We start from the raw sequence: 72,089 nt of genomic DNA on the forward strand, positions 1-72,089 counted from the left end.
AAAGTTAATATTTTACCTGATGATAGAACCAGGTTCGCTGGTCCCTTGTTGAATCATTTCCACGACGTCTCCATTTGCAACAGTGATAGTCTCTGCTACTTGAACAACATCAGTGAGCAGGTCCTTGTTATTGCAAACATGACAAGTCACTCCAGAGTTTAACCACCAATCTGAAGATGTACTGGCCAACCCCTTACCCTTGCCAACCATGGCAACAAAGTTAGTAGGCTCACTCTTGTCTACCAACATGTGAACTTTCTTCTGTAGTGTGTCAGTGTTCCCTTTCTTAGGACCCCTACACTCAAATGCATAGTGATCCCACTTTTCACAGTTGCGGCACTTGCCCCTCTTTTGAAAATTAGTCTTTTTGGCCTCCAACTGTTGGGGTTCTTTCTTAGGTGGCTTGGACTGCCTAGGATATTTCTTGAGTTGTGAAACCATGCCTGTTGTTGTTTCACCATCTTCAAGTTATTCCTGGCTCTGTTCTCATCTTCGATTCTAATGAACCGTTTAAGATCATCCAGCCCCACTTGTGTTTTCTTTCTATGCATCTCAGTTTTAAAGGAATGCCAGGTAGAGGGTAACTTAAAGATAATTGCACCCACTAAGAATGCATCAACAACATGGGTGTTTTCTTGGTTCAATTTTGTTCTCAAGTTCTCAAAGTCTGTTACTTGTGGAAGTATCTCCTTATCTTCTTGAAACTTGAAGTCCATACACTTGTCAACCAAGTGAGTTTTTGATAGGTCCTCCTCCTTTTTGAATTGGGCTTCTAGGTTTTCCCAAATCTCTTTTGCAGACTCACATTTACTATAGGTCTCTGCCAGCCTATCTGACAGGCAGTTCAATAGGTAGTCTTTGCAAAAATCCTCATCACTTATCCATTGGGCTTCAGTTAGGTCCGTACAATCAGAAAAAGAATTTACTATAGTGTAGAAAATATTGAGGTACTTCAGTCCAAACTGAGTCCTCCTTTTTCAAGAACTGAACTCAGAGCCACTAAAGCTTTCCAATTTGATCATCTCAATTGGAACAGCATGTTTCTCCATTGTTAAGTGATTTGTTTATATCCCAAGTAAAATTCAAATAAAAAATAAATGCTTCAAAGAACAATCACACCTGGAATGAAGAAACCTGGATTTAGGCGACGAAAGAAAAGATCACGATAGTGCGACGACGTCGGCGCTGGTGCTGACTCTAATGGTGTAGATCTGATTCGATTTTGTACAGCCAAAATCAAGTGGAAATAAGATTCTCACAAGTTCTTTTAACTTCTGACTTTTGTCTTCTTCTGTTTTGTCTTTTTCTACCTTTCCTTTGTTTTTTTTTTTTTTTTTTTTCAATGGTCAAATCAAAGGAAATAGAAAATAGCAAACTTTCTGCCAACGAATTTTGCAAAATTCGTATTTTGCAAAAGCCCTTTTCTCTCTCTTCTTTTTGATCAAATCAACAATACTGTTTTTTTTTTTTTCAATCAAATCAAAAGATCAAACAAAAGCTATAGACAAAAAAAAAATGCCAGATCCCCTCCAAATTTCAGATCAATACAATAGGTTGCCTAAGCTTTTCCTTTTTAACTAGCCATTGATGTCAGTACTACTGTTGCGTCATTATCAATGATGACTTAGAATATCAAAATCAAAGCCTTGATTGAAGAAAACCAAAAAACGGTTCTTCTTTTTTTTTTTTAATCAATCAAATAAAAACTTTGGCAAAAGACAAAAATCTAACCAAATCTGCAGATTCTTTTCTAAGCAGAACTTAGAAGAAGGGAACCCAATGTTGATCGCACAATTTTGAAGCTTTCTTCCAAATTAAAACCGTGACCAACGATCGCAGATAATATCAAAAGTGTGAATCCAATCTTTGAACGTAATGCGATCTCTAAACAGAATTGTGAATCTGAAAATTCAAAATCGATCTTGAACATAGAAAAACAAAAATCCTAATTCTTTAAGATTGTTAAGTGAGGGTTTAAGCACAAGGTTGCTTAAAGCATTACACCCTGAGTATCTAGTTTGGAATACCTAGACTGCTGCCTCCAGCTAGTATATATAGGGTAACTAGGGTTTAGGTCCGATGGGCTAATTACTAGATTGCCCCTCACAACTTGGGCATTAACACAAGCAGGATTATATTAGAACATATGAAGGGATATTACATAAATACCCTTACAGAGAGAGAGAGAGAGAGAGAGAGAGAGAGAGAGAGAGAGAGAGAGAGATGGGACCTGATTCGACCTGCAAGTTACGAAACCTTTCGCAGGGTTGAAACACTACAAAACTCTGATTCGACCTGTAAGTTACGAAACCTTTCGCGGGGTTGAAACACTACAAAAATTCGACCTACAAGTTACGAAACCTTTCGCGGGGTTGAAACACTACAAAACATCGCGGGGTTGAAACACTACAAAACTCTGATTCGACCTGCAAGTTACGAAACCTTTCGCGGGGTTGAAACACTACAAAACTTTCGGACACTCTACAGTAGCAGGCGGCTTGATCAACCAATTCGTGAAAATGGCGTCGTCATTTCTGTGCACGATTCGCTCCACCACCTCATTGTCATTCTCACGGAGATCAACCTTATGTTCCCGCCAAAGCATCTCATCGCTCTAAACGACCTCAACTCCATCTCCCGAATCTGGTAACCCATTTGGACCCAGAAGCAACACCTCCTCATCCCCTTCAATTCCCACCTTCCTCAACAACCCTAACTTGCTTCGAACTGTGATGAAGACCAGAGCCCACCTCAACTTCCCTCTAATTTCCCCCCAAGATCATTGGGGAACATGAACAGCTCTCTTGGCCACAGGTGCTTTTGGGATCTGGTAATTAATTTCCACTTAAAATTCGACACACCCAGATTCTCTCTAGCTTCCATGTTTGCAGTATCTTATCCAATTCGTTATTGTTGTTGTGATTGATCTTGTTGGTATTTGGGATGGAAGGTCAGAGAACACCGAGATCTCTTCTCTTATTTTCTCCCTACCTTGCTGCTGCTATAGGAAGAAGAAGAAGCAGAAGAAGCAGAAGAAGAAGAAGAAGAAGAAGAAGGAGGAGGAGGAGGAGGAGGGACTTGACTTTCTAATTTAACAATCATATGTTTATTTTACCCGTCATATTTGGGTCTTATAAGCACATGCTCATTAAAGAGCGAAAAAATGAAGGAAAAACAGATTTTGGCCATAATCCATAATAGACTCTTGAGTCTATTATCATTTTGGGGGTGTTTTCAATTATTTTAAGGGAGAATGTTCTCTGTGCTACAGTGCAGGCTGTGCCCAAATACATGGGCCTGCCACTTAGGGGGGTAGGGTGGTCATTGCGCCCACCCCCATATGTCTGGTCGCAGCCTGCGCTCCCGGCACAGAGAACATTCTCCCTTATTTTAATTAAAGACAAGTTTCAAAAGTGATACCAAACACATGAAAAAATGAACAATTGTCAGAAAACAAAAATGAAAAGTGATACCAAAGAGGCCCTTAAATTAGAATCTCATCTTTTTCTTCTGGAAGGACATACACAAGTCATGAGAAATGAACTTAGCATTACTTGTGGCTAGCTTACAAAAGCTATTTTTTTAAGTCTCCTTTTGTTACTAAGTAAAAGTCACATTAAAAAAAAAACTTTTACTTGGTAACAAACGGGACCATATCGAAAATGGTTGGTTAAAAACATATGCTAAAACTTACAACATTAAGAGAGGGAGATTTTTCAAACGCGAAGATCAAGATTTTGCAAACGTGAAGATCAAGATTTTGATTCTAAAATTTCCATGTTATATGCAAAATGATATGTTGAAGTGGGACTCAAGTTATACAATGACATGCATTTTTACCAACAAGAGAATGTAATTCCACCAATTCCATGGCCAAGTATAGTGTGTTCCATAACTATTCTAGTTACTTATAAGCTTTCTATACCTCTAAAATGTGAATCATACCATTTTAGTTACTTTTAAGCTTCACATCCCCATCCAACTTCCAACGTATAAATTGGTTATTTCATTGGGTGCATCCTAATATAACCAAAGTGATGAAGTGAGAAATTATAACATTCTTTTGATTGTCTCTTGTCTTCTTCCTAAAAGTTATTTCAAGTGAAACGATAAAGAAGGTGACCAACATTTTTATTTGAAAAACAAAGAATTAAATATTTTAGATATTTGGGGTCAATCATAAATAACGAAGGTGACATAGAGGATGATGTTTCTCAAAGAATTAAAGTGAGATGGATGAAGTGGAGAGACACGTCTGGAGTGTTGTGTGACCGACGTATTCCTTTAAAGCTTATAGGAAAGTTCTATAGGACTATTGTACGACTGGCTATAATGTATGGGGCAAAATGTTGGGCAATTAAAAAGTGTCATATTGATAAGCTATGTGTAGCAGAGATGAGGATGTTAAGACGGATGTGTGGAAAAACAATGAAGGATAAAGTACTGAATGAACATATTAGAGTGGACTTGGGGGTTGCTCCGATCAATGACAAGCTCCGAGAGAGTTATTTAAGGTGGTATGGATCATATTCAACGGAGCCCTAGGAACGCCCCAGTAAGGAGTGATATGATTCTAATTGAAGGAGCTAAAAGAGTTAGGGCCGGGCAGGCCTAAAATGACCACAAGAGAAGTTGTGATGAAGGACATGCATAATCTAGGTCTTCTACCAAGTATAATCAATTGCATGGATTAAGGCTTCACGGTACCTTGAGTTACTAGGAATCATGCACAGAGTTGTTGCAGGTGACAAGAATCTTCAGCTCAAATCAGTGGAAGAAGATGAAGTTGACGAAGTGATCTGAGAGTCCTTGCTGCTCTTCAACTGAGGGTCCATGATGTTCCTTTCTCTTGGCGCAGTACGATTTGGGTCATGGGAGTTGGTTTCATCGCCGACAATTTGAGGTTAGGAGGAAGAAGATGAAGTTCAGAGGAAGAAGAAGATGAAATGAAGCATTATCATCATTTTTTATGCCAAGGGTAAAAGGGTAATGTTACATGCACCGAGGGGTATTTTGGGGATTAAAGGTGTTACTCTTTACTCATGTCACGACTTAACGGACGGACTCTAATAGCCTGGGTCTGCTTGTAATAGATTATAAACTATAGGGGAGAGGTGTAGTTATTGAAAATATAAGGGAGAAAGTTGTAATTAGGGCAAAGTACAGGGAAGGGGATGTAATTTTCCCTAAATTTGATGATCTATTCTGAAATTTAATTTTCTCCCTTATAATAAAGAAGGCATACAAGCCTGTTTTTTTAGAGGTTTTGGGATGTGGTCGGTCATGTTTTTTTTAAACTTGTTACTCAGTTTTTTTATAATGCTTTCATTCCCCGAGGAGTAAATCATACTCTTATTTGTCTAATACGGTTATACCCAAATTTGATAAGGCTGCAGGTTTAGGGGATTTTAGACCTATTAGTCTATGTAATGTTACTTACAAAGTTTTAGCCAAGCTTGTAGCTAATAGGTTGAAACCCCATCTTCATTCTTTTACCTCCCCTTTTCAAGCTGCCTTTATACCTGGGCGACAAATTACTGACAGTATTGTGATTGTCCAGGAAATCTTTCATTTTATGAACTACACTAGGGGTAAGACTAGTTTTGTTGCAATTAAAATTGATATATCTGAGGCTTATGATCGTTTGGAATGGGGTTTGATTACTTCTCTTTTCAAAATTTCTTGGCCGGATTTGGTGATCAATGGGGTACTTTAATCTAATCTCTTATCTCCTCTACTTCCTTCTCCATTAAGCTTGAGGGTAGTTCTTTTGATTTTTTTTCGGGCTTCCCGGGGCATTCAACAAGGATGTCCCCTAAGCTCGTATCTATCTATGGAGGTTCTTTCCAGATTATTGTCTACTTACCCAGATCTAAATTTATTCAAAGGCATTAAGATTGCCCGGTTTGCTCCTGAGATCTCTCATCTTCTTTTTGCAGATGACATCTTTATTTTTTGTAGGGCAACTACTGATGACCTTCTCACTATTAAGGCTATTCTTGACCTTTTTTTGGATTTATCTGGTCAAGAAATTAATTTTGCCAAAAGTGGATTGCATTTTAGTCACAATATTTCTCCTTCTGACAGAGCTAATCCTTGCTCTGTTATTGGCATTAGTGAAATGTCTAAGCATTCTTCTTACTTGGGATGTCAACTTTTTCACAACGGATCAAAAGTGAAGGAATTGGGTTCCATTGTTCAAAGAGTTTGAAATAAGTTAGCTACTTGGAAGTCAAATTTCCTCTCTTTCGCTGGTCCAGTGTTTCAATTCAATCAGTTTTGGCATCTACTCCAGCGTATCTCATGAATTGTTTTGCTTTTCCACTCCTGATTTGTCGTAGCATTGATTCAATTTGTTTAAATTTTTGGCTTGGAAAATCTGGAACCAAGAAGAAATGTTGCTTTATTGCTTGGGATAAAATGTGCATCCCCAAATCCAAGGGTGGACTTGGATTTAAAAAGGCAGAGATCCACAATAAAGCTCTTTTGATGAAAGCAAGCTGGAGACTATTATCTGATGACTCCTCAATTTGGGCCAGGGTTCTTAAAGGAAAATACTTCCCTCGTGCGTCATTATTTGATGCCAAAACTATGTCAAAAAGAGGGTCCTGGACTTGGAACAACATCACCTCTATTCTTCCGACTTTAAAACAGTTTGCTTTAAGAAAGATTGGTAATGGTAAGGACACATATTTCTGGACTTACCCTTGGATCCCGTCTATTCCAGGATTTACCATTCCCCCTTCTATTCAAGGATCCTGTCATCAAGTTAAGGTTTGTGATTTCATTTACAACTCCCAGTGAAATTATGATTTACTTGTTTCTTCCATTCCCCTACAATTTTTCTAGTTAATGTTCTTAATCTTAACTTATTTGATTCTGATGACAGTTGGTGGTACACCCTAACCAAGGATGGCCATTTTAGTACCAAGCTTGCTGCCAAATCTCTTTTGAATTTGTGTTGTGGCAATGATTTAAATTACTCTGCCTGGTGGAAATTTTTTTGGAAGCTTAAGCTTTATCCTTTTTAAATTATTTTTTGGGCGTCTCTTGCATGCAGGACTTCCTAACAATGCAACTCTATCAAATTGGATTCTGATCGACCCAGTGCTATGTGTTGCATTGAATCATACTGGCACACTATCTTCTCTTGTGATTTGACTATGTATGTTTGGGTTGCTGGCCCGTTGGAGTTAAGAACTGAGTTTCTTTCTCATCCATCCTTGCTTCACTTTTGTTTAACCACCCTCCTCAACCGGAACCTGGATAAACTATCTCTGAACTGGTTCTTTAGTGTTTCTATTATCTCCTATTACTTTATTTGGAATGCCAAGAACAAGGTTGTCAAGGGCTTAGAAAAGCCTAACCCTATTAAATCGTTGGACAATATTAATAATCGTTGGACCCGTTACTTGTTTTCAATTTCCCTGTGTTAATTTGTGCAGGATCTTTTGCCATCGATTTAAATATGGTTGGTTGGGCTTACTATTTTTGCTATCAATGGAAAGTTCAGTTCCATTGCTGTAGGTTGTTTAAAATATCACAATTTTTTGGAACCAAAAATATTTGGAATCCTTGCAGGGAGCACACTGCCAACCATGGATTGAAGGTGAAAGAAGTATGCTGCTCGAAGCAAATGATCCCCGACCTTCTTCCATCTCCAACTCATTTCCCTTGGCCATGGTCGTTGTTCACCACCTTTTGAAGATACACAACTTGTGTCAAGGGGCGACCTTTTCTGTTATATCCGACCCTTTAATTTTGATTTATCAGGTTTACGAGAACAAACTATCATTTGCTTTTGATATCTCATACTGTGGCTCTGTTTGTTTTTAATAGGTTTTGCTTTCTCTCATTAAAAAAAAGGGTTTTTTTCAAATGCCCCCCTCCAATTGTCCAAACTTACAAACGCACCCTTGAAAGTTTACTAATCCAGATCCATCCCTACTTTCCAAACTTTCAATCTAGTCCAATCCGTTAGTTTGGGACGTTAGATGTTAGTTTCAGGAAATCTAATGATCAAAATACCCTTGTGATAAAAATCCACCAGAATTAAAGATTAAAGTGACCAAATTGCCCTCATCTTCCCCAAATCGTTTAGGGTTTGAAACTAAAAATTGAAAAAACCCTAAAATCATCCAAAAAAGATGAGAAGCCCTAGCAAAAAGGAGAGAGACCGAAGTGCAATTCGTAGTAGGATCCTACTATATTAACCATCGCAGAAAATGATATTTGGCTATGGACCATATTTTTTACTCTCGACAAAAATAGGATTTCTTGCAGTGGGAATTAGGGAAAAACAGAAGCCCTAGCAGAAAGGAGTAATGGCAACTTCTGCAATCCAACGTTCAGCTTTCGCAGGGTAGATGACTTTGAAGCAGCAGAATGAGTTGGTTCGGAAGGTCAAAACCTCTGGTGGCCACATCTCCATGTGTCGCACTATTAAAAGTACCACACAGCATCTAGTAAGTAGAACCTTACGTTCAGGAATTGTTTTGATCATTCAATGAGAGAAATTTCATTCTATGGAGTGTTTGCGACATTTTTTTTTCTGAGTGGTGATGATTTAGAATTTGTTTCTAGCGAGGACACTTATTTGGTGATCAACCATGGCGTAGGGTTAGATCCGAAGTATTAGAAACAAGGATCGCTTAATTGATTCAAAATTTTATTAGATCGGAAGTATTAGAAACAAGGATTGCTTAATTGATTCAAAATTTTATTAAATTTAGATTGGATTTGAACAGGAAGGTATGACAAACAATCAATTTTCTTTTGGGTAAAGTACACGTACGCCCTATAATGCACCCAATATTCCTCGTATCCCCCTAAGCGGCTCTATATTCCACGTACCACCCTTCAATATTCCACGTATCAATCTTGTTTTACATCCCAAATGCCAGATAGGTCCAATCCGTTAAATACTACCGTTAGATGCCAAAATTTTGACCATTTTACCTTTTGCTCCATTTTCTTAAATCTGAAAAGACTTAATTACCTTCACTTATTTGTTGTCTTAAATTAATTGAAAATGATCATTTTATCCTTTGTTTTATTTTTATAAATGAAAAGACCTAATTGTCCTCATTTATGTATTACCTTAACCTAATTTGAAAAGATTATTTTACCCCTAAATACTTGTTCCTAAAAACCCCAAAATGCCCTCATCTTCCCCAAATCATCATCTTCTTTTACATACCCACCACCACCACCGCCACCGCCACCACTGCCACCCACCATTGGCTTGGGGTTCTAAGACAAATGAGAGAAACAGAGAGCAGCAGAGTGAGGGAGTAAAAGAAAAAAGGAGCACTGAGACGAGAAAGCTCGAAGCTTCCCTGAGCCGGGGTAGAAGACTCTCGTCCGACATCGTCTTCTTCTTCTCCACTTCTCCTTCTTTTATTTTGATTTCTTTTCTTACCATCTCCATCGCATTTCTGAGACCTACCAAATCCATTTGTTTTTTGTTTTCCCATCTTTAAACCCCAATCTCCAATACCCTATTCTCCCTTCTCCATCTAAAAACCCATCTCTGAGAGATGAAATCCCTCTTCTAATCTCCACCGAACTCACTTCTTTATCTTCAATTCGTATTTTCTAGTTTTTATTCCGTATCAAACCCCACCCATCTCTTTTCTCTTTCCACTCAACCAAACCCAAATCCAACACCGGAAACGTTTTTTATTTTCTCTTTGATTACCCCAATCCCATAACCAGAACTCCATCGTCCTATCTTCTCCCTTCTCTCATATTCTTCACCCCTTTTTTATTTTAAGTATTAATATGTCTGTAATAACCCTCAGTCGCTGTTACTTGAAATTTCTGCAATCGAACGTGGGTCTCCATTCATCTTCTCAGCAAAGGTGTTCTTCGTCTCAGTGATCGGTTGTTGCAAGTGTCGGATCGAGGAGAAGCAGGCTTGCAGGGTTCCAGATTATATTCAAAAAAGGGTTCCCTTCAGTTCACGGCGGCAGCGGAGATTATCGATTGTCGATTGTCGAGTTGGGTGGCAGTGGTGGTGGTGGTGGTGGTGGTGGTGGTGGTGGTGGTGGCGGTGGCGGTGGTGGGTATGTAAAAGAAGATGATTTGGGGAAGATGAGGGCATTTTGGGGTTTTTAGGAACAAGTATCTAAGGGTAAAATAGTATTTTCAAATTAGGTTAGGGTAATACATAAATGAGGGCAATTAGGTCTTTTCATTTATAAAAATAAAACAAAGGGTAAAATGGTCATTTTCAATTAGTTTAGGGCAACAAATAAGTAAGGGTAGTTAAGTCTTTTCAGATTTAAGAAAATGGAGCAAAGGGTAAAATGGTCAAAATTTTGGTATCTAACGGTGGTATTTAACAGATTGGACCTATCTGGCATTTGGGGTGTAAAACAGGGGTGGTACGTGGAATATTGAAGAGTGGTACGTAAAATATTGAGCCGCTTAGGGGGGGTACGAGGAATATTGGATGCATTAGAGGGGGGTACGTGTACTTTACCCTTTTCTTTTTTCGGAAGAACTGAACTCTGATATAAGAATCTGTTTGAGAAGTTTAATTATTGAAGTTTCCATCTTTTTTCTTGAATTAATCTCATTTTAATTCAAAAAACTGAAAATCGCTTCTCATCATAAGAATACTTCCTTGAACGATTTGGGGAAGATGAGGGCAATTTGATTACTTTACTCTTTAATTTTGGTGGGTTTTTATCAAAATGGTATTTTGATCATTAGATTTCCTGAAATTAACATCTAATGTATCAGACTAACGGATTGGATTAGATTGTTACAAAGTTCGGAAAGTAAGGGTGCATTTAAAATTAGTAAACTTTCAGGGGTACATTTATACATTTGAGCAATTTGAGGGGGGCATTTGAAGAAAACCCAAAAAAAATACGAAAAAAAAAAAAAAAGTGAAGGATACCCATCTGATAATTATCTTTTTTATAACCGAAAAAAAAAATCTGATAGAATATCTCTAAGACTCTAATGGCATTTTTTTTGTGACTCATTCAAAATGTCACGAACGAGTCGTTACGAATATCTTGACGGAACAGAGAGCACGAAGTGGATTCCAATATTTCTCAATCACGATTCAGGATTGGCTACTATCAGAGCACCATTAGTCTAGAGTGTAACAGACTTCTACTCTTACAGTAGGGAATCACTCTGGTTCTCTGCTCAACCTCGAAGACTCTAGTTCTAATCTATATCCATCAGATCCAGGTATCGATCACCTTTCTCTCTCTCTCTCTCTCTCTCTCTGTGTTGATAAGATTTATATAGAACTGCAAATCTTTACAAACTAGGTTTTTGTTTTTTGTGCTAGGTTCATGATTTTATTATAATTGGAGGGTTTACTACCGGATTTGGGTTTGAACTTTGAAGACTATTGGCCCCGTTGATTTGTCTCCTCGTCTCTCAAGTTTACACTCAATCGATTTCCAGCCCTAAATCATAACCGCGCATTTTATGCCTACTAGTGTCCCTTTTTCGTTGGGTTCTTCGAGGTTAAACTATAATGAGTTTCAAACTCTTAATTCAGTTGTCTAAAGTTTTTTTTTTTTCCTCCGTTACCATGTTTGAGATTGCTTTGGTTCTAAAATCTGATTCAAAGTTTACTTTGGGTTTCCTCACTTTCTTTTTCTTTCAAATGCACCTGATATACGGCCATTTTCTGAAACGGTGAAAGGTGAGTTTCTGTTTTTTGGTTTACTCTGTTCAATCACCCTTTTATATGAAAGAATGGATCTTGGAAATGTTTTTTTGAATTTTCTGAAATCGGAATTGAAATTTTAAGCTGTAGTGTGCCTGTAAATAAAATGGTTTGATGGATGGCCATGGAATTTTTTAGAAAATGCTTATCCATCTAACCATTGTATAGTTCAAACTTCGGTCTTCTTTGCTCAGAGTTTAGGTGCTTTGGTGTTTCTACTTTCTATAGACCTGTAAACATGTTAGCTGTGAATTTGTATGCGAGATGGAATGCTAGATGTTGAATTGTTTAGGGACCTGAGAAATTAATGAACTGAAATGGTTTCGGACAGAATGTGAGATTGGCTCTATTGATTGGTCTTGTAATGTTCAGAATTTAAGTTATATACGTTAGATGCCAAATTAACCCTCAAAAGGAGCTTACCTCATTATTATTAAAAGCCATTATCAGACACCAAATTGACTGTTAGCTTATTACGAACCTTGATGATCTTGAATTAAAGAACATGTTGCTTTGCCTCAAACTTTGAATGCAATTAGAAAATTAGAATGAATGAGTGTAAAATGGCCTTGCACATGCTAGTTGGAGGTTCAGTTGGACCATGATAGTTGCCCTTTCAAATTTGCAATATCCAATTGGTTTTGTCATTCAAGATGACTACCCGATATCCAAGGGTTTGAATTTGTGGGTGGGACAACGGGCTAAATTAGAGGGTTGGAACCAAAGATTAAAGTATCGGTACCACGTATCATATCGGCGGTGTGATTTTAAGATTTAAATATCGGTATCGTGTATCTGATGCACACTCATCACCAAAATAAGCTTGTTTTATTAGGAATAAGTCTAGGGTTGGGTTATATACATGTTGGGCCTTTGATCACATGAGTTTTCAATGTAATAGGTCACTTTTATCGCCTAAAGTATGGGTAATAGGGTTGCATAGGGGATTAGCTGTTTTAGTTCCATATTTAATTTTATTTTCATGTTTTTGTGTTTTAAATTGAACCGGTCTAAAGCTGGTTTGAGCCAGTGGTTCAATTTAAGTGAATTAAATAGATTCCCTTTTAAATTGTTTTAGTAGTCATGTGACAATTTGTGTCCCCCTACATAGTCTTGTAATAGAGTCGGCTAGGGGGCTTCTTAGTCTTCTAGGTTGAATAGGAGTATGGTCTTTTGGCCCTTGTTAATAAATAAAATTGTGGGGCTCCTCTTTATCTCACAATTTGAAAAAATAAATCTTCAAAGCTGCTGCTGCAACTTTTCAGAAATCATTATTAAAATAACTATTGCCCTATTGGCTTGTGAATGTGAGAGTGATCCTCGCGACCGTTTCCTTGATTGCCCGAGTGAGGCGTTGTCAAGCGGATTTTTATCCGCTGCTGTAACTGCAGCGCTGCTGTACTCATCATGCGGAGCTGCAGGTGCCATGTGTGTCATGTGGGGCCCACTGTGCACACATGGCACTTGCAGTGCCGCATGATGAGTACAGCAGTGCTGCAATTACAGCAGCGGATTAAAGTCCTTGTCAAGCCCTGACTTGCAGCATGTAATATACTTCTCTTGTATTGTCAAATCAAAGTCAGAGATGCTAAAGATCTAGATAGCCTGATGTTGACAAAACTAGGTGAAGAATACCCCTACTTTCTAGAGAGAGAGAGAGAGAGAGAGAGAGAGAGAAAATTCCTTTTTTATGGTTGTCTTGAGCATGCGAAGAAAGCACTCAGGGAAAACATATGCGAATTCTCTCTTTGGTCTCTTCTAAGCTCAACTTAGCCATTCAATATTACATTTATGTGGGGGTCAACTGATTCAATTTGAATTTTTGAGCCTTCAAATGTTCTACCCAAGGTTACTGCTTGGGCTTTAGTGATATGGGAGAAACAAAGAATGATTGGAGAGAAAGAACATTCCAATTTGATTCGTAGAGGCTTATTTAAATACTAAAAATTCTGTGAGAGCTATGTGACCCTGCTTCTAAAAAGAGTCTTGCGAAGGGGAACTAGTTGTACTTCCCAAACATCAATCGGCTCTATCCGATTTGAAGCACTAGAACGGTTTTGGGCTGGGATAATGAAAAACCTTTTTTGATTATAACCAATGATCCAAAGACAGAAAACCTTACTAGTAAAGGGTATCGTGAGTTCTATGGCTCTTTCTTCTTAGAATGATGACTCGATTTGAGCTACTTGTGGACTATCTGTTGTACATTGATACCAAATTACCAATAGGGTTTTCAACAAGTAAAGATGAGTCATCTTCCATTCTAGAACAAATGGTAAAAGCTGTCCTCTTTAATCTTTTCAGGCAGCAGCGGGGAATAAAATGGCCTTATACCAGTGTTGTGGATCCACTAGAGAAGAGAGGGCAGGCTCAAACCAAACAAAGATATGGGAATGTCCCATAAGTCAATGAGCATGAGAGCCATATGAATCTAAAGATGACAACTAGTTTATTGGTTTGGGAAGAGTTTCTACTTTCATTAAGCATTTATTAGTCTGAAAAGAAGATGGAACAGAGGAGCGCGAAGAAGGTCTGCGAAGCTTTTTGCGTCAAGGACCACATGCGGAGCATCCATGAAAAGAAAGATTCAGCCGTGCTCCTATAGGCTGTCATCCTTAAAGTGAATGGGACTTTTCAAAGGAAAAAATGACTGCTTGGTCTAAGGTAGTGAGTTTGGTTCGATATAGTCTTGTTACGCTTAACGATTGAACTCGATGGTAGAAGGGAGGAATCAATTGTAGTCTAAGTTTTCAGAGTTTTAGGCTTAGGAATAAGAAGAATAGTGGGAAGGCGTAATAGATTTCCCGGGGATAGGGAGTAGTTGGAAGTAAGGATAGGAAGAGAGATATCTCTAAGCAAGCGTAGGCTCGGATCAGAAAGTAGTAAGGTAAGTAAGGGAGTGGTATGGGATTAGATACCCCAGTAGTCCTAGCCGTAAACAATGGAAACTAGGTGCTGTGGGTATTGACCCGTGCAGTGCTGTAACTAACGTGTTCCCGCCTGAGGAGTATGTTTGTAAGAATGAAACTCTGGAAAAGTAGGTATGCCGATAGTATGAACGTTAACGTCCCTCAGAAATTCTTCTCCAAGGGTCAGGCCCAACTTGAAACGTCCCTCTTGCTGCATTAGCGGACATTGATTCATTGACGAATTTTGCGAAAGAAAGACAAGATAGGCCAGCTAGGAACAGTCAGATTCATGCCTACTTGGGCATTGTGACCCTTTTCCTAGGAATGTCAACCAGTAAGTGACAGTCGGTTACGCTCGAGCTTAAACGGGCACAATCGTTCCCGACCATTTATGTGATCGGGCCTTGAAAGGTTAGGCATGGACACGGTAGCAATCGGTCGGTCACCGGGCCATAATCGGTTCAAGCCAAAATCAGTCTCTTCAAATTGTTGCCGGTTTCTGGGAGAGTATCTCGCCTGCTAAAAAAAGAGTTGCACATAGGAAATTCCAAATTAGAGAGATGAAGGAAGCAAGCCAGCATCAGCAAGGGTAAGGGTACTTGAGGGGACACCAGAAGCATATGCAAAAAGAGCTTGGCCTGAAATCACTATTAATTCCCAGAAGAGTAGAAGACATGAGATGGGAAACCAGGGTTTCAAAAGGAACCATGTTTCCCTATCTTTCTCTCATAGTATGCATACAAAGGTGATGGCGGACTAGTGGTGGCTATGGCCAATAGTGGTGTTGGATATGGCTTCGTTACACACTCACAATCGATTCCGTCTTAGATCTGCATCAGGTAGCTGTTAAGGTTTTGTCTTTGAGAAGTTGGAAGGGGAGGGAGACCGCAGAGAGGGAGAGAGACACCTTCAGAGAGGGTAATTCTTAAAAATGGAACGGAGATACAGGCTATAGTGGGGAGTAGTGGGGATAATTTGAAATAAAAAAGCAAATTGACGTGAGGTGGTGGGGCAAGAGTGACACAAGATTACGGGATTTATGGATTGTTGTCGTTTGTTGGCCTTATTTCATTAAATTTAAATGAGATGGGTCTGGACTATTGTCCGTTTTTAACATATAATATATCATTATAATATATATGTATCAACCCAAGGAGGTAAAAAGTCTAAAATATCAAAAAGGAAATATGTTTTGGTCGGTATAGTCGGTCTCATACCACGGACTGGGAACAACCGAATAACAATATGGCCGGTCTCAAGCTCGGCATGTTTATATTCGGTCGTGTCAGTTTCGGGTTTTGATTGGTCGGGACAGGCCGGTTCTATCTACCACCTGTTGATCTTCTCTTTATCCTTTATTCCCCCTTCGTTTGTTGTGGGTCATGCCTCACCGCAGGCATTGAATGAATGAGTAGAGATCTTCCTTCCCCCTTTCTTATTACTAAGGTACTAAAACTCGGGTCTCGGTGCCAACTCGACTCTTGGAAAAACCGAGACAAGTCGAGATCTCGCCGAGTTGGTGCATTTTTTTTTTTTTCAACTCGAAGCCTCAACTTTGGGTCAACCTGAGATCTGGACCCGAGATCCGAGATCTCGCCGAGATATGTCGAGTTTTGTCCAATTAGGTAAGGTATTTAAGTGGTAGGTGGGTTAAAATAATGGGTCGAAACCGAGATCCAACTGAGATCTCGCCGAGATATTGCACTTTTGAGACTCGCAGGCAATCTCGTCTCGAGATTTTGAAAATCCGAGAAACTTGGCGAGATCTCGCGAGTTCTCTAACCTTGCTTATTACCAAGAACTTTGTTGCCACTAGTGGTGAAGAAAAACTCAAACATCCCACCCAAAAACAACTAGGAGACTACCAGTCTACAAGAAGCTGGCAGAGCTTTAGCCATTGGACCACATCCATCTAGCCTACCTAAACAGTGATCCTTTTCTTGTTCGTTATTCAAATGACCCTAGTGGAGACTAATTCCTTCCGGTTAATGAAGATACTGCTCCAATCTTCCCATCCATTCCCGGCAAGATATGACAAAGCCAAGAATTAAAAGCCCTACTATAGCTAAAGCCCCTATTTGAGTGAGGCACACACAACCTATAAGCGTGCTCTCGCTTTAAAGCATGCTAACGCACAATGGTGGTCGTTTGTCGGAAGAGGTTTTCCAGGTCTTTCTAGTAGACCATCCTTTGAAGAAAGGACGTTCCCCTCATAGTGGGTCAGGCGAGCATAGTTAGGAAATGAACGAGATAGAAAAGGTAGTGAAGACACATGGGAATAGATAAGCGATTACTTGTTAAACATGGGAGGACTACACTACACTAAGAGAAAATTCCACTGGGTGATTGACCCAGGGTGGCTGATAAGGAATAACACCCTTCTATTAGGAAGGAATAGAACCAATTGAAAGGGGATTAACTATGAATCACTGATCCAGAGCTAGGGAACAGGGCTAAGCGAAACTAAACAAAAATCATCGAGAAAGCTAAAAACGTGACGTTTAACATATATTGATCATGAGTGATGGTTGGGTGTCCGGCACAAGCTATGATATCCGATCAAACATCTTATTTAGTGCTGGAGTGTGGGGTCAATCCTTGTAGAGGAAAGAAGCCGACTCCGTGCTTCAAGGAGAGCCCAAAATAATAAACTATACAGATTTGTGAAGGGCGCTCATCCTTCTGAGGGATGAGATCACCGGTGGTAGATAGACTTTATGATGAGCTTGTTGATGAGGATTTGGAAGCAGAAGTTGGGAGTTAATTGCAGCTCTGGATGAACTGAGCTTAGAAAGGAAGAGACTCCGTTATTTCAATAGATCTCAGAAATGCAAATGAGATCATCTTGAGTCTGGAAGTTCAGAAAGAGTCTAGATTCATTGTTGAATAACTAGAAGCTCAAGTCAGCAGAAGAGATGAAAGGTGCAGCAGGTTTAAAGACGTTACTGGCTTGCGAGCATAGTTGGAGGAGTTGGAGGAGCCAGGCATTCTCCATTTGGTAGCAGAAAGGAGTGACTTAGTAGTCAAAGCACTTGAAGCCCAGCTTAGCAAGCAGCATGAGATTTGCACCAAGCAGGAAGATGAGATCACAACCTTGAGATTAAAAGTGTCAGATATAAGTCAAGAGGCATGTGCAATTGTATGAACAATGTCAGTTGTGATGCATCAGCAGTTGAGTTAATGTTGTCAGTTGTATGGACAGATGGCAGTTTGACTTAGGTGGCACTTTTCTGTGACAACAGACAGTGGCATACAAGCTACTGTATTTGGTGAGCAATGGAAGCAAGGTTGGAAGCCATGATGCAGTTGCACTGTCGTCCTAGGCATACAGTTGTCAGTGGCAGTTGCAAGTCCTTGAGTGCATGAGGTGATGCTTCCAAAGTTGAGAAGGTGTTTCTGAAGGTGAAGGATGGTATGTTGTGAAGGAGAGGCCAGTGCGAAGATGAACACAAGTTGCAAGGGAAATGAGAAAATCTGAAGACTGCAAGTTTTGTGTTGTGGCAGTAAAGTCACAATTTTTTTGAGCTGTCCTTTATTTGGAATCTATGGAAGCTCAAAACATGAGAAAGGTAGATCTTTGAGTTAACTTTCCATCCATTCAAGAATCAGATTAATCGGATATCGGAGTTGGAAGTTATGCCTTGATCATCAGAAATGGTGTGTCTGCTTCAGGAAGTTGTTTTTGCACATGCGTTAGATTCAAGCTTAATTTTGTAACTCATGCACTGAACCTGAGTTGAAGATGTAAACATGGAAGTTTTAGCCCTTTTAGTTAGCTTTCATATTGAAAAAGCATTAAGCCAATCAGAGCTTTGGAGAGAGATTTATGGTCGTTTGAGTGAGCAGAGGTAGGATCAATTCTAGTATAGAGTACTTAAGCTCGAACTGGCCTGCTAGTTGCTCGAAGCAGTTAGCCAGTTGCGGCCTAGAAATCATGTTTTGCCAGATTTTAATTGCAAAACACATTGGGGTTTATATATAGTTCTTGTCTCCTTGAAAAAGATTATAGGAGAGATTTATTGAGCTAGAGAGAAGAGAAAGAAAAGAAGAGGAGGAACCCAAGAATCCCCAATCCTCCATGTTCCATTGATTGCTTCAAGCATCTTTGTATAGAATTGGTGTTGTGTTTTCAAGGATTCATTCGGGGGTGTATGAAGAAGGCTCAAGGAGTGTTTGGCTTGCTCAAGAACATTGATTGAAGCTTCATATGTTGAGTTGAGGCTTGTGAGTGAAAGTGCATTGGGTTGTGTTGAGAAGGAAGAGAAGAAGAAGAAGAAGAAGAAGAATACAACTGAGGGTTTGTAGTTCTTGTGAGAAGCTTCAAGCATCCCAAGTGATGACTTGATTGAAGGCCCGATGGTGAAGAAGACTTGACAAAAGTGAGCCGCACAAGAGGGAATCGACATTGGTTGGAGATAACCATTATTGTTGTATTCCATTCATATGTACTAGAATGTAGGCAATGTATTTGATGAAATGCCTATCATATTTTAAGCTTAATTTGGGGCATTGTTATAAGTCAATTTGCTTGTAACCGTTGTGGATATCGAATATCAAGTGGATGCTCGTTAGTAGGGGTTGGTGCTCCTTGGTAGTAGGTACTACCTAAATTGGGAGTGGGTGCTCCCTTGCAGTTGTAGATGCATAAACTAGAGATTGTAGTTCCTGATCATGGGTGCGGTCAAACTGCTGTATTGTGCATTGTACCGAGGCCAGATCTGGGTTGTAACCCAAGCGGTTATTTGCACCATGGATGTAGGCATATTGCCAAACCATGTAAGACTTGTCTTGTGGTGTGTTTGTGTATTTGCATTGCTATATCGTCTACTGCAAGATGGTTTGTGGAGGATGGGATGTATGATGTGTGGCTGGTGATAGCCCCGGTTGGCGATAGCCGTATGTGTGTATGTGTACGAGTATGTGTGAATTGCAAAGTGGTGTGTGATCTGTGACCATTGCATGTGCTGGTCTGCTCGAGTGCCAGTGTATGAGTATGTGTGTGGCGGTCGCATGTGCCGGTCTGCTTGAGATCCAGTGAAGCTATGAGTTAGTTGAACAAACAAGTTGGGTTTGAGTTTTTTGTGCAGCACTGTTTCATCCCCCTCTCAGTGGCCGTCTCAGTCCAACAACTTCTGAATCTAGCTAAGAATGACATCTTTAAATACTGCATGTGAATTGTTGTATGTATATATGACAGAGACCATATGTTTATTGATGCAGAAAAATGTTCTGAAAACTACTTCCTTGCTTTGAGTAAGATTATGTCTGGAGTTGTTGATTACTTGGTTCTAAATTGTTTCTGCTGAAAAAAAGGCATTATTATCTTCCTTCTTAAATGGGATGGAGATAAATATCCTTATCTTGCTTGAAGTTCACAATTTTAGATTCAACAAGCACAATACCATGGTCATTACAAGTTAGGGCATCCCACCGAAGCGCACTCACTAGAGGTGCCCAATTGCCAATTTGGCATTGAAAGCATTTTATCTGAGATACTTAAATTTCTGTGTAGCCTAATCTTTGATATTTCTATCTTCATGCTACGGTCTGTTTACATTAGTACAGATCAAACTGAAAAGTTTTTTGAATTTTTATTTTCTATTAAAAAGACTTTGTAGGTTGCATCATCTTGGGTTTTTTATTTGAGAACAAAAAGGTCCTTGTTTGAATTTATATTTTTTTTGAATTTAGGAATCATGAACTGTGATTTATTTGCTGTTTCTAGCACCAACAAAGGTTGTTATTGGTTTGTATAAAAATAATTATGATGTAGCGAATCTTGATAGGGATGTGAGCCACTGAATGCAGTTCTTGATGCTTGAATTGGCACAAGTAAAAAATTTAGGGAATGAAACAGAAAAGGGTTTGTCTACTGTAGCAGGGGTGTGAAGTTGTTCCTGTAAGAATACTAGTTATACTAGTTATCCTATCCTCAGATAGTTCATGAATTTTCATTTTTCCTTTTAAATATATTACAGAATGTCGGAGACACCTTTTAGACCCAGGGAGAAGCTTATGGAGAAGCAGAAGTACTTCCAAAGCATTAGCAAACACACATACTTGAAAGGACCCTTTGACAAGGTCACCTCAGTTGCCATTCCTCTTGCGTTGGCATCTACCTCTTTGTTTCTCATTGTGAGTTTGTTTCCTTGCTTTTTTACATAAATAATTCATACCAAACATGGCCCAAAATTCTACAATGTTTGTTTTGTTATTGCTGTTATTGTGATGATTTATTCATAGAAGTGTTATCCTTCATCCAGGCACGAGGAGTCTACAATATGGCTAATGGGATAGGGAAGAAGGAATGAGAGCTCTCTCCGTGTTTAAGGACTCATAAGTTTGCCACCTTAGATCTGAACATCTTATGCATATGGTTTTAAATGGAATTGTTGAAGGTTATCTGTTTTACAACTTTGAACTTAAAATTTCCAAACTTCTAGGTCTTTGGTATCTGTGATAAAAAAAATGTTTTAATCCCAATTCCCAGCACATTTGTAATATGACTATGCATCTTCATTTTATCTTCATGTAAATGTTTACCGAAAAAGTTTGAATGTTTGCTAGTGTGAAGACTTTCACTTGGTTATGTAGATGCTACTGCTAACAGCCTAATTGTGCTCATATATATATATATATATATAAAGAAATGATAGACACTAGCAACTGCATTGAGAAGTTTTGTAATATGTGCTGCTGCCATTTTCTCTGTTCTGTCCTTTATTCGCCATCTGTTTGAAAATTGGCTTTTAGAGAAGTCTGGATTTTGCTAAATCATTGATGTTATTGTGGAGGTGTAAGGCATGCGGTACTGTTAATCTCACCATATTGATTGGAATGTAAGACCTGTGTAATTGTTCCTGTTTTGAAGTGTCCAGTTAACATAGGATCACCATTCAACCATGGTCATGCCATAGGTGGAATGGTGGATATACTCAGAGATCAGATTAATGCTTTGTTTTCTACATTCAATATCATTTCCTCACTTTATTTGGTGCCATGCCTCTGGTTCCAAGTACTTATTGAAATGGGGAAAGTTCTAAATACACCTATAGAGAAGGTGGGAAGAGCTATATCACCTATAGAGAAGGTGGGAAGAGCTATTTTTTTTAGACACTCCCAAAAAAAATAAAAATTAACCAGAATGTAAAATTGATGTGTAAATCAGTTTACCATGAATGAAACAGACAAGGTGGGAAGAGCTATATCACCATTCCCATCCCATAACAGTCATGCAATTGCCGATGCCATTATCGGCTTTTCTACCCTGGCCCGAGTGGCAGCAAATAGGGGGTTCCTTAGCAGGGATTCAGAGATCCAAAAGAAGAGAAGTATCGAGGACGGATGAGTAGTTGAAGTGAATGAAGCTTTTGGAAAATCATTGGCCGATTTGATTCCCGGTCACATTTATGAGGTTCAAGTGATTAATTAATTTCATTTACCTTCGTTTTCGGAGCATACGTGGCAGATTTTAGAGTTTTCAAAATTAATTGGAAGTGACATGTCATTATCTCATAATTATTATGTTGTAAGAGTTGTCATTATTTTGCTCTCTTTATGAGTACACATGAAATGATAGGTTTTATTTTGGGTTAAAAGGAAAAAAATGTATTAAACTATAAGGGTAAAAAAAATAAAGTTACAAATTATTTGAGACCTTAAGGGGTGTCAATAAGAAATTTATTTTAAAAAAATAAATAAATTTATTAATTAATTGTTGAATCTTGTTGTAACTAAAGCGGTGAATTAAGAAATTGTAATATTCTTTTGATTGCCCATTCATTGTCTTATTCTTGAAACTTCATTTTAAGTCGTGTACAAGAGAACTTTCAAAGTTATTTATGACTTACAATTAAGTCATTCTCAAGAGTTGTAATTATGTACACCTTTTGAGTTTTGAGTACACATAAAATCATAGGATTTTATCTTCTTAAAAGAAGTGAATTATACTAAAAAGGTAAAAAATTACACATCCTTTTCATTGTTCCAAGTTTCAATTTATCAATGAATTATACATCATTGGGCAGTTCAGAACAAATAGTGTAAAAAAAACAGAGTCCCTTCCAGTGTAAATGAAATTCTAATTATTTTAGAGAACATTAAATTCACTTATTTTAAAGACACTTCACAATTTCGTTTCAGAATTTTGTGTTTTTTGTTTCTCTTTGGGAATTTCTAAGATAAATAATGTGGGACCAACCCTCTATCATATTATTCCATCCTTAATTGTTCATTTCTGCCACATGGCAAGGGAGCTTGAGTTCAGACCCAATGCCTAGGCCAGGCTTGAGGAGGCCCTCATATTCTATAATAGTCCCCCAACCCAATAGATTGCTAGCTTTAGTTGATTGTTGACCCATGACTTTACCTTGGTGCTGGTGACAAACTTTCAAATTAAAGGGAAAAAGAATACTAATCGGTCATGTGGTTCTTGCGTTTAGACATATGATTGTGTAAAATTACTGTTCAGTCCCTAATGAACTAAAAAATCTCCTTCAATTAAATGATCCTGCACATGCTCTTATTAGTCCCCGTGCTAGTGCAGGCGCTACACGACCCATTAGCTTTCTCTTGCCCTTGATTAAATTTCCCCTATGAACAAGATGGAATTCATATCAAAATGTGAATGTGGTAAGTCAAGATGGCATATTTGAAGAATTTGATTTCATTATGGTGTAAAGTGAATTCAAAATCTCTAACATTTACTGTCAAATTTGAACTTGATCGGATCCCAAAATTTGGAACAGCCCATCAATTATTGTCAATTTTGATTTTTGAACAAGGATTGGCAAATTCAAAGCATTAAGGGTCCGTTTGACCTACGGCCTTAAAACTAGATTCTCAAGTTGAATTCTTATGGTTGAAAACGTTCAAGAGTTTTATTTCTGATGGACTATAGAATCCAGTATGAACAACACCTCTCTTTCTCCCGTTGAAGAAGAAGAAGAAGAAGAAGCTTGCCTTAGAATGTTAAGAGAAGTGGCTAATCGATCAAGATCAAGACTGGAAAATTTAAAACTTGACCATGACCCACCCAGACTTTGAACAGCCATGCTTCTACGTCAAGAAGAGACCATGTCTATTTGAAAGTGGAACACCTAAGACTTTTTGAACTAAACCCCAGTAAATGATAATTTTCTAAGAGAGAATTAAATAGTTGGATGGGTTTGAAATTTTATGGACTGGTATGTTAAGTTTCAATCTAAATAGAGTTGGCCAAAGAGTTAGATAAAGATTTGAAATCCAGTGAAAAAAAATAAGGGTGCGTCTATTTGTAATCGGACTTTCTTTATCCCTCAACTTAAAGTGTTTTCACTTGGATTGAGGGACAAATACTGTAATTTCACACTTAGTTGTTAAACCTTCTTTTTTTAGTTCTTCCTCCTCCACGATTATATCGTCAACGCAAAAACCCTCTCAACTTGCAGTGAGAACGTTGTTGCAGAACTTAAAATTGTGAAACTCTAGGGAGAGAGTGAGGAGTGTGAAAGATAGACATACAGAGAAGAAATTACTCTCTTCTAAAGCTAGCCTTTAATGGTGGAAATGTGATTCAGGTTGGCCAACTAGTGATAGAAAGTCAAAACAGGGGAAGAAATAGAGAAAATTTGATGGGTTCCTCGATTTTCATTCTGGGTGTGCTCCTTCAAAAAGTGAACTAAACGCATACAAAATTGATAAAAAAAAAAAAAAAAAAAAAAAGGTGAGTTTTGGTGGACATCTCCACTTGTTATTGCGTGAGTGATGAGGCATAAAACACCCCACCAATCAGAAGCGGCCACATGGCCGAGCCGAGATCATACCAAGAACCGAACCAAGCTAAGCGGAAGACCAGGCTGACCCGATTTGGGTAAACCCTACTGCTTGGCCGAGCTCGTCAAACACTTCCCAGTCAACCAGACGCTGAGCCGAACTTGTACGGGTCCGACAAGGCCGAGCTCTTCTGCCGATCTCTGGCCGCACGGCACGACAGATCAGTACTCACCCAAAAATCCCCATCACGGCTGAGCTGCACGCCCACCGACCCCATGGTCAGGGCCTACGCAGGTTGGCCTCGATTGGAGCACCACAGCGCGGCAAAGCCCACACAACTAATGATGACCCTCAGGTCATACGGGCCGAGGCATAGCTCTTAGGCCGACCTCTGTGGTCGGGCTCCGACGCCGAGCTCTCCACGAAGGCTACCATAGCGCCCCACCGGAGATCACGGCGCCACGTAAGCACCACCCGGGAATCACGGGATAAGAATCGAGTCACGATCTCATCGCGATACCGAATCACACTCCCATTAGGACTCTTACCTTAACAAGATTCCAACCCCGAAGAAAATTCTCCACTCCACTCCGCTCCGCTGGGAAGAGCCTTACCAAACAAGGACTCTTACCATACTAGGACTCCTCCAACCGCCTCATCTCCCTCTATAAATACTAAGGTATGGAGCTCTATTACTTATCTCGCTTTTTACTAGCTGTTACGCTGTTTCACTGGTGATCTAACTTGAGCATCGGAGAATCCTAGGCGGAGCCACACCGGCCCTCTTGTGCTCATCACTTGGTCCTTGCAGGCTTATCCGTGGGCAAACCAAGCGTCGGAGATTTCCACACGCAACAGTGAGTGAGATTGGGTTTTGAGGAATATGGTCTGGATCATCTTTGGTCAATTAAAAAATGAAGGAAAAACTAGACAACATGGAAAAAAAACTTATGGATTTTTATATTTAGTAGCAAAGGTTGCAAGAGTTACAGTGTCAATTTAGTTGTGATTTTTCCTAATTTAACTTCTTCTTTAGAAGTGAGACGAAGATCCGTTTTTGGATGCAAATCAACTGGGTGGGGGAGAAGGGGGCATGGAGTTAAGGGGGAGGGTAGGGTCGGGGACGGGGAGTTGCGATGGGAGCGCAGAAGAGTTTGTCCAATATTTCGAGAAAATACCAAGATGAAGAGAGAAGTGGAACATGGATCAATTCAAATGCGTACGAAACGGTGATGCGACCCAGACACGATACAACTTTGAAGAATCATAAAGACAGGGACACCGAATAGAACTACGGTAATGGGAGTTGCCTGGCCACCACCATGTCGTTCTTCTTATTCTAAGTATCAGGGGTTATCAGTTGTTTCATCTTGTACGAAACCAATAAGTTGCAGGTGACAACGGGGTTAGGATGGGCATAGGAAACCGTAGGGGAGCAGAGAGGGGTAGGAGGGAGGGATGGAGGGAGAGAGGAAGCCGAACTGTGGAACCCCTAGAAGGGAGGGGCCGAAGCTGGAGCTGGAAATGGAGAAGAAGGAGAGAAAAACTACAAAAAAACACCCTATCTTAAAATGTTGGTAAATGGTGTGGGGGTGGGTAAATAAGTCCGGTTACACCTGGATCAGTTACAAATAGCTTTTAAAACTGAAAAGAAATGAAAAAATTATAAAGGGAATATCTTAATATATGAGAAGGTATATAATTAAAGGGAAAAGGACTCTGTTCAGGAGTGTAGCCTCTGGACCTAGACACAAGATGGAGACGAAATGACCGCCCCCACCCCCACCCCCACCCCCACAATAGGGAGCAAATATGTTATTTCATACGAGAGGTGCATGGACATACATTGATAGGATTTTACCCATTTATTTGCCTGACTCAACCCTCCTTGATTGGTGAAGTTTTATTCTATATAGGCTAATCAAGTTCTACCCAAAAACAAAAAAGGCTTAGCAAGTAAAGGGTGGGCCTCGCAACAGTAAGGTTACTCCATTGCCAGCTGCCTCCTAACGATCGTAGATTCAAATCTAAAAACTTCTCTGAAAGCAAGGGTAAGGCTGCATCAATAATATGTGACCTATTTAAATCATTTCCTAGATATCCAAGTATCAAAAATATAACATCACAGCTCCATGTGGAAAGAACAATTGGGACCTTTATCTGCTCCATGTCCTGGGCGGGTCCATTTCTTCAAGCTCCTCTAATAGAAGGGGGCAAAAATGACCACCCTACCCCTACCTGAATGGGGTCCACCCACATCTATTAGAGGAACTTGGAAAAATGAAGCGGACAAAAAATGAAGCAGATAAAAATACAAACAATTGCACCTACCCATCAATTTTGTCCATGTGTTGTCCCAAAACACAAAACACAAAAATAAATAAATAAATAAATAAATAAATAAGAATCACTTTTAATGCTCCTCTTTTAATCTTTTAAAAAGTTGACCGCATTGACTAGTTAAAGTCAACAAAATGAACATAGGACCTTTATCTCCTGAGGTTCGTTGACCGATACAGTTGTGTAGTTCCTCACATAGGGGGTTGAAATGACCATTCTACCCCTTGACCAAACACATTGCCCGGATGGGATCTACCCCATTTTATTAGAGGCACTAGAAAACCGTACCGGGCAGGGGAACTGCAGGTGATAAAAACTCACGGTTCCACCAGACCTAGGAGCCCCTATCCAGTAGTCACCCATCCAATGGACCGGCAAAAAAAAACCGGTCCAAAGCCAGTTTCTCGTTCGGACAACGGTCAACCACATGGTCGCCGGATGGGCATCGAGTGGAAACTGGGAAGATATTCGCCGTAGGATAGGGGGAACCACCAATTCCACACGTCAATACGTCATTCGTATAGACCACGATTTCAAGACTCGGAGCCGCCAAGCTTCCACCGTAGGGTCCACTTAACTTAACTGTAACAACCGTTAGCTATAAAGATAGGGTTGTGGAAGAGTAGAAGATATTGAGAACTGAGTTTTGATTGTTTTGTGATCAGAGCAGAACCAGAGAATTCAGAGTTAAGAAAGAAAAGAGAGATTTTAAAGATTGAAATGGCGTTGGCTAAGGCAAAGGAGATCGTTTCATCAAATCCGACCGTGGTCTTCGGGTACTCTTTCCTCTTTCTTTCTCTGGGTTCAATTTCTTCTAATTTGTTTTGGATTTGGGATTTGCTTTGATAGAATCTGTTTTTGGGTACTCCTCGATTTTGCATTTTATAGACTTTGTTCTTGAGCTTTTCTCCAGTAATATTCTGTTGTTTCTTGTTTCGTTGTTCTGGGTTGTTATTGTGTCTGTAAATGTAAGAACAAGATAAATTGTGGACTGTTGAGATTTCTCTCAGCAACCAAAGCAAGAAATCATATTCTAATGGAACACTGAAAGGAGCCCCCATAAGTGTAATGCTGCGATTATGGATGGTTCTCTTGTTAGCCCAACTGCCACTGATTTACTTTTGAAGTGTTGGGAATTGAACAAGCAAAGCATAGAGTCATATAGACATGAGAACCTATTCTCTGTCTGATGCATCACAAGTTTTTAAGCATTCACAGTTTCATACAACAGTCTATAATGAATTAAAATATGATCCCACCTGTTAGATTTTTTTATATCTGAAAATTTTCAGTTTGTGGAAGTTTGTTTCAAATCGATAAATTCAGGGGAGTAACCCTGAAATGTGAAAATATTGGACACGTAAAAAATCGATTATAGACTTATCAGGTAGAAATCATATGAACTGTAAGCAGAAAAAAAGTTTATCTACTAATAGGTTAAAAATTATATGAACAAAAGTATCTCGTATGTTATGTTTTGAAGGCTAGACCCCTTTTGGTAGTGACCCAAGCATCCTAAAGTCTTGTTGTAATTGTTACTTCTCCACCCCCGCCCTTTCTCAGCTATTGTTTGATGGTATAATTTCTCCTTTTTTACTTCGAATTATGTCCTCCTTTGTTTGGACTGTCCAAGGGAAGGAAATTTGTCTTCTCCTTGGATATTACTTCATAAATTTTATTCTGTTTTGCCTGAAGGGAGCCTTCTGTGTCCTTGCCTCCTTGCAGCTATACTAAACCTTGTTTATTAAATCTTTTATCTTTGATTTACTTCACAGTTTTGGATGGAACTGTCCAAGTCTCTCATTCCATTTCTCTTTGTCACATGTGCAGTAAGACCCACTGCCCTTATTGCAAGAGGGTCAAGGAGTTGCTGTCGGAGCTAAAAGCAACTTACAAGGTCGTTGAACTGGATTTAGAAAGTGAGTATTTTATGAGTACAACCAGCACTACAAACCAAATATATTCATTTATATAGTCTTCCTTCAAATGCCATATAGTATATTTGTCTTCTATATTTTTGTTCAAACATACTCAAGCCACAGATAACATTTGAATTTTTTTTCAGGTTTATCATAACAAAACAATCTGATAAAACTACAGAATATGTATTTTTTGTCATAAAGAAAGCTCTTCAGAGATTTTCTTTCTTCCTCTTGGTTCTTCCCATTATTTTCACAACTTAAATTTCATCTGTTGCTTTTGGTTATCAGAACTTGGCTGTGAAAAAGTATTAGTAGATTAAATCTGTGAACCGGTTTCAGCTGTTTATAGAAGCTTTTAGATGCATTGCTATTTAATGAATCTTTATCTCATGTGAAGGGAGGGTAGGGACTGGGATTAATTCAATATCTTCTTTGGGATATGTGCCCACTGTATCACTAGATTTGAATGAGTGTGCTTAGTACCATAAAAAATAAATAGAAATAGCGAGCGGGCTTAATGAAACTGAGGATGGAACAGAATAATCCCATGATTTGCGAATTACAAAACTAGCAAGATGATCAGCTCTTCCCCTTGTGGGAATATATATTAGTGAACACAAATACTGTTATCTTATGCCATAGGGTACATTCTAGATTATTGAATTACTTGACAGGAATATCAAAGCAAGATTTTTTGGAGTTTATAATGTGAACCTAATACCTATATATGACTTTTTCCATTACTAGATTCTTTGTGACCCTGTTTGCTTTGATTTGAGTACCCTTTTGAAGAGTATACTACTGTGGGATTGCAGGGATAGTTGTTAATTTAAACTCACGTAAGATTCCGTATGCATGAAAATGCATAAAGGGATAGCTTGCGCATTCTTTGGATACCAGAATTCCAATACTTGAACTGTCAGCATGTCCAAAGTGGTTTTATCGTCTGTCTGCTTTGACATCTTTGAGGCACTGATACTTATTGTAGAGAAGATTTGTGCTTTCACTTGATGTAAAGGGGGATACCTGTATCACCTCTCTACTGATCTTACACCCATTATCCATCATTGAGGACCTTTCTTTCTTCGATGATGGGAACTACGAAGGGAAAAAAAAACATAAGATTTGATATTCTGCCTTAATGTTGAGAAACGTTTACATGAGGCAATGGTATATTTGTTCAAGAGAATGGTTCTTTATTTCCTTTCTATTCTAATTGTATGTTTCTTATAATTATTTTCCTCTCCTGTGAAGGTGATGGAAGTGATATCCAGTCCGCACTCAAAGAATGGACAGGACAGAAGACTGTCCCCAATGTGTTCATTGGTGGAAATCACATTGGAGGTTGCGATGGTATGACCTGTTTAACTTCCACCATTTTCCTTCAGGTTCATTAGGCTTGGTCTCATCTGGAATGAAACATTTCATTTTGATTTCCCTTGTAATGGATACAAATAAACGGATGCTTCAGAATGGACTCTTCTCTCTGCCATAGTGATTTGTTCATTAGAATGTGTGAAAGGAAACCATTACCTTCATTCTTTAACATTCTAGTGATGAATGGAGTCCATCTTCTGTTGATGTCATTTGCATTCAGATGCTATGAGCAAACCAAAATAATCAATTTTCGCTCCAAGTGGAGTGATCAGCCAGGCGTAACCTAAAAGATTAACATCAATGAATCGATATCTGATTTCTGATTTCTGATTTCTGGTGGTTGCAGCAACTATGGCAAAGCACCAGGAGGGGAAGCTTGTGCCCTTGCTTACTGAAGCTGGCTCTCTTGCTAAACCTGCTACTGCTTGAAACCAGATAGGGCAGTCATGAGCACATCGAAGATGAATGGCAGCAACTACGAGACGCAGATTAGTACTTAAATAGTTTCAGTAGAGGGATGAACATAGTGTTGTGCTTGTGATTGCATCTGTAATAAAAACAGAACTATCAGATGGAATAAAATAAATTTACTATGTCGAATATTTTATGACTATGTGGTGATATTCTGACTTGTCTGGCTGATCAATACGTACACCTAAGTTTGTCAGGTAGGAACATGAAGTTCAAATTAAGGACGGAAAACTCTATAGCAGAAACCATTCTTACAATCTAAAAGCAATGGATGCTTCCTCGGGGGCTATAAACACCGCGTTTGGTTGGATAAATCTTTGGGATTTAATTTTCCGGATACATGAATCTCATTTAGAAAAATCGTTTGGATGAAAAAAGCAAATGACCTTCCACAGATTTTAAAATTCCCGAGAATCATCAATTTAGTGTAAAAAGTGAAATCTTGAGAGTTCACCTCATGAGGTGAAATCAAAATTGAAACACAAATCTAGGGCAGGGTATAAAAGGGCATAAATCTCAAGATTTACAAAATATCGGGAAAATTTATGAGGGTTCTTGAGACCTGAAAGCTGCGTTCTTCATCTTCTGCGAGCAAGACCTGAAGAACTGCGTTCGAAGAACTTCTGCAAGCATGACCTGAAGAGCTGCGTTCGAAGATCTTCTGCAGGTACTTCCTTCCTCTCTCTCTCTCTCTCTCTCACTCTCTATGTCTGTCTCTCTCTGCTCTCTAGCTCTCTCTGCCCGTCTCTCTATCTCTCTGCGCTCTGTCTCTCTCTACCCCTCTAAGATTTGTTTCATTTTTGCAGGATCTTTGTCCTATAACTGGCGTTACATCCCCATGAAAAACGGAGTTTGCGACCTTCAAACTGAAGCTCAAGAACAGCCCTGCAAATCGAGTTCGTGACCTTCAAATTGAGCTTGCGGCCTTCAAATCAAGCTTGTGAATTTCTTTTTGCGTTAAAGCATTAGATTTTGTTCTTGTGTACCATAAATCTACGGTTTTGTTCTTGCCCTAAATCTCAGGTAAAACCCCCCCTCAAACTCAACTCAGCCATAGCATCAGATTATATTGCCATTTCCATTTCCATTTCCCCTATAAATGAGTATGGAGGTGACCTTCTAGGGCAGTATTTTTAAGTTGTTATCTATGATAAATTAGTATTGTCTTGGATTGAGTCAATGCAGGTGAAATTACTTTATTTTAAAGGGTAATAATCAACTCTGTTGTTAGTGAGTACTCTGTTTGGTCTTGCTTCTTTAAATGGGAAATTTGTGTGAAATCCTTGCTTCAGTGGGGACTGTTTTAAACCCCCTCCCCCTTTGGATTGGCTTTTTAAGCCTTTGTTTTGGCCTTGAATGTTTTGAACATGGAAACTAGAGGAGAAAAATATCATCTAACTTCTCCTTGTATCTTTAATTGGATGACTAAAATTTTGACTAAACAAAATGTGATGGTTTTCTGCATTCCCATTCTATAACAATTGCCCAACTTTCGTATACAAACTTGTTGATTGGTACACTTAAATAAATCCAAGCATCTTTAACAAGCTTGAGATCCAAACCATCTTTCATTGGTTTCCAATGGGGAGATCTTCTCTACAAAATTGGAGTTGGTTAACTTGATCTTGTAGTTTTGGTTAACTAACCTTAACAGTTCAAATAGTGTTTGCAATAGGCCTGTTTTGACAGTGTCATCGCTTAAATTTTAGTCTTTGATTCCAGATCAAGCCATCAGATCAATCCAAGTTTAAGCATGTTATTCCCCTCCCTTGTTGTTACCTTCGATCCAGGTTTGGAATCCATCAGACTGCTGGATTGAAGGCTGCAATAGTTTGTTTTTGGGTTGATATTACTGTTGTCTAAAGTTTCTATTTTGAGAGTAACTTGTTCATTAAGTTCCGATCTATCTGTTACTGCTGGCAGTGAGGTCTCACCTTGCTGTTTAACCTTTATGAACAACATCTTGATCTTGTTATTTGGGATACCCTAGTGGCGAGAGTCGTAAGTATTATCCTTGCTGGTAGGCCTGTTTACTATCTATTACTATTACAAAGAGCCTACCTTGCTGTTTACTAGTCCTATTGATCCTATCGTTGGGTTAGATTGTTAGCTTGCTGTTTAGTGACTGTAGTCCCCATTAGGATGACATGGTTGCCATATGTCATAGGGTCCAAAGCCAAATAATCACTTTGGATGTTCTTTTTTGCAATCTAATGCTTCAAACATATGTAAACATGCTTGAATGGGAAATTTCTATTAATTGTCCATGGTGACACTTTTTGACATTGGTGTACTATTCAATGGTCTTTCTTCATTTTTAATATATATTTCAATTTCTTTTTATGGAATGGTGTGATGAAATGGGTCAAGAGTTTCAAGTTGAGGTGAGTTGTACATCAATAAGAGATCTGGTTACTCATTGTCTGGTGGAATGGTGTAATGATCTTCCTTGTGTCCACAGAAAACAATATTGTCCCATGAAGAATAATGTACCCTGGTGCTCAATCGAGAACATAATCAAATGAAACTCTTCACTCTCATCACTGACTTTTAAAGTGAAACTGTGAAAGAGATGAGGACCTTGATGGGTTAGGGTTCAAAGAAAGAAGGGAGATTTGGGTTATAGAAGCTAGAAGATAGAGAAGGTAATTTATAATTTATAGAGATATAAGGGAAAAGATGAAAGAGTAGACAGTGAAGAAGAAGGGGGTTAAGATAGCTAGGAAGGGTAAAACTTTAAATTTCTGTGTTTCATATTAGCGTAATAGTGATGATGACACTGAAATGATTCTGTTTTCCTTTAAACTTAAAGCAGGGGGTGGGGGAAGAATGGAACTTGTCATAATAGTGATGATGATGCTGATGATAATGTAGTATACTTAAATGCTTGTTCGTATACCTAGAAAGATTCTGTTTTCCTTTAAATTTAAATCAAATTGTATTGCTCATGAGAGCTCCATTCTTAAATGCTTGTTCATATACAATTGTATTTTTCCATTCTTAAATGCTTGTTCATATATAATTCTTTCTCTCTTTTTTTTTTTGATGAATTTGCAGTTCAATGTGGATAAAGGTGGTATATACCAAGGCATGCATATACCAAGGGGATTTTATGTTGCCCAGTGGCCATACCGTCTATCACTACAAGAACAACGCTATCAGAGAGTAATATCTGATATTTGTGAAACTCTTTTCACAAATCCACTGATTAATCAAAATGTATGGTTTATATTTGGTGATTTTGTGGCTCTATTCCCCCCCCCAAAAAAAAAAAAAACAAAATTTCACATATGCTCTAAGTGGTGGCTTCCAGAGACTGTAGATTGGCATTCCTACAGAAATTGACAAATTGATGCTTGACAACTATTGTGTGTAAAAATTCCTTTATTCTTCAGTGTTGGAGTTCTATCATATTGGACCATTTCTATAGTTTTTGAGCTTAGTCCCAGTTTTGTGGGTTTATAACAAGTTGACTCTAAATTACGGTGGGTGGTCGTGGCTTAGATTAGTTTATTTAGTTTGAGTGTGTTTTTTATATAATTCAGGTTCAAGACACAACAACAACAACAAAAAGAAATCGAGAAGAAAGTTTTTTGGGTGAAGGAAAAACCTACAAATCGAGGATCATTATTAATCTCTGCCCAAAAATTTCCCTTCACTGTTGCTGGCACCCATCCAAGGCCAACGATGGCCATCGGGGAAGGCTCTTTCACCATGGCTTGAGGAAAGCTCAATCCATAAATTGAAGTCCAATCATCAACACAGAGACAAAGAGAACGAGGCTTCATTATCTAAGATGGATTACCTCTACATGCTAACATATATGGTCCACTTGTTTCCTTAATCTGACTCCCACCACAAATTATACTATGAGATCCATCTTTAAGCAACTCATGGTATTCAATTGGAGACAAAGGACTAGAAATAGGATGAGCATTATCTCTAGTAATTGACATTTAAAACTTGGAATTGACTTAAAAAACCTAGTTATGCTTTCCCCTTCCCTATTACTTGTAAGGATTAAACCTAAAAAGGAAAAATATGCATTCCATTAGGGCTTGAAGCGGGTGCAAATGATCAAACGTATGAAATTTTTACTATACCCAGGGATCAAACAAAAAAGAATGGTGATTGGATTGATGATGAAATAGAATTCTGGGTCGCAAATTGTGATCCGATTGATGATGAAGAAAGAGAATTCTTGGTTCATTTCTCCACCTTGCTAACAGGAAAAATAAGGATTGAGATCCTCTTCAGTGCACTTGTGCGCCGGACGGTGTCCAGCGCACATCGTGCGGCTGGGGGGCTTCGATCCACACCACCGCACACATCCCGGTGCAATGGCGTGTGGATCGAGGCCTCCCCAGCCGGACGATGTGCGTTGGACATCGTCCCGCCCGGGAGAGGATCTCAATCAATGGATCAAATCCTATGGAGTTTGGCTCATACAGCAAAACTCCAAATCTGACTAGGAGAAAGATTTAGATTAGGAATGATCATTTTCTGTGGAATTTCATTTTTCAGATGGATATTGTGGCTACATGTAAGATTTTTGTATAATTATTTGGGTACATTAATATGGTAATGACATTATTTTTTAATTATTAATTAAAGTGTCTTGTACTTCTAAATTTAAGATTTGGCAACTCACAGAATCAGGGTAACCAAACAGTTTTTCAAATAGATTCAGGATAAATCCACCTGACAGACTCAGGGTAATCAAACAATTTTTCAAGAAGAATAATGTCACAGAATCAGGGTAACCAAACATTCAGAAAGATTCACGTCACAGAATCAGGATAACCAAACAGTTTATTTTTTCCGAAATACAAATCTACAAAAAGTCCATCTAGAAATCCTCATTCAAAATCAATGCATGCTCCCAAAGAAAGTATTCACAATTTCACACCCAATACAAACACATAAAAACACAAAATAGGTACCAACCCCATAATATGGTTAGTTTCACCTTTTTTTTTTTTTTTTTTTTTGATAGGTAGGCCCCAAGGAAAGTTCAATTCATGACCTCTTAATTGTGAGCCGTTGGTCCTTGCCAACTGAGAATATAAGTGGTCTACTATTCTAGATCCCCTCCAATGAGGTCGGCTCAGTTCTACGAAAACCATCTCATACACCTCTAAACCTATATGATGGAATCCACAAAGTAGGGTCCATAAAGTGGTTTCCATGAGATCGGATTCAGGGCGTAGGAGATGGTTCTAATACCTAGGCTCCCCTCCAATGACGTTAATCACTACAATCGATCTCACACAATCTATACCTGCGCAGTTGCATTCTCTACCATATGAGGTACGGATTATTATCTTTTTCAATTCCCTATAATTCAGTAGTGCACAGTGTTAATGTGGATGTCTGACACATAGCAGCTTGGACATCCAACGATCTAAGCTTAACATAATCAATGAGCTTGGATTGTTGGATATTCAAACTGACACATGTCAAACATCCACACTAGCAGTGCCGCACTACCGAGCTATAGAGAATTGGAGACGATAATTTTCCTATGAGCTACACCCCCAAAACGGTCAATGGCCACTTCTCCGACCTTCTCCAATTTTCTCCGTCAATGGTGAGGTCATCGAGGAATGTAAGCAATAATCATCTTCAGTTTCACTGTCAAATTCGTGAGTCCTGGATTTTTCGATACTGTTGTTGATCTTCAATCAAAACTCACAAGCTCGAGAGAAAACTATGCCTTTCTGGACTCCCTCCATCTTTCCAGATTTCTTCTCTTCGTGAAGTAAACAACGCCTTCTCTTTGAGTCTTTATCTTCAGTTCTTCAGGGGATTCGGCGACCCAAACAGAGTCTTTAATCTTCCAAATTTTGTCATTCACAAAGAGCAAGACCAGTTACAAAACCCTCCCGCTCACCGCTCCCACATGCAAGCAAGCTGAGGAAAGAGTGGAAGACGTTGGACCTTCTGGAACCACGAAAAATAGTCCCATGGGAGTATCCATCAACTATCCATACCAATGGGTGGCTGATGCTGCCATTGTTGGATCACATTAAGTGATGGGTGAATCAAATATAAAAATAACGAGTTTTAGATAGAATACCTGAAAGAACCATGGAGTGGGGAGTTTAAAGAGGGCAGAAAGAATGGCTGATGCGTCCATTTAGTGTTTGCTTGTGCAGAAAGAATCCTCAATTATCAGCCATTTGGAAAACAGTGGGGAGTTTAAAGAGAGCCATCTGCTTCAAAGAAAGCACAAAGATAGCATGCCAGAAGTGCAGAAGCAGCAGTTAGCTCCTGCTCTATCCCACCAAGTATCAGTACCATCTTCACCTCTACACTCCTTAACCTACAAAACTCTCTTAAAAGCAGGGTCTCATCTCAGGCCCCTGCAGCAAGTACATGCCCACATTATCATTTCTGGTCTTCACCACAACCGAGCCCTTCTCACCAAGTTGATAACTTTGGCCTGTTCTGCTGGCTCTATTGCCTACACTCGTCAGCTTTTCTTCTTTGTCCCTAATCCCGACTCGTTCCTCTTTAACTCCCTCATCAGAGTCTCTTCCAGATCTGGTTTTCCTCTTGATTCGATTGTATTCTACCAACGTATGCACCGTGCTGAATTATTACGATCAAATTACACCTTCACAGCCATTATTAAGTCCTGTGCTGATATAGCGGCACTGAGACTTGGTAAAGTAATACATTCTCATGTTTTGGCTTTTGGGTTTGGTTCAGACCCCTACGTCCAAGCTGCCCTTGTAACCTTTTATGCCAAATCTGGTGATTTAGTTGCTGCCAGAAAAGTGTTTGATAAAATGCCTGAAAGAACCATCATTGCCTGGAATTCGATGATTTCTGGTTATGAGCAAAATGGTTTTGCTAAAGAAGCAGTTGAATTGTTCTACCAGATGCTGGAAATGAGGGTGGAACCAGACTCAGCTACTCTGGTGAGCCTGTTGTCTGCTTGTTCTCAATTGGGAGCTCTTGATTTGGGTCAATGGGTGAATAATTACATTGTTGACAATGGTTTAAGTGTTAGTGTAATTCTAGGTACTTCTTTGATTAACATGTATGCCAGATGTGGTAATGTGACCAAAGCTCGACAAGTTTTTGATGGGATGCTTGAACGAAATGTTGTGGCTTGGACAGCTATGATTTCTGGATATGGTATGCATGGTTATGGTAGCCAGGCCGTCGAGCTTTTCTATCATATGAGAAACCATGGGCCACCACCAAACGATGTCACGTTTGTCTCAGTCTTGTCTGCATGTGCGCACTCAGGGTTAGTAATTGAGGGGCGCCAAGCATTCTTGTGCATGAGCCGGGATTATGGGTTTGCGCCGAGGATGGAACATCATGTTTGCATGGTTGATTTGCTGGGACGTGCTGGTTTTCTGAATGAAGCAGTTCAGTACATTGAGGAGATGATACCCGGGGAGCCAGCACCTGCGGTGTGGACAGCAATGCTTGGGGCATGCAAGATGCACAAAAATTTCAATCTTGGAGTGAAAGTGGCCGAGCGTCTACTGACACTAGAACCTGATAATCCTGGGCATTATGTGTTGCTTTCAAACATTTATGCATCAGCAGGGAAGATGGATCGAGTGGAAAGAGTAAGAAACATGATGATACATAAAGGCCTTAAAAAGCAAGTTGGCTATAGCTTAATAGAGATCAATTTTGTGACACACATGTTTTGCATGGGTGATAAGTCCCATCCACAGACAACTGAAATCTATCAATATCTTGATGAGTTAATATGGAAATCCAGAGAAGCAGGTTATGTACCAGAATCTGATTCAGTGATGCATGAACTGGAAGAAGAAGAGAGAGAATTTGCTGTTAGATCCCATAGTGAGAAGCTTGCACTAGCGTTTGGTCTCATGAACACCCACCATGGGACACTAATCAGGATTGTGAAAAACCTTCGCATGTGTGCTGATTGCCATTCCGCAATCAAGTTCATGTCAATCGTTGCTAATAGGGAAATAATTGTTCGAGATAAGCATCGATTCCACCATTTCAAACATGGGTCATGTTCTTGCCAGGATTACTGGTAACCGCCTTCATTTGTTTGTTAAGTTTCAGAGTGTTGATGGGATGAAGTTGCATGGAGAACCATTTGCTGTTCAAAGAAGTTCTTTTAGCCTCCTCCCAGGATTGGAATCAAGGTTATGTTGTAACACTAATCAGGATTCAGGAGTGCTTTTGCACCCCTTTAAATCTTCATCATGTGGCAAAGACTCTTCTTCACTGGCCCATGGTTCCTGTTAATAGAAGGCAATGGGGTTTCCTTTTTATTGAAAGCAAAGCTTCCTCAAAAAGGGCAACATTCTTTTGGTTGGATTCTGAAATGTCTTCTTGTTCAGGCATACCTAATGTAAAGAGGTGGCAGTGGATGTCCAATATGTGATCATTCTGACTTCTGAGGAGACTCGCATACATCTTTATGGATTGTCATTGTGCGAGTTTGGTTCAGCTCTGTTTTATCAGTTTGAAGTTTTCAACATATAGTGTCTGTTAGCAGTTCATGATCTCCGCAGGATCAAATTCTCAGGTGCTGATCACCAAGACAGACTTAAAATCTTATTTGACTATTGGTTTTTGAGGTTGTTTATATATGATAATGAATCTGACAATTTCAAATGCTGTGGAAAGTTTTAATGTGTTTAATTCATCTACTTATCTGCATAATTTTCACATCATTTTGATTCAAACAAGTAAGCACTCCATTCCAGTCAGGGAAATCTTGGAACTCATTAAGTGACTCAATACTTGCTTAAAGAACCAGAACTGATAATAGGAGAAGAGGAGAAGCAGAGGGAGGAAGAGAACTGTGAGAATAATCGATCAACACAGCCTCCCCTCACTGCCTTTATTTGGATATAAACCAGACTACAAAAGAGGACTAATCTGATTAGGATCCATACTATAACACGTAGTTACAATAAGAGAATGAAGATAGAAACTAGTCTAAACCTAATTATAAACCAACAAAACCACAGAACCACGTAGAGAGGAATCTTGATTAGAATAATGGAATCTTCTAATCGAGATTTCTCCTCAACCCCATAAACTCGATACACTTCAACACTCCCCCTCAAGCTGGAGCATATAAATCACGCAGACCCAGCTTGAAACAATTTCTTCGAAAAGTAGGTCCAAACAGCGGCTTGGTAAAACACATCACCAAGTTGATTTGCAGTCGAAATAAATGGAGTAGAAATCAACTTCTTCATAACAGCATTCCGAACAAAATGACAATCAACTTCAATGTGCTTTGAAATACTAAATTGCTTGCAATATAAATAGCAGTTTGATTGTCACAAAACATCTTCATAGGTTGAGCAATAGGAAACCTAATGTAGCTCTAGATAGGTAAAGGTCCTATTAAAGGCCAATTAACCAATATCCAATGACAAAGGACCAAAGGAGCTGCTGGTTCTGCAATTCCAATAGAGCAGAATAGGAATTTAGGTCAATTTCTAGGGTTAGGTTTGGGGGAATGGGGGTAATTTTTGTATGGTAATACTAGGCAGGTCTAGGGGAAGCTAACAGTGAAGGTTTGAACAAGTTTCGAACAAAATTTCAAATTTGAGAAAATTAGGGTTAGGGTTAGGGTTAGGGTTTCGGGTTTTAGGATTTAGGGTGAAATTAGGGTTTAAACTTGGAATTAGGGAATGGGGCTAAGGTCGAGTTTTGTACTAGTAGGGAATACCACTCGGCCAAGGTATGAAGTCCAAGTGATGGCTGGAAGTGTTAGTTCTGAAAATTCTAGGGTTCTCGGATTAATGGAGGTTAATGGGGAATTACGGTTTGGGTGGTTGGATGGGGCTGAGATGAATATCGAGTGGAGGGGAAGTGTTGGAGATGCTAGGGTTTGAATATTAAAGTAGTCTAATGGTCAGATCTGGCTGGGTAGGATTTTCTCAAAAATTACCTTGTATGTAATCTTCTAGAAAATAAGGAGAAAGTTGCAGGTCTTCAATGGCAGCAGCAGTAGCAGCTTGAATAATGGAGAAGGATAGAACCACCTTCAATGGAGATCCTCCTAGCCGTCATGGCGTAAGGAGTCGTAGGAGATCCACCTACCCTTTCCACCTTGATAGAACCACAAGGATAAACACTCTCAAGGAGCAGCAGCATCAACAAAGGCAGCAAACACATGTTTTTTTTAATTCATCAAACTGTGGGGGAGCCTCCCATGATTTAATATTTATAATAAAAGGCTAATAGCCAAATCCTAATACAATCTAAACATTTCCCTCACTTAAATCATGGAAGGGTACGAATAAACAACTAAAAACCAATTAAAACACTTAAACTAAAAAGATTCCTAAGTAACCAATAGGATATAAGACCCTATCAGCCAATAGGAACATTTCACTTAAATTGGACCAGTGGTTCAACCGGTTCAATTTAAAACACTAAAACATGAAAAATAAACTAAGTATCGGGTTAATCCCTTATGCAACCTATGTACCCCTAGTTTAGGCCCATTAAAGTGGCCTATTACATAGAAAACCCTTGGGATCAAAGGCCCAACATATATATATCCCAACCCTAGACTTATTTCTAAGGAAATAAGCCCATTTCGATGATGAATCTGCATCAACTCTCCCCTGCTTGAAAAAATTCGTCCTCGATTTTGCAGTGATGAGGGGGAAACAACATATGAGTAGCAGCTTTAATCATTCCCAAACAAAATTCTGGTGATGCGGGAACATTAGGGATAAAGTCTTCAAGGAGTGGAGCTTTCTCTTCGAAGAACCATGGTGGCATGGCAAACTCTACGTGTTTGACCTCTGAATCAACCGTGAATGCCCTATCTATAAAGTCTTCAGTGTTAGTAACCTTCTTAGACGCAAGCTCCACCTCTTCAAGGACAACATTTTGAATGCCATTGTTTTCCTTTGGAATGTTATTAACCACCTCTTCATCTTCCGCTGTTGCAGCCTTTCCTACATTGGTTTCTTCGACATAGACCACTTCAGTAAGATCTTCTACATATTGACTTTCCATCTTTGAAGCTATAGGAGTGGTCTCTTTCTTTTCATCACAATTCACTGTTACTTCAGCTTTACCTTCAACTTTCTTTGGCAATGAAAATTTGTTCTCTATACCTGGCTTCCTTGTGGTCTCTATACCTTTCCCTGTCTTCTTTGTAATCCTTGTGACCTCTAGGTCCATCTCTGTGACCTCTGTATCCATATCTAGGATTTCCATCTCTACTAGGTAGCCTCTGTACCACCGAATTGAGCTGGTACCTGTCTTCATCCATGGGTAACTTGTTGTATCTGTCAGGGGTTACTCTCTGTTCTTCCAATCATTGCAACCTAGCGATGATGATATTAGTTGTAGCCTTCTGGGCTTCAGTTGCAGCCCTTTGTTCAGCAACAAGCTTCTAAAACATCTCGAGCATTGTAGCCATGGGGTCAGCCATGGGCTGTGATACCACTTAATGTAGCTCTAGATAGGTAAAAGTCCTACTAGACGCCAATTATCCAAGATCCAATGACAAAGGACCAAAGGGGCTGCTGGTTCTGCAGTTCTAATAGAGTAGAATAGGAGTTTAGGTCAATTTCTAGGGTTAGGTTTGGAGGAATGGGGGTAATTTTTATATGGTAATGCTAGGCAGGTCTAGGGGAAGCTAACAGTGAAGGTTTGGATAAGGTTCAAACAAAATTTGAAGTTTCAGAAAATTAGGGTTAGGGTTTCGGGTATTGGGTTTTAGAATTTAGGGTGAAATTAGGATTTAAACTTGGAATTAGGGCAAGGGGCTAAGGTCGAGTTTTGTACTAGTAGGGAAAACCACTCGGCCAAGTATGAATGCCACTGAATTTATCTACTTCATTTAAGAATTGGTGAAGAGAATCTAATCATTGGAGTTTCATTATTCCTTCCACCCTATTTTATAAGGTTCAAAATACTCATTTAACTATTTCAAAGTCTCATCCAAATGCCCTTAACCACCCCCCCCCCCCAACGAAAAAAATAATCCAAATCACACAACTTATGGATTAAGAGATTCTCTCTTCACCCTATATTTAAGAAACTAGGTCCCTTCGAAAGTTTTGCAAGGGTTCCTAATTCCTTCTAGAGAAAGGATGAAACCTAGAAGTTATGACTTGTGACACAGACTCCTCCTTTGACAAGATATGAGTCGGTAACAACTCAACTCAACTCAACTCACGAGAGAGTTCAACATGGGTGGGTCAAGTCCGAGTCCGCCTACCAACGGTCAAAACTTAGCGTTAGGTACAAAAGAAAATTGGATTCAAATAAAGGGATTCAGATCTTCTACGGCCTTGAGAGTAGCAGCCATCGTCCTGCCCTGGTTTTTGGGCTCGACACATGTACTTATGAAAATCAAACAATCAATTTTAAAATTTTCAAATGTTGTTTGTGAAATTTGGTTGATCCCAGCAAACCAAGCCGGACCGGTCGCAAACTAAAACCGATCAAACCCACTAGGGTTTTGTTTTGAAGAGAGGGACAATCGTTCGAGAAACCAGCTCCTCTTCTTCCTCTCACGCTCATGGAAACCTCTCTTCTTCCTCTCACACATCTGGTTCTGGTTTGTGCATAGCAGAAATCGAGTCTTCTTCCTCTCACGCATATGGTTCTGATTTGAGTAGCAGAAATTGAAGGTTTTATTCCTCTCACGCATCTGGTTCCATTTGAGTAGCAGAAAAAAGGGGATTTTGAAGCCTTCCTCTCCAACGGCCATTGTCTACAAATTGTAATTGTTCAAGAACATTTATCAACTTCTCTAATTCAAGAAACACTATTTTCAAAGCTTGATTCCATTATTTTCATTGCCACTAAAAAGTGGAAAACAAATGAGAAAAAGTATTGAGAGAAAAAAAAATTACAAACGAAAAGAACAAAGGGGAAAACGAAGAACCCAATTACGGATTTTTCAATTCCTGTATCAGAGCTTCTTCCAACAAACTCTCTGACTCCTCCATCAATTCATGGCTTAATTTAAACATCAAAATACAAAATTCCATCTGATTTAGACCACCATCACCATCCAAATCACCTTCTCTCAACATAGACAACAATTCATCATCTTTCAAACCCTACAACCCTAGTAAATTAGTGTTCCTCTTCAAGCTTTCAAACGTGATGACTTCCTTGTTAGGGCCCATCAATAAATAAAACCCATTACAAAGCTCTCCAATCAATCCTTCTCCATCCAATTTCTCCTGCCATTCCTGAATCTTCAAGTACTTGAATAAAATCGAAGAAGAGAAGATAAGAGAGAATTCAAACTGAATTAGGAATGAGGAGAAGAGGAGGCAAGAGTGCTAAATAATGGAGAAAACGAAAGGGGTTTGTGGAAAGAGAGTCCGTGGATGCCAATGAAGAGTCTGCGAGGTTGGGTGGTTTCTTTGGATTCAGAAGCGTGAGAGGAAGAAGACGAGCTTCCATACCCACGTATCAACCGACAAAGTCCGCGAGGTTGGGTGGTTTCGGTTTGACTGGCCGATCCGACTGGATTGCTGGGATCAACCGAGTTTCACAAACAGTATTTGAAAATTTTAAAACTGGCCATTCGATTTTCATAAGGATACGTGTTAACCCCAGAAGCCAGGACGATGGCTGTTACTCTCAAGGCCGTAGAAGATCTGAATCCCAAATGAAGCTTCTGTCCTTAATTTATTTGCCGTCAACCGTCGCATGTTTCAGTGTTTTACTAACTTCACTTACATTTATTCCCCCCCCAAAAAAAATTTTATTGTCAGTTCTCTGTGCTTTAGAAGCATGCCTTATTTCCTTACACGCCCTGCCAATAAGAGGTGTGGATGTAGATGGGGAAACCCTTAACACCAAGATCCTCAAAAGGGTTTGTTTTTTTGGTAGAGAGATCCTCAAAAGGGTTAAAGCTACCAAAAATGAGAGAAGTTGGGGTTAAAATCTTAAGCATTTAGCTATTAACTTGAGCAGAGCCAGAAAAATAGATCAAAGATTCAACCAGATACGACCGCCGACTCCATTCCCACCATCTCTTTCCAGTTTCCACAGATTTCTAAACAGAGATGGGCGCAGCTGATGTTGTAAGAACCGCTGAAACAATCCATTTATCTTTCTCTGTGTCTCTGTTTTTCTTTTCAGGGGTTTTTAATGTTGCAGAGATCTTTCTGAAATTTTCTTTAGGTGATGGAGGAAGAAAGCAAAGTTGTTTCAGTGTGAGAAGAAGAAGGGGAAAGAGAAAGATAACGGAGATGTGAAGGAACCCGTTAAAGAAAATATGGGTTTGGAGGAAAAGGTGGTTGCAGAATCATCTCCGACTGAATTTAGAGTCTCCAAGCTGCGAACTTTGAACCCGTCGAACCCTCTTAGAGTTATCATTCAAGGTGTTCGACCTGCTCGTTTTCAAACTCGTCCTACTTCACAGCCTCCTCATCCTCCTCCTCCTTCGCATAGAACAATCAAGGGTTTTGTCAAACCCAAATCCATCCCCATGCAGAGGTCTAGAACACGATTGAATATAAAGAGAGGGAAATAAGCCGTACCTGGCACCCATGTAAAAGAGATAAGAATATACCCACGAACAGCAACGATCCATCAGATGATGTTTACAAACAACCGCGATGGGAATCTTTTACAGTCTCCTAGACTCTCCCACAGAGTTCTCTTTCTTGTGGAGGAAAGAGAAAAGAGAATAGAATACTAATTATAGGGAACCCTCATCATTAGTATTTATAATACTCCCCAAACCCTAACCCATTTCCACAATGGGCCAGGCCGGTCCAATCCGTCTCAATAAAATAGTAGCAAGCCACATCAGCCCTTGTATTTATTGATCCCCATCAATAATCGACCCGATAATTAATTAAGCCCACACATCGCATTTGGAAAATTCTTAACATCAAAAACTCCACGAGTAAGTCAAATAGATTGCAAGATAGCTTGATTTTGTTCTCGTATTACAAGTTGTTGACTTTAATTTTTTTTTTTTGGGTTTTTTGTGTGTGTTCTTTCTACTGTAAGCAGGAAACGTTGGCTACTCTAAATTCAAGGGCTTATACGAATCGAATATTTCTGTTTCTGTTTCTTCTCCACATGGTAGCCTCAGTTGGGTTAATCTGTTTTCTTGTATTCAAGGCAGCTCAGGGGCTCTTTGAAAAAGGAAAAACTGCAAGAGAAGAGAAGAGGATGTTTAAGTACTAGTTTCCCCCAAGCTGAAGGCGCAACTATTCTAAGCATCATTCTTGCCTTCTTGTGGCAAAAGGCAATTAGACACTAGCCCTATTTCATGGTTAATGTCATACTTTGGAGCACCTTCACCACGTCCATGGTTGTAGGGGTTCTCCTTCTCTGCTTCCAGAGGGCTTCCACAGACGGCGTTGGTGTTGTCTTTCTACTCTTCGCGATCGGTAATGGCCTCTATGTGTGTTGGATCACACAGAAAACCAAGTTCTATGCAACAGTTATCACCAAATCGCTGGAACCAGCTGTAAAATTCTCTGATCTCAGTCAACCCACTTACTAGATGCTTGGGATGTGTTTCATGTGGATATCAATTTGGGTTTTTGCCATAGTTGGAGCTCTTAATTTCTACGTTCCACCATTAATCAAAATCGCTCTGATCTTGAGCATGGCTTGGATAGCAGAGGTGATGAGAAACGTAGCTAATTTAACTGTAAGTCGGGTGTTGGAAACAATCTTCCAACACATACATATCATTGTATATGTACTTAAGAAGTTAGATTACTTATCTTAATGTAGACAAACTGAGATCAATGACAACAATCTCAAGCACCATATAATGCGTCATAAGCCTGAAAAACATGAAGAAAATAAAAGAAACGGTGGGGCTGTGTTGTGACAAAAGTCACTCTCCTTAAGACTGTAGACACCCCCTATGGTGCTGCCGGGTCCTTGCGAATCAGCCTCCAAGATAAAATAGCGCTTCGATTAAAGTTATCTAATAATGATGCACTTCAAATACTAGGCTACTAAAGGCACAGAGAGTTGCACTCAATTGGATATAAACAATAGAGAAACAAAGCCGAGAGAAAAAACAAAAGAAGTTTTCTCAAAAATTATTAGAGAAATGGGCAATATTCTTCTCTTTATATAAGAGAAGAAAAGGCACCCCCAAAAGGTATCTCCAAAGGATATGCCCATAAAACATGCCTTTTCCCATAAAACTTGTTTGTTGACCATTCAAACAAGTCTTCCAATAGGTACACCCATTGGTCATTTTGGTGTCTATTAGGAAGCGACAAAACCCTCTAATAAATATTTAAATAAAGAATAAAAATATTTTGAATCAAATATTTTAAATGAATTTAAAATTCCAATAATCCCCCATAGATTCAAAATATCCAAAACAATCGACAAATCCAATTGAGTGAATTAGATATAGTAAGACGCATCGTTGCAAATGTCTTTCGGACTTGAACCTACACTAGGTCTGATAAACAATGCTACAGAGTATGGGTGAAGTCAGACTTATTGAACCTTTCCTCATTAGTGTAGCCGACTAGCCTATCATCCACCTCCTACCAATCAACCCTCGTGAAGCTCCCTTTTAATTATATGGACATTTTTATTTTTAATAATACCGGCCTTGTCCCCATCTCAGCTTCATGGATGCTTAAAGAATTTGTCTATAAAATTTTCATCGGTTTGCGGCCTGACCTCCTATATCCACTTAGGTCAGCCAGTGTGCACTACAGATAATACACCCCAACATTTAGTAGGATTCGACTAATTAAGAGTCTAAAACTCATCCTCCTTTCATTATGGTGATACTATTTTACTATGTAACCAGAATGAGCAAATTTTAGTAATATTAAACAAGTCTCATAGTGACTTCGTTTGTACCCTTTGAACCTATTTCAAGAATATTTTTCTTCACATAGGTTGGGTGTTCATCACATGACCTATGATACAGGCCTTAAGGGTTCATTCCTTTAGACGTATACCACAATAGTGGTCAGAGGCTATATAATAGTATTAGTCATTTTTGTTTCAACTATATTGAGTTGATAGCGCTACCTTCTTTAGCCTCACCAGATATATATAACCAAGACATATTAGTCTTTATTTCTCTACTGACCATGTCATTTACCTTTTGGATAAGGACTTACATTGATTCGGCTTCGGCCATCTCCATATATCTATTAGTTAGATCATTAGCCTAGTGGCTCTCAATCCGGCCTTCTTACAAGTCATAAACTTGTAAAATTATGGTGGTACCTAGCTATAACGTAGGTTTATATTATTGATTCTATAAATCACCCCACCAACACATGTTTGTACATGCCACCATTAAACCAAGGTATTGTTCTAATTATTTATATAACCTAATCTAAATATATTTATTAGATTCAATTTTCAAGTAGAGATTAATCATTCTACTTGGCTTTATTTATCTCTTAAGAAGAGACTAAACATGTAAATATACGCATTTTCATAATAACCCCCACATTTTGGATTTATCACATTCAGAGATACAAGCTGAAATAATATGAGAATGCCCTTTGTAGGAAGACTATAACGTGAGACTATAACCCCCACACTTCCATACTAATTTACCCATGCAATCTTTCTTGCATATCACACATTCATATTGATGCTCCTATGTAATTTTATATATGCATAATTACATACACAAATACTTATAGATTAAGTATTCAACCAGTGTGCATTATACAATGCCACTTGTCTTAATTGACAATCAATTAAGCTAGCCAATTTGGTACATGTTTGAAGTATTATAAATCTGGCAATAAATCCCTTGCATCATTATGAAAATAATATCAGGATTACAAAACCATACCGTAGAAGAAAGAAATGCCTTCATAATACTTTTATCATAAAGGAATTACCAAATCTATCCACATGTAGAACCTACATATTAGATCTCAATATTCCAAAGGATCTTATGAAAATTCATAAAGTTTCATAACTTATGCCCTGTCTCACACACTTAGGCAAAGTTTATGCAAAGTTCATAAAATCAATTGATCACCAATTAACAAATGTGAGATATGACATGAAATGGTGTCTAGACCATCTCACCCATTTACATTTGGATGCCATAAATGTTCTGGTCAATTTTCCAACCTAACATGGGCTCCATGTCTAATAAACACAAAAGGCCCATTAATAACCTTTAAAATAAGAAAGAATTGGCCAACGCATCTCTAACAGACCATAACTACCGTATCCGATTTCTTTCTATACCGGTTCTGTCCATACCTGGCGTTGCTTGGGTGTCAAGATCACAATCCCATGCAATCTCCTATGATATCGCTCTCAATCTTCCTTGTATAGCTTAATGCAATATTGTAATCTTTTATTATTGGAATGTATATTGTAGGTGATTGAGTTTCTAATATGTGGATTCCTTCACGTATATATACACCCACCATTATTTCTTAAACAAGGATGAATATTCACATAAAATCTAATTCCATTATGGTATCATGAGCCTCTAGCTCCACCGAGCAAGAGATTCATTTTTTTATTTTTTTCTTCTCATCCCCAACGTCCTCCCTCCCTTGGCCGAAATGGGTTCTCCTCCCACCACTCCCATCTCTTCTTCCACTTCATCCCCTATTCCACCTACACCTAGTCTATCCCAAATACTATCTATTAAGCTTTCTTCAAAGAATTTCGTTTATTGGAAGACCCAAATTGTTCCTTGTCTAAAGGGCCAGCAATTCTATGGCTATGTCACTGGCTCCAGTATCCTCATTTCCTCTCTCTCTAAGGAAGCCATGTCATTAGCAGTTGGACATGAGACAAGCAAGGAGCTTTGGGACGTCCTTCATGCTGCCTATAGCAATGCCTCCACCCCACGCATATTGGCCATTAATGCCGCTCTTCAACAACTAGTCCAAAAGCCTGAAGAATCAGTCATGCAATTTCTAAGTAGGGCCAAGGCCCTGTCTGATGAACTTGGGGCTACCGGCAAGCCTCTCCCTACTGAGGACCTCAATTTACACATCTTTCATGCTCTACGTGCAAAGTTTCAACCCCTTGTTCCCACCATGATGGATCGCAAGGATCCTATCAGCTATACAGACTTACATGGCCTTCTTGTGAGCCATGAGTACCTCCTTCAGTCACGCCAAGCAATCATTGATCCTGCTGCCAATGCATCAGTCAATGTCTCTCAACACAAACCGAATACCCCTACATAGCCCCAAGGCCGTGTCACTCCTATTGGTTGTGGTCGTGGCAGGGGTCGTGGCCCAAGTGGCTTTGGGCTTTCTAATGCCTTTGCCCATAGTCCCTGTATGATTTGTGGCCGTACAAACCATCAGGCCGCCACCTGTTATTACAAACATAAGCCTATTGGACAGCAGCCTGAGCAAAATACCACACCATCTACCTATCTTGCTACCAACACCAATGTACCAGTGCCCCAAAACCCACGGCCCTACCCATCTCAACCACCACCCCAACCGTCCTATCCACCCATCCATGGACATTACCTTCCACCCTCCACCAACTCCAGCATAGCCTCTTGGATTCCTGACACTAGGGCCACCCACCATGCGACACCTGATCTGCAGTCTCTCTCATCATATGTACCTTATAATGGTAAGTACGGTTTGTTGGTTGGTGATGGTAATACTATTCCCATATCTCATGTTGGTCACTCTTCTATCCCTTCCCCTTCTGGTTCTTTAACTCTTTCTGATATTCTCCATGTACCATCACTTTCTAATTCTTTATTTTCTGTTAATAAGTTTGCTACTGACAATAACGTTTTCTTTGAATTTCATGCCACTCATTTTCATGTGAAGGATCCGACTTCCAATCGCATTCTACTTACGGAGCCTAGCAAAGACGGACTCTACTACTTGCCATCTTCACATCCACCATCCACCAATGTTGCTCAGTTCTCTTCCTATGATCGTTGGCACCAACGTTTGGGTCATCCTCATGATCGTTCTCTTCATATTATGGTTCCTGATGTCAAGATCCCTTCCTCTTCGCATTTGTGTCCTGCCTGTCAAATAGGCAAATTAAGTCGTTTGACGCTTCGTGAATCAACCCATCATAATAGTTCTATTTTAAATTTAATTTTTAGTGATGTTTGGGGACCTTCTCCTGTTATTTCTTCTACTGGACATAAATATTTCATCATTTTTGTGGATGATTTTACCCGTCATATTTGGTTTTATCCCCTTAAGGCAAAATCTGATGCTTTTCCTGTGTTTAAGGAATTTCAGGCATTAGTTGAACGTCAGTTCTCTAGTAAAATTAAAAGTGTGCAAACAGATTGAGGGGAGAGTTCTGCTCTCTTAGTTCTTATTTTGCCAATCTTCGTATTCATCACCAGGTATCCTGCCCTCATACCCATGAACAACAGGGCACCGTTGAGAGGCGTCATCGCCATATTGTTGAGACTGGACTTGCTCTTCTACGCCATGCCTCAGTCCCTCAACTTTATTGGGATTACACCTTTGAAATGGCAGTCTATTTAATTAATCGAATGCCCACTCCCACTCTTGGGAACCTTTCCCCTTATCAGCTTCTCTCTTCCCATCCACCCGATTATAGTTTTCTCAAAGTGTTCGAGTGTCTCTGTTTTCCTTTCCTTCGTCCTTATAATAATCACAAAATGGATCCACGATCAGCTCTTTATGTCTTTCTTGGGTATAGTTTTCATCACCATGGCTACCATTGCATGCATCTTGCCTCACAGCGCATTTATATTGCACAACATGTACGGTTTGATGAGCATAGATTCCCATTTTACGAATCCACCTAAACTCCCCTCCTACATCACCCACACCCACATGGGCCTCTCTACCCCTAACTGTCATACCTGACCCACCTACTCCGCCCACTCCATCAAACCAGCCCCCACCCAATCCTATACCTGAAACCAATCCTATGTTCCCTAGCCCGCTACCCTCCCCTTCCCCCACCCCTCCATCATCTCCCCCACGTCGCACACGCCTTCTAAGTGAACTATATGCCGACCCCACCACAGCCCCTCATGCCCATTTTACACCCCTTTCACCTGAACCTTCCCCACTAGTTGAACCCACTTGTTACACTCAGGCTGTGAAAGATCCCAATTGGCGCCAGACCATGTCTGATGAGTTTGTGGCATTGCTTAAAAATGGCACATAATCATTGGTGCCTCTCCCTACTAATGCAAATTTGGTCGATTGTAAATGGGTGTACAGGATAAAAAGAAAGGCTGATGGATCAATTGAACGGTATAAGGCAAGACTAGTGGCAAAGGGGTTTCATCAACAGCCAGGCTTGGACTATGAAGGGACATTCAACCCTGTTGTCAAACATACAACCATACGAATAGTGCTCACTCTGGCAATCTGTAATGGATGGGGTATTCGGCAACTTGATGTCCAAAATGCCTTCCTACATGATGTTCTAAATGAGGAAGTTTATATAACTCAGCCTCAAGGATTTGAAGATGAAAATCGGCCAGCCCATGTATACCGATTACACAAGTCATTATATGGTCTAAAACAGGCCCCTCGGGCCTGGTTCAGTCGCCTGTCCCAGTTCTTAATCCAATCTGGTTTCAGGTCTTCCCAGACGGACCCATCATTATTTATATATACACAAGGTCCAACGACCTCCTATGTATTGGTGTACGTCGATGACATCTTGGTGACTGGAAATCAGCCCGCTCATATTGACGCTTTATTACAGCAGCTTGCGTCAGAATTCTCCATCAAAGATCTTGGCAGATTGAGTTTCTTTTTGGGGATTGAGGCCTCTTATCAACCCGATGGGCTTACATTATATCAGTCTCGATACATAGGTGATCTTCTACAACAGGCTGGCATGTCCGATTGCAAGCTAGTTCTTACCCCAAGGGGGTGTTCCTTTTTCTAATCCTACAAAGTACAGGTCCATCGTGGGGGCCCTATAGTACATCACACTTACACGCCCAGACGTGGCCTTCTCTGTGAATCGTGCCTGCCAATACATGCACAGTCCAACAGAGGATCATTGGACCATGATCAAGCGTATACTACGCTATCTCAAACACACTAAAGATTATGGACTACATATATCCAGGTCCTCTTCCCTGGATCTACAGGCCTTCTCTGATGCTGACTGGGCCGGTGATGGTGATGATCGAAAGTCCACCGGCGGCTATGCTATTTACATGGGCACAAACCTGATATCTTGGGGTTCCAAAAAGCAGAAGACCGTGGCCTAGTCCTCGACTGAGTCCCAGTACAAGGCCCTTGCTGATGCATGTGCTGAGCTTACTTGGCTCCAGTCCCTTTTTGGCAAACTTGGGCTAACTACATCCTCAGCACCTGTCTTGTAGTGCGATAATATCGGCGCCACGTATCTCTCGGCAAATTCGATTTTCCACGCCCGGACCAAGCACGTAGAGATCGATTTTCATTTTGTTTAGGACAAGGTTGCCAAACGAGATCTACATGTCCGATTTCTTTCCACTAAAGATCAGATTGCGGATATCTTGACCAAGGGTCTTGGCACGACGAGGTTTACTTTCCTTAGAGACAAGCTGAAGATTCGCCCGCTCACATCTTCATCTTGAGGGGGTGTAACAAACCATAACCACCGTATTCGATTTCTTTCTATACCGATTCTTTCCATACCTAGCGTTGCTTGGGTGTCAAGATCACAATCCCATGCAATCTCCTATGATATCTCTCTCAATCTTCCTTGTATAGCTTAATGCAATATTGTAATCTTTTATTATTACAATGTATATTGTAGGTGATTGAGTTTCCAATATGTGGATTCCTTCACCTATATATACACCCATTATTATTTCTTAAACAAGGATGAATATTCACATAAAATCTAATTCCATTAATCTCTAACAGCCCTTCTCATGAGTAAAAACCAAAAAGACCAAGAGAGCAAGCAATAGGTACGTCTTCAGGACGGTGGACACTTCCTGGAGGCACCTGTGAGAGCCGATTTGCCAACTCAAGAGGAAAAAAAAAAAAGTTTCTGCAAATCCTTTCAACCGTTGCGGCCGGTCGACAAAAGTAGCCCCGACCAGCCTCAATTCCAACCAGGGACAGCGACCCCCCAACGATCTCAAATCCTACATTCATTGTTGTAATAAACAAGCCGACCCTATTATAGATTTGGAAAAATTGGCAATACACCAAACCCTTGGCACCCTATCTCTTGGGAAAAGATGGCTGGTGACAAGCCCCACGGTAAGCAAGCATTAATCTTTCTTTCACTCTTGATATACACACACTATCAGTCACTCACAACGCATAAAGTTCTTTAGAATATAAGAATTCCGTTCCATCCAAGTGTTGATCCAGTATACTCTCCCACTTCTTTTCTAACTGCTTCTGATTTGGACCATGGAATGTGTTGGGGCAAGTGCCGTGAACCCAAGAGTGAGAAGTATAGATTTATATTATAAAACATCTCATGCAAATTAATCCGAATAAAGAAAAAAAAAAAACTACTTACGGTCTCCATGAGAACGTCTTTGAAAATTGCCCTTTATCTTTCTTCTCATACTTACACATGATTTATCTTGTAAATAACGGAGAATAACATCATGTACCAACGCATGCAATAGAGAAACATTCTCTTTTATGGGGCTTGTCAAGGTAGTCAGAAATGCAAGTAATCAAACATTCTACAGTCTTAAGATTGTTGGAAATAATCTTCCAAAACATACATATCATTACATATGTAATTAAGAAGTTAGATTACTTATCTTAATGTAGACAAATCGAAATCAATGACAACAATCTCAAGCACCATATAATGCGTCATAAGCCTAAAAAACGTGAAGAAAATAAAAGAAACGGTGGGGCTGAGTCGTGACAAAAGTCACTTTCCTTAAGACTGTAGAGGTCCCCTATGGTGCAGCCAGGTCCTTGCGAATCAGCCTCCAAGATAAAACAGTGTTCCGGTTAAAGCTATCTAATAATGATGCACTTCAAATACTAGGCTACTAAGGGCACGAAGAATTGCACTCTATTGGATATAAACAACAGAGAAACAAAGCCGAGAGAAAAAACAAAAGAAGTTTTCTAAAAAATTATTAGAGAAATGGGCAATACTCCTCTCTTTATATAAGAGAAGAAAAGATACCCCCAAAGAGTGTCTCCAAAGGATATGCCCATAAAACATGCATTTTCCCATAAGACTTGTTTGTTGACCATTCAAACAAGTCTTCCAATAAGTACACTCATTGATCATTTAGGTGTCTATTAAGAAACAACAAAACCCCCTAATAAACCTTTTAATAAAGAATAAAAATATTTTAAATGAACTTAAAATTCCAACATCGGGTTATCGCTCTTTACTACCTCAGAGGAATGCAATCGAACACCCAATTCTGCTTCCAGAGAGCCATGTCAAGGAACCTTTGAAGTGCTTGTCTGGGTTCGTTCTTTGTGCCTGCGATCGAAGCTCTGAGAATTGTGGCTCGAGCTCTCAATTTGCTTGAAGGTGAAGATGAATTCATGTTCTCTTGCGCTCATTGCTGTCTCAGAGTCATGGAGACCATCTTCAGATACGGCAATGGCTGGGCGTTTGTTCAGGTATCCTTAACTGTTGATGTTGACAGCTTAACGCATAACTATTGCAAGTCTTTTTCCTTACGAACCATTGAATTGCAATTTTACCTTTCAGCTGGTCTCTGTGATGGTCTTTATTGACAATAACTGCATACTATAAATGTTAGGCATAGGACCTCTTAGTTGGGTTGGTTCAGGAGGTTTATCCGGTTTGACCAGACTAGACCGGACATATCCATGAGAGGCAGAAACCACATCTATATGTTTTTCAGTTCCACTTAGCTGGGTGGCTATAAATTTTGCCATGTGGCAAACTTGTCCAACATAGCCCAAGATCCCAATAATCTTCATCTGAGAACGTTGGCCCAAAATGATTTTGCCAAGTGGCAGTTATTCAACTCAGTTTTATTCCAACTAAATGGAATCTTCTTTCTCCAACCAAGTCTATTCAAAGTCATACTTATCCACATCAATGACCATAAAAATCTGCCCCTCTATTTATCAATGGTCGAACATACCCCCTACTGTGCATGATCCCTTATGAATATCGATCGCAGGCCTCAGTCAATGAATACCACAATTGAAGGAATAGTCGGTCCAATCATTTTTTATGGGTAAAATCATAATAATACCTTAGAACAAGATGTTGAAAAGGCAAAATTTTGTAACCAAGTTGTTTGATGCCTAACAATCCAAAGGATCGGAATCTCTACATCTAAGTACATCTAACCCTTTGGATTAGCATGAGAAAGGGTATTTTCAATACGATACAATAGGGGGTGAGAGTATAATAATGACGTAGGAGTCCAATGACATGATCACATCATCAGTGGAGAGGAGATTTCTCTACTCCACGGGTGAAAGAAAACTTAGTCCTGATCCAATTGGCTGAACCGGACTATTAAACTTGATGCCTCATTAGTACAAAGTGTACCCCCTTCCTTATCCACCAGTTGAAACAGAAAAATGGAGGTCACCATTGATCATGCTAATGAATCCCTCACAACTGACAACAACTTTAATTAACCTGTCTTGATTGTTCTTTAAAAATTGTTTAATGTTAGATGGATGAAGAATGTTTATGTGTTGGTGAGTAGATAGCTGCATATGGGAAGGGATTTGTGAGGGCAGCACAGGATACATGGACTTTGTTTGAGAGACAAGGAATGGAAGCCATAGTTGATTCTGATCTAACCATCGCGATTTGCTTCTTGACCGGAGTTTGCAGCAGCTGCATTTGTGTCCTTGTCACTGCGTCGTGGTCGTGGGCACTTCACCGGAGCTACACGGCCACCGTGTCACTCCTTGCATTCTTCATCGGATACCTCATGGTAGGATTTGTCATTAATTCTATACCATAACACATTGCTCTTTTCATTGGGTCTAAACTTTTGCTCTATATGTTTCTTAAATGTACAGACTCGGATTGGAATGGCATTACCACATGCTTGTGTTATGTGTGTTATGCAGAGAACCCAGACAACAGGTTATTTGATAGAACAACTCCCGACCGGCTCTACTTGATGAAAGACGGCAAAGCTTACATTCTACCGACTCCTCGGGTCCCTGTTCCCCATCGATTCACGGTGTAGGTCCTAACAAGTTTGAAGCTTTAAGAGTTCCAAGGTACAAAACTATATGAGTTCATCAGCCTTTGAGGAATGGTTTTGAGCTAAAGCATGGAAAATACAGCATTTTGGTCAGACCAATTTGCATTGGACCAGGGCTTGAACCGGACCGGTAGCTCAGGATGGCTCAACAGAAGTGGGAATGAGGTGGAGGATGATGATGATGTTGTTAATTGACTATGACCATTCAGCCTTCATCATTCTATTAAATGGAGAGAGAGAAAGAAGGGGATTCCCCTTTATAAAGCTACCGAGAAAGGAGAGCTTTGTAACCTGTCGTTTTTAATTGCTTAACATGTGACATGTCTCATAGCTTTTGGGATCCTTTTGGGATATTCGTTTTGTAATATAACTCTCCAATTCTCCATTCCCCATGATTGTAATATATTGTATTATTCTGAAAAAAAAATATTATATTGTATTATTATTATTAAAATTATTTTTCGTGACATCAATATGGGAAGGAATCTACGCATCACACCAATGGTAATGCAAAGAATGGTATCATCCACATGTGTCCACATGGGTCATGGCCTGGACCCCACATCTCATTATGTGAAAAAACATGTGGAATTTGTATTTTTTTTTCCCTAATATTATTATTAAATTATTTTCCCCTCTTAATTATTTCAAAGAAAAGTCAGTTACTTCTATAATTTGAGGGGAAAATTTCCCCACAACACCTATTATTTCCCTCATAATGGAAGTTCTTTATTATTTTCTCTTCTATTTTGGCCATGTGGGTTCTATGTAGATGATATTGTACTGCTATCAGTGTGGTGTACAAATCAAAGAATAAAAACTTGGAATCTGAATCTGAATCGGTCTCGATCAATTCAGATCTGCATTAGATTAGAATCAAATATGATCATTGGAATTGACGAAAATATGCCCTAACCCTAAACTTTAGAAAGGGAGTGGTTGAGCCTGATCAACGAATCAATATTGATTGATTCAGCCGATCCAATTTTGATTCTCTAATCCTTGGATCCCTTCAACCAACAGCAGAGGGGTTCGATTCCCGTTATACGCGATGTGGCGAAAAAGACTGAAAAAACGAGATATGCCTTGCCTGCATTAAGATTTAAAACTTGTCGTCTACTTCCAGGAAATGTTCGGAACAGAGAACTTACAATGATACAACGCCGCATTCTCCGAAGATTGAGGAGCAAGAAGAGATCTATTAAGAGAAAGATTTATCCGAGAGAAAATCTTAACAGTTACATCCAATCACAAACTACACGAAAGTTGCCCCTTTTTCATGGGGATTTACCCATCACAGAGACTCCCATGTTTTTTCTTCTCATATGCCAACTAATTTTCAGATTAGATTCTAAGGCTGCGTTTGGTAACGGTCTGAACAAAGAACGTTTGTTCTTGACTAGAAATATTCTTTGGCGTTTCTAGTCTGGAACGGCATTCTGAGACCAAAAATGAGCGTTTGGTAACGGTCTCAAGAACGTGTTCAAAACGAAAATGGTGTTTGGTAAAACCTGTTCTTTCAAATTTGATTTTAATTACAATAATGCCATTTCCTTCTAAATTATACCAAAAAATACTTGTAAAATCATTTTCTCTCTTACCAACCTTAGCGTAAAATTAAAATATCTCATTAACATAACTAAAGTAATTATAAAAATATGTCAAATTTCAAAGATGCCATTAAAAATTGGGTTCTTGTGTGGATTAGTGCCATAACTAACTATGCTATGAACATTTGAATAAAAAGGGCCTTTGGTGGATTCGAACCACCATGCCCTTGGAACATGCTCATGTTCCAAGTGCTCTACCAATTTGAGCTAAAAACCCATCAAGTAGTATTCAATTAGCAGAGACAAAAGGGTATTTCAGCAGCTAAGATGAACCAGGGAAAGAAACACTCAACAGATGAATTTGGCTTTAGGTATGATGGGAAAATGATTCAAGTAAATAATGAAATAAACCACATTTTTTGAGAATATAACGAAATTAATGGAGAGGCAAAAGAACACAAACAGACACCCATACACCGGCACACACATCTCCAAACTCACTCCTGATCCAGCAAATTTGTGTGTGCATATGCACATACACACGGTAGAAGAATAAGGCAAAAAGGAAACAGGGCAAGAATGGCCACCGAATAGTAGCAACAACAATTTGTATTGAAATGGAAACTTACCACTTTTAAGTGCTTCACTTGACTTGTCATTGTAATAACTCTTAAACACCACTCATCATAAAACAACTGGAATAAATATTGTAAACTTCTGTCAGATCAGCAAAGCTCATAGTCCATGCATGACTTGGTAATGCAAGTGGAAGAACACCATTTATCTCCTCACTTTGCTCCTCTACAGCAGAAGCTTCCCTCAGTTTACCTTCCTTCCAAAGATTCTTCACAAGTATTTATTACAATTTTTTGCTGAGAGAGGGATCAAATGGTATAGTTCATTTGTTAGTAGCTTGGAGGATTAGAAACATGACTATTGCTTTTCAATTGGCAGCATCAAGGATCAAATTCAAGTTCCTCATGTCTTCGAAAATCCTCAATACAAGAGCTGCTTTCTCACTCTTACAGTAAGCACGGATAAGTAACTGAAACATGTAAGCATTCGGATTTATACTGCTCTGCCTAACCATTCCAAACAGCCTCTGTACCATTCTCAAATCTCCTTCAAGAGCAAAGTGTTGCATCAACCCACAATATGTCTGGATATCAGGTAGAATCCCTGATAATATCATCTCTTCAAGTATGTCAATAGCATCCAAACCTCTCCTACGCTTGACCAATGTCCACAGAAGTGACGAATATAAAAGCATTAGATTCAATTTTGACACTGCACCACAAACAAGTTCAACATCATGGAAGACCTTCAAAGCAGCATCAACTTTTTTAGCAATACTATATAAGTCAACGATTAATCTCAGAGTGCTGAATGATAACATTTTTAATATTTCACATTAATGAGGCCATCCATATGAACCATGAAGAGAAAAAATAAGCATGCACAACTGCAGATCAGAAATCAGTTCTTTTCATTTATTTATGTGATATGTGACCATCAATCCTTAAAAACATTTTTAATATTTCAATACACAAAGTGCTTAGATGAAACCCATCCCTACTTCCACAGAGAGAAGGATATACAGTAGGCTATCATTGGTTATAGAAGATTTCAAAAGCCCTAAAAATTTTCATCAAGAACCCTATAAAACCCATACCTTCCCATTTCAAAATTCTTCGATCTACCACCAGAGGGGTGACAGCACTGTGATTCTACCAATATTTGAGACATAATGGGAGAAAAGAGTTTGATATGTGAGATAACCCAAATCAAAACGAGATTTTACATCTCTTCAAAAACAAAGAGCGACAGAGAGAGAGATGACAGCCTTGTTCTTACCTTGAAGCCCCTATAGAGTTGCAGGCAGGTCTCCTTCTCTTACCTTTCTCTTCCCCTTCTTTTCCCTAAGATCGCAAGGGTGTTTTCACATTTTCAAGAAATCATGGGTTTTTGGTGATCAGCAAAACATACAACAGAACCACATTCGGTTGAGGGGTGCTGATCCAATTCCTGAGACAAAATGGGAAACAAATTGCATAAATCATCAGAGAGATCGACACAGAGACAGTGAGAGGGAGAGAGAGAGAGAGACAGACAGAGGGAAAGAGAGAGAGATGCAGAGAGTGCGAGAGATAGAGAGGGAGAGAGAGAGAGAGAAACAGAGAGAGGGAAACAGCGAGAGAGAGATGCAGAGCATGCGAGAGATAGAGAGGGAGAGAGAGTGAGAGAGAGAGAGAGAGATCTCACCTTAGGGTTGCAGAGCGAGATGAGTTTCCTTCGTCGTCTTGAAAAATCACGGGTTTTGTCCATCTCGATTTGTTCTTGTTCTTTGCAGACCGTCTCAGAGACGGTCAGTAAAGAACGTTCTTTTGGTGATAATAACCTCCGGTTTGTTCTAAAAGAACGAAAAAACGAACCACACAACTAAACGCATTTTGATGTTTTTTTGATCTTTTAGAACAAAAGAACTGTTCTAAACGGCGTTCTGAACGTTATCAAACGCGCCCTAAAGATTTAAAAATATCAAATTAAAATGGAAACATGACTCTCTTTTTTTGGGTGCAAGGGCCTATTGGGGACCATACAAGGGACCCACAAAGAGGCCAAAATAGACCCCCAAGAGGACCACACATTTCTTAGAAAGCAGAAAATTAATACTTAATTGATGCACATGTAACATGTCAAGTACCGATACACATTAAAAGAAATTACCAAACCGCATGCCATGGTCCTAGTGTAAGGCTACGTTTGGAAAATGTCTGAACAAATAACGCCCGTTCTTGACTAGAAACGTTCTTTTGCGTTTATGGTCTGGAACGGCATTCTGAGACCGAAAATGACCGTTTGGTAACAGTCTGAAGGACACCGTTCAAAACGAAAATGGTGTTTGGTAAAACCTGTTCTTCGCTATTTGATATTAATTAAAATACTGTCATTTCCTTCTAAATTACACCAAAAAAATACTTGTAAAACCCTTTTCTTTCTTACCAACCTTAGCATAAAATTAAAATATCTCAATAACATAACCAAAATAATTATAAAAATATGCCAAATTTAGAAAATGCCATTAAAATTGGGTTCTTGTGTGGATTAGTGTCATAACTGACTATGCTATGAACAGTTGAATCAAAATTGGGCCTTGGTGGATTCGAACCACCATCCCCTTGGAACATGCTCATGTTCCAAGTGCTCTACCAATTTGAGCTAAAGACCCATCAAGTACTCATTGATTAGGGTACACAGGATAAAGTATTCTTAATTAATTTACTGTGTTCTTCCCAGTGGTACTTCCCAGCCAGGACCACCAGTCTATACATGCAAAAAACATACAATCTGGTCAGCTTGTAAACAGAATGGATCCATCACAGCCCTATAATTCAGAAATCACTGATAATGGTGGCACTGCTGTCTAATAGAATGGATCCATCACAGCCCTATAATTCAGAAATCATCTATTAGGCTTAGTAGGAGAAAAAAAGAACTATATGTATAAAAGAAACAGTAAAAGGTGGTGAGGTGATAGCAATGAAGTTATGTTATTAGTCTTCTAGTGACACATTTAGTATGGATTATGAATAAAGAAAGAACCTTAACAAAACAGTCATGAAAATGGAGTCTGAGCAATGAAGCAGCCATCCGAGTCTCTTTTGCAACAGCCTTTGCAACAACTGACTTCACAATCTCTTGGGCTTTTGGGCATGAATGGTCATAGAACTGTGGATACAATTACCCACCATTGTTCTAGTGGGAGAAGCATAATGGAGCAAAGGCACAAAGTGAAAGAAACAGTATAAAGCTCATAGACAGAGGCAAAAAGTGAAAGAAACAGTACAAAGCTCATAGACAGAGACATTGTTTTGCTTTTTTTTTCCCTCAATAAGCAAACCTTAACAAGTGAAAGGAGACTATCTCAATTCTCCTGGCTGTTTGTTATGAAAGTTGAGTACCATGGGTTCTAGGTATATATAGAAAAGATTTTACAGAGTAGTCTAGAGAAAGAAAAAAACAGAGAAAAGGGTAATGTGGAGTTGGTAGCTTTGCAGCATTACCAAAATTAATTGGGTTCCTTATACAAAAAGCTTGCCATCAAATTAGAAGAACATCTGGAGCATTTCTTGTGAGGATCAATCTGATCAAATTACAAACTTTTTTGATCTTATGAAAGCAATTTAGCATAGTACTTGGCTCATGGGCCCTCAAATTTACCACAAAAAGCAAGATGTTTCAACAGGTAAAGAGGAATTCTTGATTGAATCACCATTTCTGTTACTGAGTTCTTCCTTATTTTCACTTAAAACTGAAATCCCCAGACTCAAAAGAGCTGGTTACTTCAAAATCTCTCAAATGGGTGCTTAAGGGTAAATTTCTCAAAAGGAAAAGGTAAATGATTTGATTAATGGTTGTTGAATCACGTGGTGGCACAAATGCATTAAATAAGTAATAGAAAAGCCAAATGAACAAAGGTAGTGGAGTGCAAAACTTGGAGTAGTTCGAAAACTGCACTGTGACCAAATCATAGAAGTGTTATTGGACTAAGATCAAGCATTTTCAAGAACACTCAAGCATTCTCCCATCAATCCCTCTCTAGGATTCCTACTGAACTCCTATACTCCCAGAAACTTCTCTTCACCTTCTTTCCTCCTCTGCAAGCTATCCTTCTTTCCTCTATTCTGTTTATATGGATAACTTGGTCCAATAACAGAACAGCATAGAATAATGCTGATGTTGTATTCAAGATTGGTTGGTCCAATCTCTGTTACCCAGATGTAACAAAGGACAAACCTTGAGCCCGTTTGTCTTTCATGTTGAGGTAATATAGTTAACTATTAAATGAATAATGGAAGTAATACCTATGAATAAAAATATAATTTTATAAAATTTTAAAGCTCTATGACGGATTTAATAAAATACAGAAAGAATCCCACAAAGCCCTATGACGGGTTTAATAATCAACATAGCTTCCCTCCCCAACCCCGAAAGATATTATTTTATAAATCATGCGATATAAATTCCTTCATAAACCCTAAAAGCCTGATCGATGGAAGAAAATCTAACCAATTCTACCAACAGTGAAGAAATCAGAAGCCAAACCCCACTATCTAAACTGCACAATTTGAAGAATAAAAGATACAATTGAAGCAAAGAACCAAACCTGAATTTTGGCCTTAACATTGTCGATCGTATCACTGCTCTCGACTTCGAGAGTGATAGTCTTCCCAGTTAGAGTTTTTACGAAGATCTGCATGTCGACTGGCTCAAGCTTCAACGATAGGGAGCGAGAGAGAGAGAGCGAGAATGAGAGATGGCGAGAGAGCGAGACAGAGAGAGACAGAAAGATAGCGAGATAGAGAGTGAGGGAGGAAGCGAGAGAGAGAGAGAGAGGGCTTCGCAACATACCTTGAAGGGATTGCAGGTCGTGAACTCTTCCGGCTGAATCCTTCTCTTCTCTCTTCCCCTTTTCTTCGCAAGTGATACCTTTCTCAAACCCCAAAGTGCTCACGGGTTTTGCTCGATATCCGTCAATTTGTCGTTCTTGTTCTTTACAGACCGTCAGGCAAAAATCCTTCCGATCCATTCTGAAAGACCAGAAAAACGAACCGACAAACCAAACGTAAATTCATGTGTTTTTTTTTGGTTCTCAAAGAACGAAAAAATAGTTCTAAACGCTATTCAGATATTTACCAAACATAGTCTAAATAAACACGATTTTACATGTAAACTTAAACTAAAAAATACATAAGGTAAAGGAACTTTTTTTCCTTCTCGAAGTGGAACAGGTTTTATGGAAAGAAACGAAATTAAAAAACATGTTTGGAAGTAAGGAACCCCAAACAAAGCAAGGGATAAGATGCCACAGGCCCACGGATCCCAAAGATAATCCAATTGGACCAAGATCCTCTATAGTATCGGCGGAGCAGCAGTGCACATCCGATGGCATAGTAGAGGTTAGGTGATACACATGACACACATGGCCTCTACTATATCGTCAGATGTGCACTGTCGCCCCACCGGTAGAGGATTTTCAGATGATCCATTTAGTAGAAACACCTTTTGCTCAAAGCCAAATGGCTGATAATTTATCTGTGTAATGCCAAAAATTGGGATAAAGAGATATGGATCAATCGGACCGCCAATCATTGTTTCTGACTTTTTGTGATCAGAATAGCGGTTAGATGGTCTGGACCCATCAACTCGTGGCCCACTTTGTAGCCTTACATTTTCTGTCATGGGAGGGCCCATGAAGTGGCACTGTTATGATGTGGCGTGAGAAAGAAATGGACTTTATTGGGTAGTTTTGTTGGTATTCTGAGTCATCCTTCACCTCCTGTCCTCCTCCGTCGCTATCGGATCTAAAGTCATGTAAACACACAAGCAAAGTTTCTATTGGATCACACAATGATTTTGGTCTCCTGACAGGGTTCTATTTGGAAAGTCTAATTAGCGGTTTCTAAAATAAGAGTGGGATCGGAGGAATGAGCCAATTTAGATCGGGATTGGAATTGGCGAAGGCTGATCCCAATTCCTCTTGTTTCGGAACGGTCGGTTCATACTCCATTTCTAGGGTTCATGCAGAATCTGACCGATTTTAATCAATTTGGAACAAAATTAGATCGGAATTGATTGGACCCGATTCAAATAAGGGTGTCAATTGGTTGATTCGTTTTGGTTCCAACCAGACTGAACGGATTTGGTTTGTTATTAGCTCAACCTGAAATCAAACCATTAAGGAAGTTTTCGGAGTCGGTTGATTTTGGTGCGGTTTGTTCGGTTTTTTGTTAATGGTTAGTAATCGGGCTACTATCAGGTTCTGTCTTTTCCAAAACGGTCAATTCTCATTGTGTTTCTAGGTTCCGATTGATTTCAGTTGATTCCTAATAAATTCCAACTGAATTGGAATCAACATCAGTTGGACCCGATTCAAATCCCAATTTTGAGTTTAATAACCTTGATAATGTACAATTGATCTAATAATATAAATTTGAAGGAGTTAGTCTGTTTAAAGCACGATTATAGTCCATACTTGAGTCCGATTATAGATTAATAACTGACCGACCTAAAAGGAACATAATCAGGCCCTAGTCTACAAGACCTGATTACTTAAATAGATGAAAACGGCGAAAAAACTTAAATCAGTGGGAACCAATTAGGCCTGACCGAAACCGACTATATTTGTAGCCTAACAATTTCTTGACATGGAAGGTCCCATGAAGTGTCTAGGAGGCTTAAGAAAAAACAAAACCTTATTGGGTGGTTTTGTTGGTATTCCGAGTCATCCTTCACATCTCCATCGATATCAGATCTAAATTCATGTAAACACAACCAATGTTTCTCCTGTATCACACATGTTGGTTTCCTGACAGGGTTTTTGTTAGAAAGGTCTAACCAGGGTTTAAAAAATCAGAATCGGATCTATCAACTCGGATAGGAATTGGCTGAGGCTGAACCCAGTTCTATTTTGAACTGAACCAAAATTGGTTGAACTTGATTCAGATACCGATTCCTTGTTTGAATACCCTGGTGAGTCTAACTCTTTCTTTTCTTTTTCTTTTTTTGGTTAAAAGGGAGCTTATATATTATAGATTACCAAGATGTATTACATTCTTAAGTACTTCTTCCCCATAGCATCATTCTGCAATAAAAGAGAAAGTGTTGTGGGAAGGGAATCGATACAAAGATTGTGAAATCTATAATGGAATTGTCTATTGACGTGAATGACTTGATTACAGGGATGAATAAAATAGAGTATAAATAGAAAGTTGGATTACAATCTTTATCACATGCGATAACAAGTTTCAATAGGAAACTGTTATAACTGTTATCACATGAGATAAGGCTGAGATCCTTATACAAGAAGGAATCCTTATACAAGAAGAAAACCCATTACAGAAGATTGAAATCAAAGAAAACTCTTTGCTTGGAGGGCGACGTGATCTCCTCCAATAGATCCGATCCGCTAATACTCCCCCTCAAGTTGGAGCGTAAAGATTGCAAACGCCCAACTTGGAAAGAAGAAAGAGAAACTGATCACGACCGAGTGCTTTGGTGAAGATGTCCGCTAATTGCAAAACGGTGGAGACATGAGATGTAGTGAGGCAACCGGATTGAATACGTTCCCGAATGACATGACAGTTAATCTCGATGTGTTTAGTGCGTTCGTGAAAAATGAGGTTGGCAGCGATATGAAGTGCAGCTTGGTTGTCACAAAATAAGAGCATCGGACTGCTCAACAAGACACCAAAATCAATCAATAAAGTGCGCAACCATACCAGTTCACAAGTGGCAGCAGCCATGGACCGGTACTCGGCCTCAGCAGAGGATCTGGAAACCGTGTGCTGCTTCTTTGATTTCCAAGATAGCGGGCTATTGCCAAGAAATGTGATGTAACCTGTAACAGAACGGAGAGTGATCGGGCAAGCGGCCCAATCTGAATCTGAAAATGCGGTAAGCTGTAGGGAACTCAAAGAAGAAAAATAAAGACCAGTGCCCGGGTCCGATTTCAAATAACATAACAAGCGAATGGCGGCATCCCAGTGAGGCTATCTTGGCCGATGCATGAACTGGCTAAGAGTGGTCACCGCATATGTGATGTCAGGCCGTGTTATGGTCAAATAAATGAGACGCCCAATGAGGCGGTGGTAGGGCGACGGATCGGACAGGACATTACCAGTGTCAGATGCCAAGTGATGATGCTGTTCCATGGGAAAAGATACTGGTCGGCCACCAAGTAAGCCAGCCTCGATGAGGATGTCAAGAGTATACTTGCGCTGATTTATAAAAATGCCAGTGGGGCTGTGTGCCACTTCCAAGCCAAGAAAGTATTTTAAAGTCCCCAAGTCTTTAATCTTGAACCGAACCTGGAGAAAAGCGACCAAGGCTTGGATGGCAACAGAGTCATTGCCCGCAACAATGATGTCGTCGACATAAATAAGAACTGCAGTGTAATTGGTTTTGGTGGCCTTGACGAAGAGGGAATAATCAGCCAAAGATTGACGGTAACCCGCAGCTTGGAGAGAGCGAGTGAGGGTAGCGAACCAATTACAGGAAGCCTGTTTGAGGCTGTAGAGAGATTTATGAAGCTTGCAGTAGCAGGTCTCCCCCTGTTTGCCATAACCCTGGGGGAGGCGCATGTAGACATCCTCGTGTAGGTCCCCATGCAAGAAAGCATTATTAACATCCAACCGATGTAAATGCCAACCACGGATAGCAACAACGGCAAGAAGACTTCGTACAGTGACAAGTTTGGCGACTGGTGCAAACGTGTCAGTGTAGTCCAGCCCCTCCTGTTGAGTGTAACCCTTAGCAACAAGACGCGCCTTGTAGCGCTCAATAGATCCATCGGCGTTGTGTTTGACCTTGTACACCCATTTGTAATCAATGGGTTTCTTACCTGCAGGAAGAGGCTGCAAATATCCCCACTGGCAACGGATATCGAGTTTTCAACCCTGTGTCTCAAAAATTTTTTGTTTCACGTGATGTGGTTTTTCACGAAACCGAATTCTCTTATGCTCCACCACCTTCATCATCCCCACCACCCTTAGTCCTACCACTTCCCTCCCCTGATATTCCCTATGTCCCACCACCATCATCCCCACCAATTCCCACTTCCCCATCCGTTCCCACTTCCCCATCCATTCCCACTTCCCTTCCACCAGCTCCCCTCCCACCCATCTCCACCGGGACCTCTCCTTCCCCACCATCTCTTTCTTCTTCCACGTCTCCCCTCTCTCCACCACACTCACCCGTTCCCTCCACTTCCCCTGCACCCCTTCTTCGTCGCTCAGCCCGTATCCACACTCGTCCCGCTCGTTTGGATGATTATGTTTGTTCGGCCGTGGCTTCTACTACGGGTTCCCCTTCTGTCACGTCTTCCTTGACAGATAATATTTCCTTTCCTCTAGCTACTACATTAAATTATTCTAATTTTTCTTCCAAGCATTTTGCGTTTTTAACTGCCATTTCTTTTGATTATGAACCCACTTCTTTTATTGATGCCATCAAATATCCCCACTGGCAACGGGCCATGGAGGCAGAACTTTTGGCCCTTAAGCAGAATAACACTTGGTCTTTGCAGCCTCTTCCTGTAGGGAAGAAAACCCATTACAGGAGATTGAAATCAAAGAAAACTCTTTGCTTGGAGGGCGACGTGATCTCCTCCAATAGATCCGATCCGCTAATAAAGATTAACTTCTTGCGAGGAATGCAACAAATTCACCAAGAAATCTGCACAACTAATGAACCCACGATTACCAAACATACGAAAACAACTGGTAAAATTGCAACTTCTTACTTGAGTCTCTAGTAAACCAAAGAATGCCAAATGATTACTAGCAGCCCAATCCAAGACTGCTCTTCTCTTACCAGAGTCATTCATCCCCTTGATATTCCAAGTACCAAACTTCATCAATTAGATTGGGGAGAGGAGGAGCATCGCAAAGGGCCACTCCTGCCCGGGCTGCGATCACATTCTCGAATTGAAGAACTAACATCAACACCAATCCGAGAACTCTCTTCAGGTCCCAGTTGCTGAAGGGCAGCAAAGCGATTAGTCCCCTCTGGTAAATCCTCATGTTGTTCATCCCCTTCTACAGCAACTTCACGTGGTAGTGACCACAAGTCCATCTACAATATTCCTCAACTATGGAAATTCTTGATTGAGACTTGAGAAGCTGATGAGCCGGGAGCAGCAGAATTGGGCCAAGGGCCCGCCCAGCTAGAGCCTAAAGGTGGATAATAGATGTGACTGTGACCAATCTTAGTGGGTCCAAATCTATTTCTGGATTCCTTATATTAAACATGATCAACAACTACAACTATATCCTATCACAGTCCATTAAATATATTATGTAATAGTTATTTAAGGAAAATTTCTTGACTTTCATATTTTTGGGAAATTTCATTGGAACACCAAAGCATTAGGATATTTATAGAGAAGCCATCCCTATTCATTTTCCCCTCCTTTTCTTTATTTAAATAATCCTTTTCCATTTACAACTTTGGATCTTCCATCTAGTCAACTCCTTCAAGGGCCCATTTGTGTAAATATTTGGGGAGCAAGGGGTCAACAAAAATTTGACAATGGAGTCATTGTATAAAACACTATCTTCTTTAATTATTGGTCTCACTGGTCGCTCTAGAGGGCAGGCCTTGGTGCAACGATAAGATTGTTTCATTGTGATCAAGTGGCCACGGATATGAAACAGCTTTTTTGCGAAAGTAAGGGTAAGACTATGTACATTCTGATTCTCCTCAAATCCCACAGTGGTGGGAGCCTCGTGCAATGGGTTACACCCCCTTATCTGATCAGCCATATCAGTCCATCCATATCGATTCTTGGAGCTAACGTTCGTGCCCAATGGAGAGGTTGGGATGGGGAGGGAAGGAGAGTCGTTTCTATAGGAGGTGGAAGAGACAGACTCAGGCTGGGCACATCGCTGGGAATCTGGCATGCCCAGCCTTTTGTAATTAATAAAAAATAAAATAACATCAAAAAAGAGAAAAATTAAAATTAAATTAGAGTTTTTACCTTTTTACTTATCCTGGTCAAATTCTTGGAATGATTAATTATGGGCCATCATTAAAGTGAAGATGGGAATCTTCAAAAGCATGAAATGGACTTAATGCAAGAAGTGTCCAATATTTCAAAAAGCTTGGGCTTATTAAAATGGAAAATATTCTATTGCAATGAGTTCAAATGTCAAAAAAGTCCAATAATAAGAAAAAAAAATTGCAAAATTTTAGAAAATGACTTTGTATCAGTCTAGAATTTTCAAATGAAAATTTCCCCCAGACAATGAAAAATGGCAATTCTATTGGTAGGATAGAAAATTCTACAACTTTTATTTTAAGGGACAATATCATCCCCCTCCCTTCTAAGGTTACTTAATATCAATCCAGTATCCAAGTTTTAAAAAATATCTACCCCCTTCCCTACTTTATAAAGATTATATCAACCATACTCTAACTGCTAAAGACCACCAACTGATGACGTGGATAGGTCTAATTTATCTAAAACCCCAAATTACCCTTAAATTATTTTAATTCCAATTTTACCCCTCCAATCCCAAAATTCCCTTTTTCATCGTTTTTACCCCCAAAAGCAAAAGGCCTTTTTTATTGTTTGTCTCTCAAAATCAAATCCCATTTCATCGTTTTTCCCCAAAAGCCAAAGCCAGTTTCATACCTGCAACCCAAAAATGAAGAAATAAACAAAGAAGACGAACAAACGAACTGGCCCCACCTTCTTCTTGTCTCTAACTGCCTGTCCCGTTTCTTCTTCTTCCTCTGCTTCTCTGGTTTCTTCTTCTCTGGCAGATCCTCTTCTTCTTCGTATTCTTCTGGCAGCAGCGCCAGCACCACCACCATAGCAGCAGCAGTAGCGCTCTCTAATACGCCAGCACCACCATCATAGCAGCAGTAGCAGCGGCAGCACCACAACACATGCCGCCGATCTTCATCTTCTCTCTGCTACTTTCATCATCTAATTGTAAGCAAAACAGACGAAAAGAAGGGTGTTGCAGGTGCTGGTTGCTCTTTCAAGCCTTGCTGTAATTTGTATTTTGCAGCAACTGTTTACAGTTATACATTGGTCTAACTCTATGTTTACAGTTATACTGTTGGAAACCTGTGTATAGCACAGCTTGATGACTGTATTTTGGAAACAGGAGTACAGCTCCAATAATTGATGATCCTACATCTGAGATGGAAAATGTATTTTCCTTAGTTTTAATGGGTAAAAAGACTTGTCTTTAGCATGGCTTAGAAACAAAGCTTAAACAGGAATCGTCTTTTAAAGATTTGACTTTTGTTGGCTTAGAAACAAAGCTTAAACATCTGAGATGGAAAATGTATTTTCATTGTTGTTGGCCTTTCTCCCCCTTCTTCAATCTCTCAGCTTCTCGTCTTTCTCCCCCTTCTTCTTTCTCTCGATTTGGGTGTTGCAAGGGAGAAGAAAGGCTTTTGCCTTTTAACTCTACATAAAAGGGTAATATAGTCTTTTCATAAGCAAGGGAGAAAGACATATGCTTTCAATAGATATTAAAAAGGGTTATTTTGTCTTTACACAGGTTTTTTGTTAACACCATTACATACTTAGGGCACAGTTGATATAATCTTTATAAAGTAGGGGAGGGGGTAGATATTTTTCAAAACTTGGGTACTGGATTGATATTAGGCAAACTTAGAGGGGAGGGGGATGATATTTTCCCTTATTTTAATAATTTGGGAGGCCCACGTGGTTTTTGTGCTTAGAAATAGAAGTGCGTAAAAATACCACGCTATTCCCACTAAAAGGTAGAAATCTTGTCCAAGACGATGCTTGTACATATGCTTCCATTGATCAGCACACGCGTACATGCTCTAGAGGCCCCGACGGCGATCTCGTACCCTCAATTTTATAAGACAATGTCACCATGTATATTCATGGTATCCACTTTCCCATAGCCCTGAATTTTCAAACATTTATTTTACCACTTGTCAAACTTTCGTTGGGCCAAAGTTGTGCGTGTAAGCAAGGATCTAAGGGTGTAACTATCCATCAAATTTTGAGCCCATCCAACTTGCCATGTGGCAGAGAATTTTGGGTCACCTTGATCAGCTCATCAGGTGGCCCATGCTGAAAAGTTTAGCCATTTTCCCACTATTGTAGATAAAATGATTGGATTCATCTAACAAGCTCCCTAAGTGTGGATGAATGATTGGAGTTATCTAGCTATGAGTAAATAATATCATTTTACCAAAAATAAAAAACATAAAAACCTTACTAATTTCCAACCCTAAAAAATTGAACAAGAAAGTCTTAAAAGTCACAAAGATCATTCTGTAGGTAATTGGACTACTCACTCTTGACAAAATCCCCCTAATCTAGCAGGTATAGGTGGGATTCTTGGTCTAGCGCACTTATTTGCGCCACATGGAAAAATGATCACACCATTTTGATTGTTAAATAGAGAAGACATGGTCTTG

General features: G+C 39.6%; 3 protein-coding genes, 1 long non-coding RNA gene and 1 pseudogene across 4 annotated transcripts; all 5 read left to right on the top strand.

Annotated features, from left to right (window-relative positions):
* Positions 1-8,684: 8,684 nt before the first annotated feature.
* On the top strand, positions 8,685-10,642 carry LOC122645458. Its single transcript, XR_006330455.1, has 3 exons — positions 8,685-8,751; positions 10,466-10,471; positions 10,506-10,642. It is a non-coding gene; the product is annotated as an uncharacterized LOC122645458 (long non-coding RNA).
* Positions 10,643-11,142: 500 nt separating this feature from the next.
* LOC122645474 lies at positions 11,143-21,196 on the top strand. Its single transcript, XM_043838784.1, has 3 exons — positions 11,143-11,211; positions 20,589-20,745; positions 20,874-21,196. Exons 2-3 carry the CDS (start codon positions 20,590-20,592, stop codon positions 20,919-20,921), a joined length of 204 nt encoding a protein of 67 aa, XP_043694719.1. The 5' UTR covers positions 11,143-11,211; position 20,589; the 3' UTR covers positions 20,922-21,196.
* A 6,119-nt stretch (positions 21,197-27,315) lies between these two features.
* LOC122645553 (glutaredoxin-like) lies at positions 27,316-30,606 on the top strand. The gene is made up of 4 exons (XM_043838864.1): positions 27,316-27,479; positions 28,534-28,622; positions 29,880-29,978; positions 30,349-30,606. The coding sequence occupies exons 1-4, from the start codon at positions 27,424-27,426 to the stop codon at positions 30,429-30,431; spliced, it is 327 nt and encodes a 108-aa protein (XP_043694799.1). The 5' UTR covers positions 27,316-27,423; the 3' UTR covers positions 30,432-30,606.
* A 6,022-nt stretch (positions 30,607-36,628) lies between these two features.
* Positions 36,629-38,978, top strand: LOC122645547 (pentatricopeptide repeat-containing protein At2g33760-like). Its single transcript, XM_043838858.1, has one exon. The coding sequence runs from the start codon at positions 36,716-36,718 to the stop codon at positions 38,510-38,512; it is 1,797 nt and encodes a 598-aa protein (XP_043694793.1). The 5' UTR covers positions 36,629-36,715; the 3' UTR covers positions 38,513-38,978.
* Positions 38,979-45,920: 6,942 nt separating this feature from the next.
* On the top strand, positions 45,921-56,565 carry LOC122645579 (annotated as a pseudogene).
* The last annotated feature ends 15,524 nt before the right edge of the window (positions 56,566-72,089 follow it).

This window comes from Telopea speciosissima, chromosome 11, assembly GCF_018873765.1.
Source record: "Telopea speciosissima isolate NSW1024214 ecotype Mountain lineage chromosome 11, Tspe_v1, whole genome shotgun sequence".
NCBI classification, from domain to species: domain Eukaryota; kingdom Viridiplantae; phylum Streptophyta; class Magnoliopsida; order Proteales; family Proteaceae; genus Telopea; species Telopea speciosissima.

Excerpts from the sequence above, each read along its gene's own strand:
- LOC122645474 (XM_043838784.1), top strand. The coding sequence starts at position 20,590 with ATGTCGGAGACACCTTTTAGACCCAGGGAGAAGCTTATGGAGAAGCAG. Across the intron at positions 20,746-20,873 it reads CTACCTCTTTGTTTCTCATT|GCACGAGGAGTCTACAATAT; the intron begins GTGAGTTTGTTT and ends TCCTTCATCCAG.
- LOC122645553 (XM_043838864.1), top strand. The coding sequence starts at position 27,424 with ATGGCGTTGGCTAAGGCAAAGGAGATCGTTTCATCAAATCCGACCGTG. Across the intron at positions 28,623-29,879 it reads CGTTGAACTGGATTTAGAAA|GTGATGGAAGTGATATCCAG; the intron begins GTGAGTATTTTA and ends TCTCCTGTGAAG. Across the intron at positions 29,979-30,348 it reads TCACATTGGAGGTTGCGATG|CAACTATGGCAAAGCACCAG; the intron begins GTATGACCTGTT and ends TGGTGGTTGCAG.
- LOC122645547 (XM_043838858.1), top strand. The coding sequence starts at position 36,716 with ATGCCAGAAGTGCAGAAGCAGCAGTTAGCTCCTGCTCTATCCCACCAA.